Source organism: Rousettus aegyptiacus, unplaced genomic scaffold, assembly GCF_014176215.1.
Source record: "Rousettus aegyptiacus isolate mRouAeg1 unplaced genomic scaffold, mRouAeg1.p scaffold_m13_p_16, whole genome shotgun sequence".
Classification (NCBI taxonomy): Eukaryota; Metazoa; Chordata; class Mammalia; order Chiroptera; family Pteropodidae; genus Rousettus; species Rousettus aegyptiacus.
Window position 1 is genome coordinate 19,130,719 of NW_023416291.1, and position 70,905 is coordinate 19,201,623.

Sequence of the window (70,905 nt, forward strand, 5' to 3'; positions counted from 1 at the left end):
ACCGTCATTCATAATTCATTTCATTTCCAGTGTGCTGACTGTTCATTATTGTAGTATTTTCCCCTTTACAGTAGCCTCTTTGGCATTTGTACACCTAGCCTATGGGAACAGTTTACCCAGGCAGCGACAGATCCAGATGACTGGCTGACCAAGGGAGTGTTTGGTCTTTGAGATCAGGAATCCTCATCCTTCGGTGTACCCCTGAGAGAAGTAGAGGATCCAGACTACGTGTTTCAACTATCAAACCTTTTCATCAAATTTCAGAAGATAACTCAGTCCTAATCACGCTTCTTCCCAAACCGCGTCAAAGCTAGAGGTGTTTTCTAGTCCAGCACGGGGCCGTGTTGCTTTGGGTCGAGCATCAGCATGTCTTCTGAAAGGTTTCACTCGACTGGCCTGTACAGGCCTACCTGTCTTCAGTTCACCATAAAATGTCACGCTATCTGGCTGTTCACTTCACATGCTCTTAGATCCTGCTCCAAAGAGCTTGATTCTCATGGGGTGGATTCCCTCGTGGATCACACCATAATGACAGTTATCGTTGCTGGAGTCTCTAACTCCGGAGGACCAGAGGCACACTGGCGTCCTTCGCTGATGATGAGGACCAAGCTGGCACACACTGCCTAACCAACCATTGTCAGAGCCCTGGGAATAGATAGGACTGAGAAGATAAATAAGACAGTCCTGCCCTCAGATTTTTTTGGTGAGAAAATCTATGCAAATCCCGGAAATAAATGGTTGAGGAGAGGGGAGAGACCAGCATGGGGAGCATGCTATTAGTGGTAGAGTGTGGAAGCAGCCAGCCTCAGGCTCCAAATTGGAGTGGCCTGTGCATGCGTGTGTGTGGTGCGGAGGGGTGCCTTTTCCCACCCTGCCGCGGCAGCTCAGTCTGTGGAAACGCACCTGTTTGTGTTATCAGACACAGGCCCGATCTCAAACAGTACAATATCAGTTCTTTACGGGCTTCGAAACTCAACTTCTTCCCCTTGCCAGCTGTCTAACAGAATGCTCGATTCCTGTTTACCTGGTAGTGCTAGAATGTATTTGGACAAGGAGGCAGAATTCGTCTGTAGCTTCTCGGTCATCAGGGGAGAATTGTTGGTCAGAAGATTTAGCAGTTTAATATATGACCTTAATTTTCACCTGGAGGTCAACCCGAGTGTTCCCATTTTTGAGAAGGAAGATAAATTAATAACCAGTCACCTAGCTGCTTGGATGTGTAGGTTACAACTGGGCAAACAAGGACCAGGGAGCATGTGTGTTTCAAGGTCACCCAGAGTAGCTTTAGAACCTGCAAAAATGGCTCTCAGGAATTTGAAAATAATTCCAGTAAAGCCCTTTATTGCCGTTTCGATTACTGAAGCCTGATGAAGAAATCGGCTTATTTTAACAAGGAAGACACACACATGGAAAAAAAAAAAAAATGCCTTTGTTGGTTATCTCAAGATCTTTGGTTCAAGTAGAATAACATGTGACTTTTGTTAAAAATATGAATGTTAATAAAATTTGGGGGTGAATCATAATCTCCATGGCTCCCCCTCTACCCCCTGTGCCCCTGTTCCACTCTGGCCTTCTGAATTAGCCCCTCTGATTTCTTTATGGTGCTTCTACCCAGCCTGACACACAGGACAAAGGTCTTGGAACCATCAAGTGACTTCTATAGACTCTGCACCATGAGAATGGGGAGCACAAGGGGCCCCCTTTTTTATGAGGCTCTTGTGCAGTGGGGCTGCTGGGGTAGAATTCCTTCCTCTGCCTTCCCCTCCAGTAGACAAGGTTTAACCTGATTATGCCCAGCAGGCAAGCAGGCGCCCTTGGAAATTAGTCTCCTTATTGAGATAAACTGTAGAGAGGGCATGCTTATAAAGGAAAGAATTCAAAGCTAGAAAATATGTTTAAATGTTTGATAATGGGGAATGCGAAGGGGGAAAATGAAGATGTGTTAACATCTAGCATTTTCTCTGCTTTCCCTTATTTATACTCCTCTTAAATTACTAATGTGACGTGACTTTGTGACCCCAAATTTGGGGTAAATAAGGATCCACAGTGAGAGGGTATTCAATTTCCTGGGAAAAGAAATTGCCTTTCTCTCTCTCTGTCTCTCTCTGTCTCTCTCTCTCTCTCTCTCTCTCTCTCTCTCTCGGTGAAGCCATTTCCAGCATAAAAATAATTCCATTGCACAGCATAAAATAAAGTTCTGTGTTTAATCATGCATTTGCCCTGCATCCCCTCCCGGCGGGTGTAAATGACACCTAGAGCGACCCTGCCCATCAGTCGCCACACGGGAAGCACTAAGACACAATCCAAAACTCAACAATTCAGAAATTCGTTTACCTGTGCCTTTAACGAAGGTGTGTGGTGGGGAGCAAGCCCAGGGTGCTCCTTAGAAAACCAGCAACATTTCGAGAAAAAAGTAGTCATTTGCTCTTTTCTCTAGCCTACTCCTAAGAAATCACCGCCAATAGGAAAATACTTCGTACAGATAAATTTCACTCTCTTTTATGACCTAATATAAAATTTAGCACAAAAAGTTGATCATATGTACAAAAACACTAAAAAAGAACTTAGAAATGCGAGGGGAAATTTTTTCATCCATTTTAAACTACCTTTCTGAATTGATTAAATATAGGAGCCTCTTTTCTCAGGAGGGACCAGCAAATTAGAAGTTAAAATGAAAAGAGAAGTTCTGGTTTAACCCTAAAGCACCCTCTTTCAGTTTTAGCCTGGTCAGACCCACAGTGAGATGTAACTGTGAGCTGATTGTGAACTGAGAGGTTTTTATTTTGTTTTGTTTTATTTTATTTTATTTTTTAATTAGTTTCAAGTATACTTTACATTGGTTAGACATTTATATAGTTTGTGAAACGAGCCCCCTGATTGCTCCTTCTCTCCTCTGGCTGTACACCTCCCCGTTATATTAATGCTAGCTGCATTCCCTGTACCATTCTCCCCATCCTCGTGACCATCTATCAGCTACTGTCCATCACCAGATTGGATAAGGATTCTTTTTGTGGCCAAGGCCAGTCAAACTTTTAAAAATGATATTTCCACCTAAAGGCTTATGCTCTTTACTTTCTCCAAAAACAGCCCATTTAATTATTTGCATAAATTTGGCTTCAGAAATATTAAGATGCTAATTGTTATGGGCTCATTTTATTATTCACTCTCATATCCAAAGCATTTACCTTCTTAATAAAAATAGAAATTTAGTGCAAAGGGATTGTTCTTAACCGCTTCACTAAACTAAGTCCAAACTCAATTTCCAAAGTGAGTAAAAAAGGTCTTTACGAAGTGCTAAGTCACCAACATATGTCCTTTTTCATACTTTTATGTGCCCTACAAAGTTTTTCGCAGGATGCGCTCATAGTGTTTTCCCAGAGAAACACACACACACACACACACACACACCACACCACATACCAACATTGTTGATTCGTTGGGTTTCTGTTTGGAGACCGACCGTACTGCGCGTGTTATGATTCAAATGACTATTTGTTCTTCTAACTTCTTAGAAGGGTAAACTATTGGGAAACAGTTAAAACCAGTAGCAAAAGACATTGGCATCTGACTCTTAAACTTAATTCTTTTGTATTGAGACACTTCTTTTTGATGAGGGATAGTGGAAAGAGGTGATACACTTCTGTGTTGCATTTTAAAGCTATTTTTCTCCTCCAAATTTGAATAACAGCCAGACCCTATACTTACAATTAACACCGACCACTTTTCCAAGCATTACATGAACTGTAAACTACAAAAAAAAAGGCCTAGCTGAAGGTTTTCTTGGTGAAAACTCAGTGGTATATACAATGTGGGTTTGAACTGCACAGGTCCACTCATACACCGATTTTTTTTTTTTTAGTGAATACTGAAAATTTACTTTCCTTATGATTTTCATAATAACATTTTCTTTGCTCTAGCTTACTTTATTGTAAAAGTACAGACTATAATACATATAGCATACAAAATATGTGTTAACTTACTATTCAACAGCAGGCTATTAGTAGTTACGTTTTGGGGCATCAAAATCGACGTGATTTTTGACTGCATGGGGGTTAGCACCTCTAACTCCTGCATTGTTTAAGAGTCAACTCTATTTCTTTTTCCTTAGTCTCCTTTTCCATCCCTGCCTCCAACAGACACACACACACACACACACACACCCCTTAAAAGGGAGAAAATGGGCAATGTGCTCAGCAGAAACATAGACAGGCGAGGACGAGAGTTGGCCGTCTGTGTACCTCATCGCTGTATGACAGCTGAGGGTGTCTAGGCAGCTCCAACCCTCGCACAAAGCAGGTGCTGTTATTGACAAAGTATCTGCATTTACTTCTGGAAACGGAAATGCCATCGATGCTGCCATGGACGTCAGCATCAAGTGTGACAGCATTTTCTATTTAAAACTTTCAGAAATCACCACTTAGCAACTGGAAAGAAAGTTTCTCCCTTTTAATGATCAGAGCACAGTCATTGTTTACTATGTTTAAGGCCAACTTACTATTTAAATTTCTTAGCCTTTAAAAATAAAACATCCTTTTGTCAGTTTAAAGTTGTTAGGAAAATTTTAGTAATATAGTGTCTGCATATTGCCCGTAAGATATTTGATGCAAATTTGCATTCATAGTGACAGTAATGATTCTGCTGATTTTATTTATTTTATACTTTCCACCTTATGAAGGAAACAAGGTCTAGCAATGTCTCTTAGAAATAACTGTTACTTGAAGGGTTGGTGAGTCTTTGCAAGTCTGTTTAACCATAGAGTTCATAGAGTTGGTTTCTTTTGCAGTTTCCAATTTTACAAGCCAAGACACATCCTATAATCTAAATACTGAAAAACTGATCTCATCAGGCATGTTTTAAGAAGAATAAAGATTAAGTAAACCTAAGTCGTTAAGGAGATGGGGAGTATTTAAAAATTAGTTAAATGCCTGAATCCTGTGCCAGAGGGGACTCATTTCAGTGTGTCCACTGTGGTCCCTAGAGGTCCCATGAAATCGGCTCATGAATGAGACTTTCTCCTCAGCAAATAAGCCTATTTTAGAACTATAAGCCTATTATTCTTTAGAAGGGATCTTGATATTTGATTAATTTTTATTTGAGGCTTTGTTTAGTGGCTCCTAACGACTGATTGAAGTACAAAATACTTGATGTGGGAGGAACTAAAAGCTTCTCAGGGCTGAGGAGGTGAAGCCAGAAGAAAGAAAGTGAATTGGGCAAAGGAAATGGAGCAATCTGGAAAAGACAGCCCGGGAGAGGGAAAAGCAAGCTGCAAACAGTTCCATAGGGCTTCGAGCTGCCACTTGTGAGGCCCATTTGCTGGGCCACACTAATCTGCTAACACACTTCCCTGAGAGGTTTGCCTGGCCTGGAAGAGTGTAGGCTGGCCACACTGCCCACTGCTCAAGAGCACCTGAGTAGCAGCAGCAGCAGCCTCCAAGTCAGGAACTCCAGGGGCCGGGCCGACTGTGGATACAGCTGGCCTCAGGAGTCTTGCCAGCCTTTCTCGCAGACAGAGTGGCTGGCACATTTCTGGGAAACAGATGAACAGCAGACTTAACTCCCAAGCACAAACGTAGGTGAGACGAGGGTGTGGTTAACAATCAACATATTAATAGATGAATAAATCGTCCTCTAGATCTGCAGCCTTAGATTAATTCGCCGAGACATTAACTCTGTTTGAGAGCTGTGCTCTGCTCTATTCAAGTACTTTCTGGCCACCTAGTAGGCACAACACAGAAAGTGAGAGTCAAAATAAGCACGACACAGTCAGGAGCGGCACATATGCAGGTGAAATGGGATGCTTCGAACCGTGAGAGTAAAGGTAGAATGCTCCCAGAGCGTCAGACTGAGGAATGCCACTTTTTCCCATAAGCACATTTCTGTGAGCCTGTAGAAGGTAGTGAACAAATAGGTGATGTGATAAAATCAGACTTTTAAAAACACCGACCTGACAGGAGAGTCAGGGAAAAGAGAGGAGAAAGAGATAGGATGCTGAGCCGGTGGATGCAAGAGTCCAGTTCAACTTCTCAGGAACCAAGTGTGATGCCTGACACGTGGCCAACGGCAAATAAATATGTTTCCCCTTCCTCTAATTCGGGCTGGTGTGGTGGCAGTGTACGGATATAAGAGAGATTACTTGGGGAAGAGGAACAAATTTGGCAAATACTTGGACATAAGGGATTTAGAAGAGAAAAAGAACTAGAGGAGAGGTGGGATTTCGAATTTTAAAAATCTGGTCTTAACGGGGTGCAGGCAGGAAGAGACTAGTTTTGAGAGAAAGATAAGTCGACTTTGGACATTGAATTTGGACTTGGGATATTACAGGGACAATTTCACCCCTGACACAGAGGTGGAACCAGAAGTGGATTTGCCTTGAAGCTCAAGTTTTCATGCCTCTCACTTTCCCCGGATACATATCTAGTGTTGCGTTTCTTTAAAAAGCTCCCTCAAGACTTATACAAGCTTCAGGCCCCACAAAATATGGACCCGTCCAGGTTGAAGTCAGAAAGGCAGTATTCAGGAGATAATGGGCGCTAAAAGGTTGGAAGAATCCAGTTACTGTCCTCAAAGGACTAGACAGGTCAGCAGAGGAGGCCAGAGAGGCGGAGAGGAGTCCTGTGGGCCCGGATGTTGCGAGAGATCAAAGGGAAGTGGGGCTGAGGATGGGTCACTGGACTTGACCCCTAAAAAAGTGACTGATTTTAGAGCACACACTCAGTACAATGTGTGTGTGCGGGTGGTGGGTGGCGGGTGGCGGGTGGCGGGGGAGGCAGGCGGAGCCCAGGTTGGAGCTGGAGGTTGAGGAGTGGGAAGTGTGTAGTGAGTGTAGACTCATCTAAGGAGGCAGACACAAAGGGAGAGAGTGTCATTTAACTTTTGCCTCTATAGTCAATTTTCCTTTGGAATTAATATTAACTCCCTGGTCATGGGGCTATCCGTCTTGTATTACATTTCCCACTCCTAGAGATTGTCTGTGGTTTTAGTTGGATCTGTTTCCCTTCGTGGTTAGCATAAGCCTGGTGGACAGCTAAGAAATGGGTTTTTGGCGGGAATGGATGTTTTCTTACTTTTGTTTTTTTGTTTGTTTTTTACCCCGCTATTTTTTCTTTTTCTATCCACATGGAGGTCGGGAATTCTGTCCTGGGAGTTCAAGAGCGGAGGACCAGGGTGGAGAGAATGAAGTCATCAGGCACCAGAGGCTGGTGTCTGTTATCTGGGCTCACCAAGTCAAAGGTAGCGATGACTTCATCGCCTCGGAGGGAGCCTCCCTACCCCTGCAGCTCATTTCCGATCAGCCGGTTTGTCCGGGATAGGTTTTCTTGGACTACTCGTTTCTCACTGCCTGGCCTCGCAAGTCAATTCGAAAAAAAGATGCAATTAAATTGTTCCCCTGTTTTCTCCTGTGAGGAACCTTTCCCAGACATAGTTTGTTCATGTGATCAGGACTGGGGTGGACTTTTTTTCTTTTTTGCTTAACTATAACTAAAAGGTTCCTGTTACAGTCACCGTTGAGATTTTTTTTTTTTTTAAATATATTAAACTTACATGTTGGCAGGTCCCCGAGAGGAACTGACCTTTGAGAAGCGCCGGCCCTGCTGGGATTCGGCTACGCCGGTTGGGACAGTTCACCCAAGTCCTGCCTAGTGCTCCAGAGAGAAACAAGTGTGAGGCACAGGGTGACCTGGCGCGCGTTTGGGTGTGTGCGCGCTGTGCGTGCAGGAGTGTGAGCGCGCGTGTGCGCAGGGGAGGGTGCCGGGGTGGCTGCCGCAGAGGCTTCTTTGTGGAAGGCTCTTGCGGGTTCGGAAGCCAGCCTGGCGCCTCCTCTTTGCTGGTTCGACGAGGACACCTGCCTCTTCTGCACAGTACGTACATCTCTCCCCCATCGCCCTTATTACTCTCGGTGGCCGCCCACCCAGTCCCACGCCAGCCTTCGGAGAGGGCTTCCAAACCCCGGGGGCCCCGCGCAGGTGTAGGTGAGCGCAGCAGCGCGGACGTTGCCGCTGGGAGGGGGGAAGTAGCCGAGCAGGAAGGGGCGTGCTGGCCTTGCGGCGGGCGCTGGAGCAGCCTCGTTCTCAGCATTGTTACCTGAGGCAGCAGCCGCGCCGCGCCCCGCCCAGCGCCGCCCTGCCCCCTCGCGGTCCCGGGCGCCGGGGCTGCAGTGACCCGGGAAGAGGCAGCAGCACTGAGAGCGAGGAGCGCGCGCAGGGAGCGCGGGCCGGGGGTAAGTGTGACCCGCGCCGCGGAGGCAGAAGCGCTCGCTGCTCTGGGGCACCGGGAGCTACCGACTCCCCAGATCCGGAGGGCGAGCGGCGGAGATCAGCCAGGACCTGGGGCTGGGGAGCCGAGCCTCGGCCGCCTTCGAGCCTCCCTGGGAAGGCTGGGGAGGTTTGAGCTCCCTCCACATCCGCCGGGTGACTGTGGCGGCTGCACTCCCTGGGCCGCAGAGGACAGCGATCTGTCCCTGGAGGCGAAGACGCACGGGTTTGGACCCGCGTCCCAAGAACGAGCTAGGTCGCGGGCTGTCTCTAGGTTGGACCTGGGTCGCCTGATTTAGCTTCAGCTGCTAAGACTTTGGAGTAAAGCGAGCCCTTACGTGATCCCTGGCTGTCCAGGAGCCCGCAACTGGGGGGCGCACCACTCGCCCCTCCTGACAGTGGGTGCGGGGCTGGCGAGCACCGCGTCCGCGCGATGCGGACCGAGGATGAGGTGGCTCGCTCTCTCTTGCCCTCTGGCCGTGCGAAGTTCAGGTTAGAAGTTGCGCACTGCACTTGTGGAAGTTTGGGGAGGAAGTGGGTGGGCTGGCGGGTCACCTCCAGCCGTTGCGGTGCCTCCAGCCCGGGAACAGCGGGCTCTAGGTTTAATCCTGCGACCGAACACCAGGAGTCTCCCCTCTCCGGTTTTTCTGGCCGGCTCTTCCCCGGTACCTTCGGCTGATCCGCAGTGCGGCCGTGAGGCTTTCACCCTCGAGTCTGAGACCCCCAACCCCGGACTTGGGAGGTGCCGCCGCAGAGGTGCGAGGAGAGGACGGGGGCCAAGTCCACGAACCAGGGGACCCCCCTCCCCCATATCGCTTCAAGCACCGAGACACCTTCCCTAGTTAGCCTCCTCCCCCTGCTTTAGGGAGCTCGGCGCGGCTACCCCCGCGGAGGAGGTGGGCACGCGGAGGGGTGGGCGGGAGGTGGAGAGCGCTAAAGCCGGGGCCCTCGGGCGAGGGGGCGGGGTCCGGCGAGCCCCCCGGCCCGCCCCGCCCCGACCCGCGGGCCGTTGTGGCGCGGGGATGGACGAGGCGGTGCGGCTGCTGCTCCATTCGCCTCTGCCCGGGATCCAGCGTACGCTCCCGGGAGGCCTGGGGTCCAGCCCTTCCCGGGCGTCGGCCCTGTGGGCCCCGCGTGTTCCCTCGCGGTAGGCGGCGACCTCCCCAGCGCGCGCCCTCGCCGGCCGGGGCGAGCGCCGCAGAGCCTGCGCGGCGCACCGGCGCTCGCTCCCCCCCGCCGCTGCTGTCCAGATAAGGACTGTGCCGGGGGCTGGCGTGCGCCCCGCGGGGACCTCGCCCTGGCGTCTCTCCCGCTGTCGCCAGCCGCTGAACTGGGACGCCGCTGTGTGGCTGCCGCGGGCCAGGGGCTCGCGGCGCCCTCCCGATCCTTTTGTGTGGCCGAGCCGGTGGCAGTTTGGTGAGTGGCTGGGGCAGGACCTAGATCGTGGGGTTGGGGCGAAAGGACGCGGTGGACCGCTCGCGAATGCAAAGACCTAGACAACTACTGTGTCCAGACTTTTTGAAAGAAATTTTGCCCCCGGTGTTCCCCGCGCCTTTTCAGAACCTAGTCAGTTTCAAACATCTGTTTGCACATAAACTGCCTCTAGGGTTCGGCCGTCTGTGACCCCCCTCTACTGATCCACAGTTCCCTGCCTGGAATGAGTAGCCAGCGCTTCCTTCCTCTTCTCTAGAGCATCTTTTGGCGTTCGTTTGCTTTTTTCCTTGGTTTTGAGACATTGGGAGAAACTGAAAATGCACATTCAAAAACAGGCGTTCCTTCTCTGCTTTAAGGGTGTTGAGTTCCGGGGCATCTGTGAAATGTTTATCTTGTGAGCAAATTAAATACGCTGACTGGAAACGGTCTTGGGTTCTTTCACTGCTGGTTAGAGTGCTGAGGTGAAGAGTTGGATGTTGCCAGCTCTGGTTCCGACTGTGCGGTCGACAGTCTGTGTGTAATAAGCAAGGTTTTGAAAGATGGGGGCGGGGGAGGGGGCTTCGCCCAGTGAGTTAGTGGCGTGGGCAGAAATTCCGTATTTTAGAATTGTCTGTACTCTCTCCGCCCATTCTTCTCCCCCAAATAAAATAGGGCTCTGAGTTCCTCTGCCTCTTCTTTCCAAACCTGGTGTGCTCTGCTCCCATTTGTCATCAGAAAAGTGTGGGCTAGCCCTTTCTGCTCCCACCTCTGTGACACATGTGAGAAATCAAGGGGAAAGATTTGCTGGTGTGGGCTTTCCTTGGCGTCTACTTTTGATGATTGTTTACCTAGGGGGTGAGTGACCCCTTGAGCAACAAGACGCCAGCTAACTCAGGAAAGCTCTGAATTGACTTTCAGGAGCATGCTTTTCTCCTAAATGCACTGAAATAAGGCATACGTACTCTCTTTTCTTCCCTTGCATTCACTCTTCAGGAGAATGGAGCATTGGCTGTGTTTCTGATACCAACAGCAAAGTTATGCTGGCTGTTTAGGCAGGAAAGGTGAGGAAGGGGCCAGAGGGCTTCTCTAAAGACCTTATGAACATTCTCATTCTGAGACTCCTTGCTTGTTGACAGGTAAAGGCTAAGTACATGGTCACAGCATCCTCTTATTAAAAATTCACAGCTGAGCTATAGCCTCCCCAGGAGGGTCCATCACTCAGACACGCCTCTAATGGGCCATGATTAAGCAGTCAGGGGACTGGAAGAGAAGTTCTCATCTTCAGAGCCTTACCGTGACAGCTCTACTTTTCCCTCAGAGCTGGACATTTGTCAGCCTGAGCAGCCATCCTCCCTGCTGCTAAGGTCCCCAACCCGGAGGTGAGATGTTAAATACAAGCCTGTCTCAGTCTGCCCTAGGGGAGATTGATGGACACTTGACATTTTCCAGACAGAGCCAAGGCTAATTCCATTGTTGTTGCTGGTAATTACCAGCTGTGAGAAACAGCCAGTGTCTTTAGGTCTGCCACTTCACCTGTGTTCTCGGGTACTTGGAGACTATGCGTTTGCATCTTTACTGTGGACAGTACCATAGTAAATCAAATGTTCTTTGTGTGTCCTCTGTTGTAATATCTCCTGAGACTATGGAAAGGGTTAGAATGTCTGTCTGCACTCTTTTCCCTACCATCTCTCTGACAGGAGAAATCCCGGCCAAGGGGGAAGCTCTATTGAAGCTCTATAGAGGCCGGCAGTTAAAGCATTAGCATCTTAGCTAATCATTACTGGAGAACTTATTCATTAGAAGCTGTTGGAAGCCTAGGATTCTTGTATGTTACCCTGGGAAAAAATTAGCCAGACAACATACCAGGAACAATGTTGTTAATTTTCTTTTGATTCTTTAACTTTTAAAAATAATATTCTCTCAAGATGAGGCAGTGGTCAAGGATCATGCCAATGCATAGCTAACACGTGTTACTTATTACTTTAACAAGTTTTCATCTGGTACTTCTGTGTAACTCATAATAAAAAGAGTTAATCTTCTGGAGTTTTGGTATTAGAAGACAGTGCTTTTGCACAACCTCCAAGTGTATCGTCTTTTTTACTGTTTATTAGCGTCTCTCTTTACATTTGCTTTGTGAGGTTTACTGGCACCTCTGTACATATAGTTACTCAGCACAGAACGAGTTATTGCTTTCTAGGATGGAGACGTTTTTAGCTTATCGCCATTCTTAACAGGGATAATCTATAAACAAGTCAGCATATCTGGAATCGAAGGATTAGCAACTCTTCTATACATGATTAGTGAATTGGAGGATTAGCATGAGCTATTTCATGTACAGAAGTTTTTTAAAAATATGTAAGGATAAACTGCCAAGATTACCTGTGCAGTCTTGAAAAAAAGAAGAGTTCAAATATAACTATAAACTGTAATTGACAATGAGTCATTTGCTTTAGAGATGCCAACCATGAAAACAGCCTAGTTATGCCCCTAATGATAATTATGAAAACTCCTTTTAAAAGCCAGTTACATCTCAAGTGAGCTATAAGTTGGCTTAGATAAATATTTTTAGTTTTACTTTCTAAAAACTTATTCGGTTATGAATGGCTGCACAAGACTGAATGTACGTAATGTCACTGATATACATTTGAAAATGGTTAAAATGGTGAAAAATTAAGTTATCCAATTAATAGTTGGAAATGCTGTTTTCTACCCATACATAATTTTTAGAACTGAAATATCCAAACATTTTCTAAAAATATCCACACCTGTCATGTAAAAATAATTTAATTTATAATCATTGAGTATTAAAAAGGGACAAATCTCACAAACCTTGTAACCTAGAAAGCAGAGAATGGAAATATTAAAGGTTTCTAGCAGGCTTAGCATTTTATCTATAAACCCAATACATATTTTATAGCTAATGTAATGCCTATGAGGGTAAAGAGAAATCATATGTACACGTGACACCGGTGGCTGTTAATAATAGCTAACTCTGCACAAGGGTCTGGGTAGGACTCGACATGTATTTGTTCATATATTCCTATACAAGCCAATGAAATGGTATGTCCTTTATATCGTAGATGAGGATGTTGAAATGTACGGTTAATAACCCGCCTCACATCAGCTTGCACGCCTAAGAAGTAGCAGAACGAGAGTCTGAGGAAAAGCGATTTATTTCCGGAATCTCCACTGTTATTCCCAAGGCTACCCTGCCTTTCATATGTAGTTCTGTGTAAAACATTTCATAATATTTGAATTAGTGATATCAGTTTACTCCTGTGTAACCCGGTATTTTTTGACCAGTGTGTGTTTGTGAGTGTGCGCTTTCACACTGATGCTGTAAAAAGACGGTTACACTCCGAAGTCCAATTTTATAAGCCCCTCCGTTTGGCCCTCTATGACCTGGAGGGACCAGTTACCTTTTCATACACCCGTGTAGTCAGGGGGCTCGTCCCTTCTTCCACGTCTCCATTTACCTGTCCTCTTATAAGAAGGAATGTCGTTGTTTTGACCCCTGTTTTCACATCAGGTCCATAACAACCCAACACCAAAACAAACACTTAAAGGTCAGCAAAAATACAATCTCCCCAAGCAAGTCAGTGCCTGTGTGGATAAGGGATTGATGTGTGGCAGGTGTGATACGGACAGCATATCCTTACGTGTGTGTGTCTTTGCTAATAGTGTCACAGGAGAAGCATGAGAGGCAGGTGAGGGCTTCCGATGGTTTCCAAAGAGCAGCTTAACTAGAATCCAAAGCGATAGCATCAGAAGTGATGATAGAAGTCATGTAATGTACCCCAACCTCCTAATTTTACAAATGAGAAAACTGAAGTCTAGCGAGGCGAAGAGACTTGTCTAAAATTGTACACAGAAGAGCTCGAGCTAGAGCTGGAACCTTTAATCTTCGTGTCTAGTGGTTCTTTTCTCTATTCGCGAGGATGTCACATTACCAAGTGGAGCAGGAACGTGGTGGCCCCGACTCCAGGGGGATGAGTTTGGCAATTGTTTTATCTCCAAATGCCCTGCCCAGTACATGCAAGGTGGAAGACGCTAGCTGATTGGTAGGGGACATGTCCATACTGGAGACAGGCAGGTTCCTTAACGCCTAAAGCTTCAGCCGTTTGGGTGATTTCCCTAGGGGTTGGGTATCCATTGCCCAAAGAAAACGAGCCGGGTAATGAATAAGTACTTTATTCATAAAGTGAGTGATACTTGCTGCACCTTTAGCGGGTTCTCAGTAAATATGTGTTCTATCAATTAACAGAAGGTTTCCGAGTTGGACTTTTTGCTGCTGTTTTGGGAGCATCTCCAGGTAGTAAAATTTGGTTCACATTTAGAAAAGTGTTCGTCCCTTTGAATGTGTTGTTGCTCATTGATTTTAATATCCAGCTGCTCTAGGACTGGCACTAGCCTCTGAAGGGAATGGCTAGTACTAGAATGTTTTCCGGTACTGATTTTAACTTCATTTTATCTTTGTAGGTTGGGAAGATGACACACGACGCGGTTGTCTTTTTCTCTGGCGACAGATTAGCCAGTGACAAAATATGACACAAGTTTGAAGTTTGTGTCTGCTTCCCCAAGGTCAAGAAATTATCTCCATAGAAGGCAACAGTACTATACTATGCATGTTATGAATTGTGTGTCCTTGGCCAGTGATAAAGAAAATGGGACTATCTCCACGGCCTCTGGATTCATGATTGGACAGACGCCCCCCCCACCCCCTCCTCCCCCACCCCCTCTCCCTCCACCATGTCCTGGGGAAGGGTTTCCTCCCTCTACCCCTCCTCCTCCCCCACCTCCTCTCCCAGTGGGAACCCCCATCCCACCTCCCCCTCCAGGACTGCCCTCCACTTCTCACTTGAACGGCTACAACCACCTTGGTAAGAAAAAGCGGATGAGAAGCTTCTTTTGGAAAACCATTCCGGAGGAGCAAGTTCGTGGCAAAACCAACATCTGGACCTTGGCAGCCAGGCAGCAGCATCACTACCAGATCGACACGAAGACCGTCGAGGAGCTCTTTGGGCAGCAAGAAGATACCACCAAGCCTTCCCTTTCCAGGAGAGGAGGGTCTTTAAATTCATCCTTCAGGGAAGCCAGAGAGGAGGTAAGAACGCGCCGGCGTTGCTTCGAGTTGGGGGGTGGATGTACATTTCACGACTTGCTAGGATCACTACGAAATAAGATAATATGAGGGAATGTGCTCTGGGAATGATAGTGAGGGCCTCACATGATGAACTGGAGCGGAGTAGTGACAAAGCATAGGAAGCTTGCCGGACCCTCCCGGACATCTCGGTGGATTATGACCTCATGCAGAGAACATGCTGCCTGGGGGCCGTCCTCCTTGGCCTCTCAGCTCAGCCGGCTCTGCGCATCTGCTGTGGTTTCCCCTGGTGGAATACTTCTGCTAGAGTCCAGGATTATTCGTTTCCATTGAAACAAACAAACAAAAAAAAACCCAGATTCCCGAACTCAGCTATCTGCGATGAACAGGAGCTTTCTGAGACAAAATGCCTTGTGTTACATAGCGTCATGAACAAGTACACATCCTTAGGATTTTATCCTTACTTTTCCCTCCAGTTTCCTCACGCGGGTGTTTGGAGATGGCCTTCATGCCTCAGGTCTCTGAATTAAATTGTGGCCATTGGGGAACAGAGATTTCCAGAGAGCCACAGCCTGAAGCTATTTCCAGATAGACTTTCTAGGAAGCATCTCTCCATTTAACACACAATGTTTTACTTTGAGAAAAAAATAAAGCTGAGCAAGTTATAAGAAGTTAACTGAAAGCATGGCCAGAGCTCCAGGTCACTATGTTAATAGAAACTGAGTCCAAAATTGCCTTATAAGTACTCTCTGTGTAGAAACAGGAGAGTAAATTAAGAAACCTCTACTTGCTAGAATAGATAATTAGGAAACTAGGAATTAAAAGGGAAGAATGCTGCCTACCAGAAAAAAAAAAAAAGCAACAGAAATGCATCATATTTTAATCTGTTGTAAAGGAGCAGAGAAAATAGGTCAGAGATGGAGCTGACGAGATAAGAGAGTAGGCAGGGCTCTGGAATGAAGTGGCAGCTCCCTGCGTTACTGAATTCTTGAGCTGACAATATTGACCTCTTTTCTCCAGCTCAGGAACACGTTAACCTCTCTCCACGGATTCACTCGGGGGCCTTTGATGACGCTGGTATGGTCACCCGTTGAAACAGCCAAGAATCTCTGTATTATAAAATCTGGAGACCGCTGGGATTAGAATCAGAGAGGGGGAGCCTTCAAGGCCACCCTTGCTGCTGGACCCAGGCGTTCCATGCTCTTTCCTTTATGCAAAGTCCTTTTATTTCTTAGTGGATTCTTTCAGGATTGGAAGGCACAAGAAGTCATTTCCTTAGCGCCCTGGCCTTTGGCCCTGCTTCCACTGAGGTTTCCTATTGTACAGTTGCTCATTTCTCAGCATTGTTTCTGAGCTCTGCTTACTGAATTTCAAGAATTTTGAAGGAAAGACTGGATGGGTACATGGAGAGAAAGAGCGCATGTCCCAGAAAGGCACCTGTAACACACAGAGGGGGGTCCGACTCACCGTGCTCCTCGGGAGCAGCTGGCCTTTGTCATTTGGGGTCATTTCTTATGCCAAATGACAGTTCAAGGGGCTACAAGGAACTTTCTGCTTTACAGTTGTAATTTTGAGAAAGGGTAAGGACCTCTCAGAGAGGAAGGAGTGGCAGGGAGCGTGGCATCATCTCTCGACTATGCTGAAGCAGAAATGTCCATTTCTAGGCCAGATCTAAAATTCAGGGAAAAAAGAGTCTTTCTCCTTACCTCCTTCTACCCCTAGACCCTATGTATAGGTTTACTTTGTTTTCTTGAACTTAAAAAAACTGAAAGTGAATAATCATTTTTTCAATTGTAGTCAAATACATATAACATAACAATTACCATCTCAATCATTTTTAAGTGTACAGTTCAGTGGCAATGAAACATCCACGTTTGTTGTAAACCACCATCACCATCCATCCACAGAAGTCTCTCATTTTGCAAATGAGACTCTGTACTGATTAAACAATAACTCCCCATTTCTCCTCCCGGCCGTGGGCAGTCACCCTTCCATTTTCCCTATGAGTTTGACTATTCTAGACACCTTATGTAAGTGGAATCACACGCTATTTATCTTTTTGTGATTATTTCACTTTGCATACTGTCAAGGTTCATCCATGTTTTAACATGCGTCAGAATTTTAAGGCTGAATAACATGTATATATCACACTTAGTTTATCCAGTCATCCATCAGTGGATACCTGGGTTGCTTCTGCCTTTTGGCTATTGTGAATAATACTGTTATGAACATGTGTTTGCAAATATCTTGACTTTTAAACTTGTAGGTTCTAATCTGAAAGACAACATACTAGAAAGAAAAAGTAAATCACCATGGTTCTGTAACCAAACAATCTAACTCTCAGTTCTTCAGTACTCAGGTAGGATAAGTAGTTTAGGCAGATGGGTTTAAGTGCATATTAGGTTAATATTGTCACGTAACAGAGGGTTATCAGGAATTATTTTCTGTGTTCCATGCTCTCTCTGAAATGGCTAGAAGTATTACATATGCTTTTTTTTTCAGTAAAAGAACGCAGTTCAGGTTGTCATCTTCCCCAATTAGATTTTCTTCAACAGAGTGACAGTCTAACAAGGACCAGTAGCAAATCTTCCAGGTCACTCCGCAGTAAATGGAATCCAGGGTTGAAAACAGTCGTCCTTGCCACCTGTCTGTGTGCAACGGAGAATTTTCTCGACAGCTTGTTCAGCAGAGGGACCCATCCCGAGCCCGGAAACGTGGCATCTTAACTGTTACCACATAGGCTGTAATTCTGGAGGTTCAAACGTGCCGAAGATCAGATTATGTCCCCTTGAAATATAATAACCTCCTACAGAAGTGGCCTGCCATTATGTGGTTGGCTCATACTTTAAAGGGCTTATAAAGCATTACAAATAAGTTCTATTATACTGCAAAGGAAGAAGTTGCTGGAAGATAGGGAAGAGCTGGGTCTGGGAATTGCTGAATTTAGGAAGAATAACTAAAGTAGTAAATAAGAACATTTAATCCGGAGTTGGGGGTGGGGAAGTTATGAAATATGACTATCCTTGTATCTTTGTAAAAATTAACTTGAAGAGGCTGTAGATATTATAGGAATAATTAAGCTGTAATAAAGTAATTAGAAATAATAAATTTATATTACTAGTGATAATAAAAAGATTCAGCTCAAAAACACCACCTTCGTTTTCTGAGTGCACTGATCTCACCTCTGAGAAGTTCCAGCGGCTCAGCCCCCTCGGAGCCTCACTCTGGTCAGTCGTGTCTGTGCTTGTCCCCCTCGAGAGCCTGGACGCTTAAGGGAAGGGGCAGCTTCAACGATTCGGCACCCTCCAAAGAAATTAGAAGTAACTGAGCTGACAGGATTGAACCCAGGGAGCAAAGGGACTATCTTACAAGGTATCCCTATGATCGATCAAAATTAGAGTTCACAATGAAAACACAGTAAGATGAATAAAGTCTGAGGATCTAATGTAAACATGGTGACTACAGTTGAGGATACTGTACTGTATAATTGAAATTTGCTAAGAGAGTAGAAATCAAATGTCACAAAAAAAAAAAACAATAAGAAAAACCATGTGAGGCAATGGATGTGTTTATTAACTAGGCGGAGGAAATCTTTTCACAATATGACATATATCAACTCACCATGATATACACTTTAAATGTGTTAAAATTTTATTTGTTAATTATACCTCAATAAAACTGAAATAAAGATAAGACACAAATGTCGAAACACTACAGGTCATTCGATATGTCTATAGTAGTCTCACAATTAATATTATATCATATAAGAAATAACTAAAAGCACTTACTAGAAAAGAGGAAGCGAGAGAGGAAGAGAAAAGGAAGGATGGAAGGAAGATTGGTTTTCCTAAATTTAGGAGAAGCCATGTTTTATTTTCCCACACTGTAATTCAGGTATCAGTCGTTCTTTCTCTTCTCAGAACATCCGCAGCCACCCTGGCCATCTACGGGGAGACTTATTATAGCAGGTCCCCCTCACATTCCGGCGGGAAGTCTTGTGGATGGAATGAGTTGAGCAATTACATTTTAGCTCTCCTGTTGGCCAGGAAGGGTTTAGCTCTTTGGTGGGCCTCTGTGGGGAGGCTCACGAGCTCTGTGCTATGCTGGCTAGTAGCTGGTGGTGAAGGCCCTGACTTCCGTGGGGTCCTGCTCACATGTCCTGAGGAGTCCAGAAAAGTAGATGCAGATCGACTAGAACTGGTGGAGAGGGAGGGGCCAGGTCTGTTCATCCCCTGTCTTGGCCAACTTGTCTCGGCCTGTGGAGCCCGGGAGTCCAACGATCTGACTGATTCCAAAACACCTCAGGTCCCACACGCATCCGCTTCTGAATTGCCCAGCTATGAGTTGGCAAGCGTCTGGGAAGTAAGATAAGCTAATTTACATGTGGAGTGATAACCCTCTCTGAAGGACTTTAACAAACACTTTTATAACACTGCTTCCAGTGGATCGAGGGAGATAACCCATGAGAAAGAGACTGCTCAGGCGCTAGGCAAATCCGAGGGTGGCAGGAGAGAGTGGGACATCCCTGGAATGTTATCAGTTGTCTCCTTTTCCTGTTGTTTGGATGAGGCGCTGGGCTGTTTTCCCTGTTAGGTGCTCCGTTATGGGCAGCCCAGGTTTATTTTTTTAGGAACATTGATGAATTCTCTTAGTGACAGGATTCCGAAGCCTCCCTTCAAACAGTGGAGGCAGCTGCTGCCCTGGACTCTGGCTGTCCCTGCGCCATGCCTGAAGGGCCGCTCCCGGAGGCTGCCTTAGCTGGCGAGAACATGATATCCATCCATCATCCCACACATCCACCATGGGGCTTGGCCAGGCCCTGTGGATGGCTTTCTACAGATCTGCCCCCACTCCTGGAGAAACATCCCAGTGTGAATACCAGGCTGGTGGCGGAACATTTGCCACTTCCCTATATTTCTATATCCTCTGTGTGATATTAAAAAATGTCACAGGTACTGGGGTGAAAAGGAACCAGAGAGATCCAGGCTGGCATTTCAGCTCTAGCATTTGGGGAAGTTATAAAAATGACATCTCTGACAAGTAATATTATATCATATAAGAAATAAACATCTCAGAGGCTGTTTCCTTATCTGGCAAATAATAAAAGTAATGTCTCCATCATTTTTCCGGCAACAATAGCTATGGATCTAAGCCTAGTATACAGAGCCCCAAAGAGTTAAAGAGTAAAGATGATGAGGGGAGAGTTGGGGTCCTGGGGGAAGGGGAGGGTGCTACCATCAAGGGTTAATTAAATATGGCAGGAGGTGGTAATTTAACGAGAGGAATGCAAAAGAAGATATTTCCCATTCTGGGCAGAAATGAGTGCAGATCAAGTTCTTCAGCTATGTATGTAGCTGTATCAACACACATGTTCTTACTTGTTTTTAAATGTATGAATTATGATAAACACATAGTTGTCTGTCTTAATAAGTTTAGATTCCCCTCTTTGGTATGAGCTTTCCTCTGTAGAGGGTGATAAGTTTGACAGGCATTTTTCTTATCCCCTCTTTCCCTCCTCCCATTCCCTTCCTTCACACTGAACTTGAACTGCAACCTCAGGGTAGGATTCCAATAAGGAGCCTGCCCTTTTAACTTGGGAGTTTATTTTATGGTTGGCAGGTGATTGTGTTAACATGAAATAAACCCCTAGGATAGTAAATAATGTGATTGTTTAAGATTAGTCTTCAAAGGAAGGCAACCAAACTCTTGTAAAAATTTAACCTTATAGCCAGGAAGTGCCATTAACTTTGGTTAACAGCCTTGCTGTTTCATAGAAACTCAGAAGCAGGCCCCGAGATCAGGAGTTTAATCTGAAACCTGATGTTCCTCTGTTCACAGTGAATCACATACGTTTGGAAAGGAAGAGCGTTATAACAACATTGCTATTTTAGCTAGTCTCCCTTTACCAGAAAACAAATGGAAAAAATTGCCGCACTTCTAAGGTTATCTTTCTTCCACACACCCAGGATATTTACTTCCAGAGAAAGAAATGGCTTCTGTATCTCATCTACCCCACCGCGCCCCCTGCCAAAAAATAAGTTCTAATTTCTAGGCTGATAAAAACTGTCCCAAATTATTAATTTCGAACAGCTAAAACTTACCGCAGCCAAAATCTGGGTGTTGATGGTACATTGGAATAGCCATCATATTTTATTAAATCTAAGATACCATACACTGTAAGACACATCCTGACTCCGGAGATGTTAAAATGCAAAAAAAAGAAAAAAAAAAAATGTGTCTTAGACTTGGTGACATATAGCATGAGTTTCTCTTTTCTAAGGGAAATTCTAAATAAATAAAATGTAGGGCTATTGGACATATGTATTCTTTGTCAATGAAAAGAAAATTTTCTTTTAGAAAAAATTCAAGAATTCTATTCAATTTCTGCAAACAACAGTATTGGTCCTTTTATATCCCTAAATCGGGGTTGAGACTCAACTCTGAAATCACTTCAGAGTTATTGTTTACTTTCTCAGTTCAAAACTCATATGATTCTTATTATGCTAAGACATTTTTACAAATTGGGGCTTTTAAATGTGGGCTATAAAAGAGAACTGCTAAAATAAAAAAAATTTAATATATGTAATTTACTTAAAATTATAGAATATTAAAATAGATATGTTTGATTATTACAGGCAAAGAGAAATATTGCAGAAAGTTTGGGGAGATGATAATATTTTACTATTTGTAAGACTATTAAGTATATCGATATTAGGTATATTGAGAATTATTCTCTTTTCTCCTTTTCTCCAGATCTTTTTGTTCTCCAACTCTTCTTATTTGTACTTTAATAATCTGATGTGTCTCTATTTTTTTCCAGATTACAGTCTTGGATGCAAAACGGAACATGAACATTGGGATATTTCTTAAGCAATTTAAGAAGTAAGATTTTTTTTGCACACAATTGAATCTTTAGTCATATCCATGCTGTCAGCATCAGAGTCTGTGGGTGCAAGCTGACATTCAGATTTTAATATGAGTGAAAGCCATTCCTCGTACCTTCAGATCCTTCTTAGACATGTGGCTTTGATGAGTCCACAAGTGTGTATCACTTTCTGCTGTTTTCCTTCATGAAAACCTCATCTGGTTGCTTAAAGTACAGGGATAATTTCCCTAGGGTTCTATTCAGGACTGTCATGTCAGGGAATTTATAAATTCATCTGTAGCATTGCTCCTTGAGTGGAGATTGGACTGGTGAGGCAAACAATGGTCAAGTTCAAGTGTTCTGTCGTGGAAAGTGCAGGGCTCTACAGGAATTCCACGAGACCGAAGGGGATGGTTGTTCTCCCAAAGAAGACTCCAGCAGCCATTGCCACTTTGACCTTTCTAGGATGGCTGGGGATGGTTTTCTGGCCTCTGATGGTGTGGGGCTGTGGTGCTCACTGACACAAAACTGCCTGTTAGACTGGGAAGAAGGCGGGATGGGAAGGAGGGTGGAGGTGATTTATTTGAATTTCCACTGGCTTGTGTTTCTCTGGCACTCCAGCAAACGTGAAATGGCATCTGATTGTCTTTTCAAGGTCTCCTCAGTCCATTGTAGAAGATATTCATCAAGGAAAGACTGAGCATTATGGATCAGAGACATTGCGAGAATTTCTTAAGCTTTTGCCAGAGTCAGAGGAGGTAAGGAATTTGGCGCATGAGTTTTAGATGTTAGGAGGAACAATAAAAGCTTAATATTTTTAGGAATGTCAAAACTTACATGGGAAGGTCACTTTCCTACCCAGAGCCAGAGTGTTCTCACATAGAAGTGACCCAGTAGAAAGAGTATGGGTTCTGGAGTTTGAGAATCTAGGTTTAAGTAAGAGCTCTACCCCTAATTGTGACCTATAAAGTGAGACACAGTGTTTACCTCATTGGGTTGCCAAGATGATTAAATCATAGCTGTGCATCTAACATGGTACTTGGCACATGGGAGCTCAATAAATTTTAGTTCCATTTTCTGTCATTTAACGATGATCTAGGATGTACCTGGGTTGTTTTATAATATATACACTATAAAAAAAAAAAAAAAAGACAAAACAACCACTTTGGGATAAAGATGCTCTAAAAATTTGGAGAGGTATATCAGTTGTTAATAAATGTTGTCTATATAATTGAAGAGATTGCTGTGATAGCAATATAGTAGCACAATATGAAGATGTTGATTTTTTTTTTCTGGACCGAATTAACTGAATTTTTTAATGGTTAGGAGCTTGATAGGAAAAAAATCAGAAAAACAACCTTATAAAACCTTCCAAAATTGTGATATTGTCTTTTATTTCTGAAGAAGTGACCCTTGAAAAAATTCATAAGAAATTACATGAATACCTGTGCTTGTAAACATTCACATGATAAAGAGTTTTATAAAGTAAAAGGTATGAGTTACCCTTTTAAACATAGCACCGGTTCATCTTGCCCCCATCTCTCTTCTCACATAATTTATGGAACTTTAGTGCCATTAACAACAGTAGGAGAAATGTATTTGGCTTCATATCGCTGATACATACATAAAGCCAAAGTGAGGACAGTCCTAGTGGATTAACCAGGTATGCTATGTACCTCTAATAACCTGAGCCTCTCTCTCTACCTTGGGTTTTCTGTTTGCAAGTTAATTCCCTTAATCAAGATTAATTAACAGCATTTATTAACGTTAGTTAAAAGGATCTTAAAGGGAAAGAAACATTAAAACATAACTTACCCAGCTCTTATAGACTAAACGCTCCTTAATCTTTCTTTTATGTGGAGAATGGGAGTTCCAAAATCTTTGAATTAGGATGAATATGGCTGAATTAATTTAAGTTTTAAGAAAAGATTTAGTTCTCAAAATCTTATTCCGGCCTGGGCTTTTTTTTATGACTTCTCCTTTGGACAACTCTGGTACCCACTCCTAACTGACCTTATCGTTTTTTAAAACTTTTTCCTGTTTAGAAAAAAAAGTGCAGCTCACTGCCAGCATTAATTTAACATCACATGTAGGAATGCTACAATTTCTAGGATTTGACATTTTCAGCGACCTAGAATTACTATATATTGTAAATGGAAATACCGCTGCTAAAAACAAATGCTATAAGTAGAACGATGTCATTTGTTTGCAGACTATCGATATGCTAGAGTGATGTGAAAATAATAATAAAAGTGAGATATTTCGTGGCAAACTTTGGGGGTAAAGTTAGGACTGTAATCCCTTGGCAGCCAACATGTAGTCACAAGTATAGCAGGTCTAGGGGCAAACGGGAAATGGGTTAAGTGAGGATCAAATTTGATAGCCCATGTGAAAGTGTTCTGAAAAGCTCTAAATTTCTACTTAAGTGGAAATTAGGCATAAGAGAGTTTAATGCCACGAAGAGGTGGGAGGTTAAGTATGGTTTTCTTAATATCTTCATTTCTAATTGAAAATTCAAAGGTGATTAGAGAATGCAAAGGCTGTGGAAGACTAAGGGATTTTTCAAAGAAGCAGCCTAGCTGTCAAACCTCTCGTTCCGTATTTTGAGTTGTGTGGGATGTAATTCAAAGGGAAGTATGTTAAGGCAAGATGAATAAAACTCACCCAAGCCCGCCCTGTGTCCCAGAAGCAGTCTCTCACCCCAGACAATTAGCTAACCCCAGAGACAGTGCCCTGCTGAGATGAAACATAGCCTTGGGACCCTAAAATGCCTTCCCAGTTGCTGAACTAGCCCCAGCTGTTTCTCCTGTCCCCTTCCTCCTGCAGGGTCATCCTCAGCCTGAATAGCTGACAAGCTTGGTCACACTTCTCCTTGTTTACATTACTGACTCTTAGCTTCAGCTCACCACACCCTCTAAACTCAACTGGGAGCTTCCTTCTGCAGGAACACCCTGACGGTCCCCAGGGCTGCCTAGCGCCCCTCCCTGAATCACTGGGGACTCTGCCAAAGCCAATGCCACCTCTGATTGGCTTTATTGTGAGTGCCATGTGGCCTCTGGCACCACCCAGACCTAGAGCCTTTGGTGGCCTGTGAAGGATGGAGATGAGGCTGAGGCGGAGGCAGGGCCCAGGGAGAGAGGTTTAGGAATGCAACAGAAATCAGCTAATAAATACATGAGTGTGTGTGTAACCACACGTTGCTAAGTCTGTGGTGTAACTGTCTGTGCTCATTTTTAGCACAAGAAAGGATTAATGTTTACTGAGTTGCCCCCATGTTCCAGGCACTGGACAGGACAAAAGTCAGCCAAACGAGATCATGTATTCCAAGTGCCTAGCCCAGCGCCGGGCACTTGGAAAGCCAATAAATCATTGCCGTAGTTATTTTGTGTATCTTTTGCATTCAGTCCTCACGGCAACCAAAGTGGTTTTACACGGCGTCATTTTACAAGTGAGAAACAGGCTCACCAGGGTTAGACATAGAACCTGTCTAGTGTCATGTGATGGCAAGGCCATAGACGAAGGCGGATTTGAACCTTGATTCGTCTGACCCTAGAGCAGTTCCTCTTGCTGCACTCTGCGACCTCCCTTTGAGGAAGGAAGGAAGGGCAGAGGTCCTCAAAACTCTCCAAAGGTTCTCAGAAGACCTCCCAGCCTTTCCATCACCTCCGCTCTCACAGAGCACTGGTGCGGGTGTCCCCCGAATAAAACTGCGAGCTTATCAGCATATGGAAAAATATGAACGGAAAGAGCCCTTTCTCTCCTGCATTCTCAGCTGATGAGCCAACCCCAAGGTTAATTTGTTTTCAGGATTTCTCTGCCCTTCACCGTAAATCTTTCGTCTGGCGTGTTTGTTCATCTTGCTTCCAACTCGTGGGTAAAACTTGCAGACGAAGAAGGTAGACTCAGATATAAAAGAACATGGAGTGTGCTCACTCCCTGTCCAGCGAAGTGTCCCTGTGCCCTGAGAGGAGGCTGGAGAGGAGCCAGGCGGGCGGGGGAAGGGACCCCTACCTAGCTGGCGAGCCCTTCCCTCAGATGGGCCTGACACACACACAGCTCCTCAGTGTCAGGGACAGGCTGGAAGGTGGTAGAAGTGTTCTGTTGTCCCCTGAGACAGGTCAAATTGCCTCCTCTGACATTTTATCACCGCATTGCTACCTTTTTAGTTCACTCTGCCCCTGGGATAGGAATGACAGGGAGGGAACCCGTTTGTCTTCTGTCGGATGGGTCTGGGGGTGGGAAATCTCGCTGTTTCAAGGCCATGTGAATGGAATTAGATGGGATGAAGGAGGCCTGCCCTTTGGAATGTGTGTCTTAAGGAGCATGCTGCTTGCTATTAGGACAGAAGCAGGCGCAGCCGGGTCATAATGAGAGTCCCTTGGCTCAGCCAACAAAGTTATGCCTAACGATGTTTGATAAATGCTTTTTGATGATGATGAGAATACATAATAATTATAGGGTTGGTTCACCTCTCTTTTTCACCTCCCTACCACTGTGAAGGTACAGTAATCCCTCTTAATGAACATAAATCCCATTTTGAAATGGAATTAAGAACTGTATACACGGTATTTAAATTAAATACTACCTTTTCATCACCATTCTCTTGAAATCTAAACATTTTTAGTTCTTTACATAAGTGAAGGAGATTAATCCTTCTTCAGTTACAGTTTAGCACATGTTTAATGGAAATATCTACCAAGTTTACTTAGCATGACCTGTTCTAATGCTTTAGACAGAAAACTGCTGTTATTTTCAGCAGTTTCGTACATGCTACATATATGGTCTCAGAAAAGGTGCACCCGAGCTCTGCCTCTGCCCATATATAGTGAATTATGAGACTAGTTCAGGAGGGGTTAGAATTCATCCCGTAGCTTTCTCAGTTCAGAGACCAGGCACTGCTTTGGAGTTAGCTAAACCAGAGATTCTATCTGCTGTCTAGTTTAATCAGGCTAAAAATAAAAATGATAAATTCACTTTGAGGCCATAAAGGTAGGGGAAATAATGCAATTCTATAAATGGCTCTTTTCTGCCCATTGGAAGAAAAAATATAGTCTTAAGGACCAGACTTACTACTGGGGTTTGCATCTGCACTGTGGACATTTTGTCTTTCCAAGTCATCGGTGTAGATATTTCAGTTGGGAGATCTTTGCAAAACTCCCTCCTCTGTGTTTTTGAACTGTCATTTCCTATTTTTCAAGAGACTTAAAAATCATGTTTGTTTTTTTTTTTTTTTTTTTTTGTCGGCAGCCAACATAATCCAGGGACAGAACAAGCTTTATAAAGAATAATAAAAGGTGATACATGCTCCTAGACAACAGTTAGCAGCAAAAGTAGGCTGTCTGCTTTACTAGCAGTCTTAAGGAACTATTTACCTCGAAGCGTTTTTGTTGGAAGACTTACAGTGGATGGAGAAGCATTTTTGCCATTGGGTTGGTCCAGTTTTCCATGTGCTCTCTGATGCAGTTTAAAAACTTTCTCTTCTCTATCCCCACCTGCTAACTGTTGGCTGTATTCCTACGTCAGAAATCTTTTTTTTTCTTTGCTATAGTTGAAGGAATATATGAGTGTTCGATAATTTTACTTTAACTTCTCATAAGGGTAATACATGTTCATTGTGGACATTTTAGAAAATAGAAATGATCCGCAGAAGAAAATACGAGTCACCGTAATCCTGACACCTAGTGTAGGTAGGGCCGTGTAGTCTCTTCCCTGTACATGGAGAGTTGGGGGTCAGGGGATACTCAACACTTTAAAAAATATATGGAAATGGATCCTACTGTGCATACTGTTTTATTACCTGATTTTTTCAGAGGGGATGTATTGATATTGATCTTTCAGCTGATTAAGCCATTTTCCTTTGTGCTTTCCTGCTGGAGTGTACGTACCTCGACGTACAGTAGTCCCTGCCTATAAAGCTGCTGTATGTGGAGGGGACTTGACCACAGCAAGAAAATCTGCATTAGACCTTATCCATCATAAGTTATTTTATATTCAGAATACTCAAAAATATTCTTTCACTCGTGACGTAAAGGACCGTACGATAATGACAACTCAGTCCCTTCTTTCATCTCAACCAGTGATCTCCCTCCCAGATTATAATTTACTGAAAACGTCATCCTTAGAACGACCATTTTCTGGTCTCCCTGTAGTAAGCTCCCGAGGACCCCACTGGCGTGGCTCCCTGCTGTGCGTGGGACTGTCTGTACCCACAGAAGTGACACGCCTCTTCTCTTTCTAATTTGGTGGTTTGGCGTTTCTTCTTTTAAAAGACAAAGCAGTAGACGTGATGGCTTCCTCTTCTGTCTTCTCTTCAATTTTACTAGTCTGATTTTAGCACTGAAATCCTATTTTTCTTACAGGAATTCTAAGATGAAATTTTAAATCATGTCACATTTTAATCATAAGTTATTTTTTTTTTTCTCTACCCTTTCTTCCGTTTGTCTTTTAGATAAAGAAATTAAAAACCTTTAGTGGCGACGTGTCCAAGCTGTCCCTGGCAGACTCCTTTCTGCACTACTTAATTCAGGTGCCAAAGTAAGGATCAATGGTCATTGTTCTTTACAGAGTAAGGCGTTTCGGTGAATGGCGTCGGATGCTACAGTTTTACTTTTTATTTTTATTTTTAGCTATTCACTTCGGATTGAAGCCATGGTGCTAAAGAAGGAATTTTTACCTTCTTGTTCTTCACTATACACAGATATAACAATACTAAAAACCGCTACAAAAGGTAAGTAAACACACGATGCTTCATGTGATTTGTTTTTATTAATTTCGGTAGCAAGTCTGTTTTTTAAAACTCCTCAATTGAAATTAGAAACGTGAAGTCCCATTTCTGATATACCCTTAAAAAGGGAAATGAGATGTTACCAGGGATAGCATTTAAGATTTATTTCCATTTACTTTCCCCCTCTAGTTAATTAACTGACCATTCAATTAATTAGCATATTATCCTCCCCTAAGAGAAAGTTTCTTTAGCCTCAAGCTTCAGAGTAAACCTTGCTGGTTACGCTCACTGTGGTTCCTCTCCCAGGTTAGGGAGGGGTGGTGGTGGGTGGGGGTGTGGTGTGTGTGTGTGTGTGCGCGCGCGCGCGCACACACGCAGATGTGTACATGTACCTACGTACACGCATCATCTCTCCGGACTCTTACATGTGGGCTAGTTGCATTTAATGGTGAGTTAGCTATTTCCATTTCTTCGAACAATTTGCTAAGTGTTCGCTTGGGTAAACTCCGCAGAGTTGCTCTGAGCTCTCATGTCACAGGGATGGGAGCTTCGCTTTCTGGCTGTTGTGGCGTCGCGCATCCAGGCCCCGCCCATCCGCGGTGGCCCCTCATCCCTGAGTGGTCTCTGGCGCTCCCGGGGCCCCTCACGTCCTGCAGCTGTTATCAGCACCCGCCTGATTTCTTCTCAGTCATTTTCTGGATTTCTAGCTATTGTCTAGAACTGTTTATTTCTATTTTGGTTTTCCTGTTCAGTCGCTCTGGCCTGTGTTGAGATAAAGTTTTTCTCGTCATCCCATCGTATTTTCTTCATTTTAGAGAAAGGACTGAGAAGTAAGAATTTTTCTTCTTTCAATATAGAGGCCTTTTACATCTTTTGTCCTATACCAAAGCTGTAATTGCAGCAACTTTGGAAGGGTTGTTTTTTCCCGTTCAAATAGAGATGGAAGAATATGTTTTCATATTGAGCAGAGCACATGCATGGAGACGTTCCTTATCTGGTTACCCTTCAAAAACTGGCCTCCTTAGATAACACAATACAGGCAGTGATCCAAATGTAAGTTTTGGAAGGGAATAGCAGACCTAGTGGAGAATGGTAACTTCAAAGTATCACAAGTGACATTTTATTGTCTGTATGTACTGTCATTTTAATAATCAAACTTTTTTGCCTTTCCAAATATATTAGCAGTTTTTTTATATTGTTTACTTGCGTAGGTGTGTGTGTGCCAAACGTTGGGTGATTAAAGCGCTGGTTTACCAGTATACTACAGTGATAGTTCCCTTTTAAATCTTCAAGCTAATTCAATTAAAATGTATAGTTTTGAATAAAATGGAAAGATTCTCTGGGCACCTGGCCCCGAAGGTTCGGTGCTTTGCAACTTATTTACATGTCATCCCAGTCTGCTTATCTTTTATCTCCTCCTAGCTCATCGACTAAGCAATATGTTGCTTGCCATTAGTTGTCATATTTTATAAAATGGTCTCAAAGGCTAGTGGATATAAAGGGGAAAAAAACAACTGCTGAGAAAAATTTTATTCCTCTCATACAGTCTATTGCGTTTTATAAGGGTTTTGCATTTTCCACTACTTGAAAATTTTCATCGTGGAAATACTGTGTGATATTTAAGTGTCGGACGTGTCTGGTTCCCCGGGAAACACTAGGATGCGGATTGTCAGCAGCAAGTGGTGCATTAGATGCACCACACGATGTGTTGCTTTTTTTTTTTTTTCTTTTTTAATCTTCGTATACAGTTTAGGGTCAGAGCTTGCTTCAGACACTCATAAACTTGGATGGGGTAGCTTTTCTCCCTACGTTTAACCTGAAGGCTTCTCTAAGGTGCTGCGACGTTTTGTTTTGTTTTGTTTTTTTGACAGAGCTGATGTCGTGCGAGGAGCTACATTCGATATTACACCTGGTGCTACAGGCGGGAAATATCATGAATGCAGTAAGTAAAATTCAAAAAAAAAAAAAATTAAAATGTTGTGTTTCCAACTTTATTGGTCTGTCTAAAAGTATATGTATATTTTTTTCTTTTGATTTCTCTCCTTTAGGGAGGGTATGCTGGCAATGCCGTAGGATTTAAACTGTCTTCTTTGCTCAAATTGGCAGACACAAAAGCAAACAAACCTGGGATGAACCTTCTGCACTTTGTCGCACAGGTATAGAAGTGATAACTAGGGGGTGGGAGGGTGTGCGTGAACCCCCCCAGAGGTCACGAAGTTTTCCTAGGTGTGAGGTGACGTCAGAGTTAGAAAAGGCCATGGCAGGTTTCAAGAAGGTTCTCTGTGCAGAACACTATCTGCAGAGTCCCGAGTTGAGCTGCCCCTTGGGGTTCTAGGAGTGACAGAGTGGGGGGAGTGAGGCGGAGAGGCTGGTGAAGCCCAGTCATGAAGGATTCAGATCCTGAAGCTGGGGAGTTTGGGTTTTGTGCTTTAGCAATGGGGAGCCGATAGAAGCTTGCGCGCAGCATAATGGGCGTGACCACGTTTTTTGTTTTTGTTTTTAGGAAAATAAAGCAATGTGGAGGATGGGTTGGAGTGGAGAGAGGACTAGAGAGAGGGGTGCCCCTTGGTGGCAGTTGGCTCTAATCGGTGAGAGTCGAGAATCAGAGTAATGGCCACAGGGTTGGAGAGTAGAGGCCTGGGTGTTGAGACATTTCTAATGACGAATTGACTAGGGTTTTGGCCATTTATGTGTAAAGAGTGAGAGAGTCAGAGCAATTAAAAAGATCATTTCTACTTTTTCCTATGCGAAGCATGGGTTAGGGACCTTCTTGTGAGGCAGGGTTTGGGGTCTGAACCCTGTCCGTCACTTCCATTTTGACTGGTTCTCTGTGGTGCCAAAGGAACGAGTTACAAGGTGAAAAATGAGCCAAGGACAATTATCTCTTTGTTGTTAAATTATCTCCAGTAACGAATTGTGCTGGTTTGTTTTTCCTCCGTTGGATCGCCTTGTTGTTTTGACAGCGATCGCAGACACACAGCTTCAGCCTGGGGAGGAGGCCGTGTCATGTGCTCGTTTCAAGTGTGAGCTTCAGATCAGGACAGAACTGGGAGATTTTGACTTGCCCTTTATTAGCTTTATTTCTTCAGCCAGGTTACTTAAACCTAAGCCCCTCAATCTCTTCACCTAATGATGCGGGGGGCGGGGGGCTGGTTAGCGATAACCTCAAGACCAAGTACCCGAGAGCGCCGACAGAGATAATTTTGTAAAATGCTTGGCTTGACGTTGGACATGTGGTAAACACGCCATCAAGAATACACACTGTTATTACTATATCCTTCAGAAAATGGAGGACATGTTGAGCTCAGGACAAATTTAAAAGTCCATTTTCAGGACACTAAAACCAGAAAACGAGTTCCTTGCCCCGCGCGTCTCGCGGGGAGTCTCCCGGCAGCCCTTTCAGAGCTGCGAATCCGGGTGCTCTGCGTAACTTGGTTCTTGCCCATGTGGGAAAGTCTGCAGAGCTGGTAATTGCTCCCTTCATACCTGCCTTCCTCCTACCCTGTGAACCAGTGAAGAATCCCAACTCCGCATGGCTCGTGTACCTTCTGATTAAACTCAGTCTGCAAACTGGTTTAACAGCTAGAGGTATCTCTGTCATTTACAGGCACCCTCATAGGTGTGGGTGGTATTTAAGCAGGATGTATTGGATTCTCCGAGAAACAATAGGCCCTGCTAAGCCGCCACCTCCTTCCCTTGAGTTTTCCTGCGCTTGGATTGTACATTGGGGAGCTATGGTGTTCTGGGAAGTTGAATGTATCTTGAGAGTTGGGGACCTTCTGGTAAATCTTACTAAGAATAGCAGAGTTTATATCTCAGGGAATTGCTTTGAAGGTATCAGGCGTAAAAACAAGAACAGTGATTTGGAAGTTCCTTTAAGTCCCTGAGAAAATGATTTCCTTCCAGTTTTATCTATATAGTGAGAGATGATTCTGTTTTGGTTCCAGGAAGCCCAAAAGAAAGATGCCATTCTCCTAAACTTTTCTGAAAAATTGCATCATGTTCAGGAGGCTGCTAGGTAAGCAAGGAAGACTGAAAGCGAATTATGAGGGTTCAGGGGTTTTTGTTTTGTTTTGTTTGTTAACTACCTTCTTATGAAAACTGATGAATATTTTATAACTTTTGGATTCAGATTTGAACTTTAAAAAGTTTTGTCTCATTGAACTTTCAGATGTTCCTTTTATTTGCTTACAGAAGTATGTGTGCACCTTTGGAGGTTTTGAAAAATTAATCCTTAATTTTAATCTAAAAAAATAATGCAGGTTATTCTAATGAATATCATCAGTGTAAAAAAAATATATGGATTAAGAACTTCAAATCCTTCCACACCCAAAAGATAGAGTTCAAACAACACAGCCTATTACCTTGGGAGTTGGTATATTATCAGTCACAGTCTTGGGGCCATACCTCACTGTTTCCGTGTAGAATCTAACATGGTACATTTATTTTCTATTGCACTGGAAGAAGCTAGAGCTGCACCAAGGGCTGTGAAGGGATTTTGTTTTAAATTAGTCACTCCTCTTTACAGAGAAAGTATCTGCCAAGCATAAAGCTCTATTTACAACACTTTAATTTGTTTCTGATCCTAATAGAGACGTGTGTTTTAATCTGTGTATACGTGTTATCTTGAGTTCTGTGTCTTTAAATTTACAGTGCACAGCCATGCATCCAAGTGATAAATGTTCAGTCACTAGCTTTTGAGGGGGAAAATAGTTCGGATTTATAGCATTTGATGATTTCCATAGCGTAAATACCATGGCCATGGCTGATTGCAAGCCAGCAATATGGCGTTACTAAACACAGGGTTGAGAAGAGATACCTGTACCCATGGTCACTTTGTGAGCTGGCTCCAGCACACTGCTTTGTGTGTCAACCCAGACCACGGGTTTATTTGCAAGAGACTTGTTATCCGAGTGACTATATCCATTTTGTGACTACAGCCTCAAACCACATGCATGAACACATGTACCGTAGCTTTTCAAGCCAAGCCCTGTCATTGGCCAGTGTCTTAATGTTATGGACCCTGAACATCTACCAGAGATTACAGACATGCTTTTCCCAAAGTGAGATTATCAGTCCAACAGTGTGAACAGTTCACAATTCGTGTTTACAGATCACCAGATTATTCCCCCCAAAGAATGAACATCTTCCTGATAAGATATTAACTGTTTTGGTTTTGAATTACAAAAAGAAATTTGTGTGGGAATATTTTTTCCTCTGACTAGTATAGAAATGTTGCTAAGAGAACTATGTAGGGCTCTATATTGCATTTGAACTGATATTTCTGATCGGAGTTCGGTGGGGAAGCTAGCTGTTGTCTTAGGAAAAACCTAGTAAGGTTTGTTTATTCGAAATGGAAGGTGAAGTGCAAACAGATCGTAGATGAGTGCCAAAGACCAATAAAGGTGGAAGATTTTATTGCATTAAAAAAAGTTAGAATTGACATTGGAAGCGTGAAAGCACCCTAATTATTAATTTGCTAATTGAATTCCACCTGGATTTTAGGTTTTAATTCTTCACTCAACTGGGTAATAAAAACATCATCATGCTCTTGATTTGACATCTGTAACAAGAGCCTTGCAGTCAGTACTCCGGTTCTTTGCAGAATCGTCAGCTGTGTGTTCCTTGTCTCTAAAATGCGGACCGCTCACCCTGGCCGACTGTGGCAAGCTTAGTGCCTCCGTGTTACCCTTAATGCCAGGATTATCAGCGTATGCTGCCTTGCTTTTTGTGTCAGAGCTTTTGTATTTGCGTTGAGTGGCCAGAGGAAAGTGTAAGTTTCTGAGTCCTGCCGGCTTTTAGTTTTTAATGCTTATTATATGAAGGTGTTGAGACAAGTCCCATGGTTTTGATTATCTCACCAGCAGGAACAAAGTTACAGCCTGCTCTCTTTGATATATGAAGTTACATTACAGCCTCCTCTCTTTAGGAAGGCATCCCCTCTTAGAAAAACAAAGCAGGAAACTCTAAATACAGGGCTAGGGCAGTGTGATCTCAGTGGCTCTCTCCCCTTCTGATCCTAGGGTTGACCAGCAGTTGGTCTTGTTTGATGTCCCCACACGACACATGGCTTTTCTGTGCCAGCTGCCCACTCTCCCCTTTCTTCTTCTAGATTATCTCTAAATAACACGGAGGCAGAGCTGCACTCGCTCTTTGTCAGGACGCGATCTCTGAAGGAAAACATCCAGCGGGACGGTGAACTTTGTCAGCAGATGGAAGAGTTCCTCCAGGTCTGTGGCTGAATCAGTCTATCCCTCTAATTTCATCTTCCAGCAGCACCTCCGAGGCTGGTTACATTTGCATGGGTGTGTTTGGGGAAGCAGCAGGTGCCCATTCATACTTTCCCCACAGCCCCTAAAAGGAACTCCATACTGCAGCGCTCATCCTTTGCTCGGACTGGTTTGGAGCTGAGGGTATTGAACATGTTCTCGGTTTACTAAGGTGTTTATTTGTCAGGGAGTGCACCTCGTCTTATCACTGCTCGATGGGCATCATTGCACCACACCGAGTATCAGTTTATGGTGCTCACCCTTGGCAACTATGCCTGGCAGCTCAAGTTGTGGTTCTAGATCATGGTTTAGGAGTCCTTGCCTCCCAATCAAACTTTTAGACAACAGAATGAAGTTCCACAGAAATCGTAAAGACACCTGAGAACTCGGGCTGTGTTCCTTCACTTGTTTTTATTGAAGAAACAAGCTACGTTTTGGCATGTTTTATAATGAGAGCAGGAGAGCATGATAGCTATGCCTATCACCACTTGAAACACATCAGCCCAACAGGGTGTGTCAGGAGCCGCTCCGAATAACATCGACAGAAAACAGCAGAGTGGACATGTTCGTGTCAGCTCACTGTGACTCACTAATCACATAGTCTGACATACTTCTTTTATCTTCCGTATTTAAAAAGAGTGGCACCTTTTCATGCTCTCAGTCTTTAGGGAGAAGCTGTGCTGCCTTAAATGTCAGTGTTTTGAAGTTAGGAAGGTGGGATGTGTGTAGCAGAGCTGCCCTTGGCACCGGGAAGGCTGTACCAACCAGAGCCTTTACTTGTTTACTCCAATTAAGCTACATCAAATATTACGAGTTCAGCTTCCATTAGCAAGCATTCGATTCATCTTGGCTGTACTGAGAGTTCATTTTTATTATCAAGCACGCGTTCTGTGTTTTCTTTCAAATATAACCGAACTTTAAGTTTCCCCTTAAAATGCACACATTTTCCTCAGAGTGAAAGAACAAAGCCAACACCAGCACAGAGACACCTAAGCGTAGGTGCAAAACACTCAGCAGTGAGCACGGTCAGCCAAACGGAGCAAATCCAGAAAGTCAAGGGGAAGACCTGTCCCACGTCGAGACGAGGATTCTGGATGCCTTGGTTCTTATATTAAATATTCCCCAGTTCTTCTACTGAATACTAATATCACATGCTAAATATTAGTAAAGAAAGGTTTATGCTAAAAAGTGGCCTTGTCTTAGCTGCACTCCTTAGCCTGCTCCAAAATGGCAACTTTGTTTTTAACGCTAAACGCTTCTTTCCGGTAGTCGTTTTCGTCTCTGTAAAGAAAATGTCCCACCCAGCTATTTATGTTTCTCTTGTAAATTCAATTTCTTTTAAATAAGGGAGATAGAATTTTTAAAAGTAGGTTATGGTCAGGCCAGCAAGGGGCTCCGAATGCCAGTCTGAAAACTTTGGACTTTGTACCCTAAGCCATGGGGAACCACTGAAGGTGTTTGAGCGGAAAAATGACGGGGACATAGTTTTACAGATAGATCCGTTTTAGGATTTTGATCCTTCGGTTGAGAAATACAAGTAAATTTGTTTGGAACTTTGGTCAGTAGCAGACATGTTAGAGATAGAAAGTTGAATTTGCTACAGTAGACAACTGCTAATCTATTGTCATTCACACTTTGCCATTGTGGCTTTGTTTTTAGTTTGCGGACCTAATTGTGTGGGCAGGGTTTAAAAAAATAACTTTTGGTAAATAACTCTGAGTGCGGTGACTTGTCGGATCCATGTTCAGAATATTCCTTTCCCAAGTCCCAAGGGTGACTTTTAAATGCACGAAAGTTATTCCTTCCCAGTCCCCTCACAGGACCCTAATGATGAGACATACGAGGTGAGTAAGCTCCTCTGTGGATTCTTGTCACGAGCCTTGTTTTTTCTGCAGTCGAGCTGTTCTTGGCTGGAATCCATCTTTCCTTCTGTGGAAGAATGGCAGGCAAAGATTTATCCTTTCATTAATACCCTTCTCTCCATAAAGGAAAATACGACGTGAATGCACACACTGCCCTGGGCTGCTGACTCAGAGGGTTACTTTCTCTGGTATTTGGTCTCCTAAATACTTTTGGTTTCCTGCTACCTCTTAAATATGTTTGGTGTGAGAAAAGGGCTTCTAAGGGGGAGAACGTATTAGAGTGCATGGGAGGTGACTTGTCTTCTTGGAATTTCTCCTAAGGTCCTGTAGCATGTTCGAGCAGTGATTTGACTCCTCGAGGCTAGGCAACCTGTAACTTCCCCATTTCCTAGATCTGTACCCCACTCAAAAAGAAGTTTCTCAACTGTAAGCTTTCTTTAAAATCCATGATATGCGTGATTTCATAAAGTAATACACTCCCCACGTTCCTTATTTGTATGAGCCTTGTTGCCTAGTGAAAAAGAAAGCCACATGAGTCTTTACTGGGATCCCAGAATTCAGCCTCCATGGGGCTGTGGCTCCTTGGACCCTGTTGCTTCCTCGACTTCCACTCAACATTAGCTGTCACTGAACAGCTGTCGGGGGTGTGTGTCTGTGCCCCATGGCCCTGGCAGAACCCCATCCCGAAAGGGTTGGAGCTCACTGGGAGAAAGCAAGCTTCTTTCAATCCCACTTGTTTATTGAGACCTCAGAGTTTTTTGTCCTAGAAGAATTAGGAGAAAACGAAGAAGAGGATGTATTGTATAGGGCTGTAATTTCTAACCATGGGTACCCATCAGAATTTCCTGGGGTGTTTTAATAAGATATTAATGCCAGGTCTGCCCCCAAACTACTAAATGTCATGGACTGTGGATGAAGCGTCCCCAGCTGGGTAGATAAGCACCTGGCTGGGGCCTTCATCTAGGCATGAGAGCTTCAGTCCTGTGGGGGTGACACTGACCCTGACATAGCTCATTTGGGATTAAGTGTAAACTCCCTGTCAACAGGACAACTCGTCAGTAGAACAGGTGACTTCCGGGACCCTACAGTAAGCTCTTGGCCGGTATAAAACTCAGTTTTAAGAGAAGGAAGAACAGATACAGAATGGGTCTTCCTTAATAAAAACCAACCGTACACCTATGTCATTTTTCCAGTGACATTAAAGGTGAACACCTCGTTAGTGGCATTCCACACATTAAGGGTCTTCAGTCTGTCTTGTTGCTTCCAGACCTCACACAGGAGTTCGCCTTTCTTCCCAAAGGTTTTGTTTGGGTCGAATTATTTTCCTTTGGGCCCTGAGTGCATTTGGCCTTAAAATAAACCTCCCTTTCCCGAGACCTGAAACCGAAGCCAGGAGCACGTCTTCCCTGGGCTCCGGACAGACGCCCAGCGCCTCGTCGGCCGGCCGCTCACCTCAGCGTGTGCTCGTTTGTCTTCCCGCAGTTCGCTGTGGAAAAGCTGACGGAACTGGAGCACTGGAGACAAGAGCTCCAAGAGGAGGCCCACGCCCTTATAGATTTTTTCTGTGAAGACAAAGAAACCATGAAGCTGGACGAATGCCTTCAGATATTTAGAGACTTTTGTATCAAATTCAACAAAGCGGTTAAGGTACGGCCGATGGCACCTTCGTTTTCTGAGTTGTCTGGATCTTCCTTTTCCTTCTTCCAGACCTGGCCCTCTGCTCATGGCAGAAAGATGGGTCAGCATTTCTGGGGTTTCAGGAAATTCGGGCCCAGGCAGCGTTGCCGGTCCCCCGTTTGGGATTAGCGGGACGTGGCCCTGCCAGCCCAGCCCCGAGCGCGTCCGTGGCGTCGTCTAGCACTTGGCCGGCCGCCTCTACAGATTTGCTGCTCATTCCAACACTCGCTTTAATGCCCTAAAAGCGTTTTGTTAGTAAGGTTTATTTATGATGGCAGTCACAATAGTAGAAAGTCTCTTTGAAGATCCCAAATGTCTTTCTCGCCCCCCTCCCCGGGAGACAATAATATCCTCTTCCAGTAGACCTGTGTCATGGTGGGTTTGTTGGAAGGCCTTCTCTCAACTGTTTCGAGTGCTGTAGCCATCGCCAGGGGGTTGGCACCTTGGGAGCCATGCTGTCCTCCCCTAGAGCAGGCTTTGGAATTCTCAGATACCCAGGGAGCACGCTGCCGTCTGAGCACACCTTGCCCTTCGGCCAGCAGTTCCAATAATCTCTGAGTCAATGGCTGAAGCCAGAAAACTCTGGGCTGCTTGGCTTTGCAGATAAAACTTTAACCTGGGTTAACAACAACTCACCTCCTTTCATTTCCAGTGGGGATGAGAAAAAATTTTTGTGTGTCATCTCTTCCTCCGTATTTTAAAAGCAGATTTGTCCGTAGCTAAATTCCTGTAAGGGACCGTCAGATTTCTCTATAGCCCTGAGCGGTAGTCCAGAGTTCCTTGAATTCTCAACTGCTCCTTCCTCTGTGCAGCTAAGGGATGAGGCTCAGCCTCCGGCCACGTTTACTCTGCCTTGTCCGAGCAGCGAGCTCAGCAGGGGAAGGTGGCGGTGGCAGATGGTAGATGCCGAATTGGCTCCTTCTGAGGCCCTCGCTCCCACTGAGAATTCTGTAGGCCCTCGGGGCCACCTGTGTGATGCTGTCAGCCCAGCAGCCCTGAGAGCCAGGAGCTGGCCCCACCCCCACCACGGGCGGCCAGCCGGAGCCAGAGCCTCAGGGAAGCTTGGACATCAACGTCCACTGTTGGAGGAAATTAATTTTTAAGTAAGAAGTGCTACAGATAACAGATTCGAGTTGTGAGATCCGTCTGTTTACATGACATGACTATCTTTAAGGAGCACAGCCAGGTGGTAAAGTGCGTTTGCCGTGTGCTTGTCACGGTTCCATTTCCCTGGGGGAAGGCCGAGTGCTTGGAGCAGGGTGGAAGGTGGACGGATTTGTAAGGCAAATAAATCCTCTCTCTGACTGTGAGAAGAGCATAGGGCATAAGGGACAGAGCCACCTGCCATTTCTGGTGTTTCTTTACCAGGGAACAGTCAGAACAGAGATTTGAAAGGCCTTTTTTCATATCTTAGGTGTACATTTATGCATCCTTGTTGAATAGAACGTACTGCACAGGAGTGCGTGTGTGCGTGTGTGTGTGTATGTGCAACACAGATACTATTTCAGGCTTTTTTCTCTCTGCCACTGCCTAAGTAGCCCTCTCCTGGAAGTCCCTTCTGTCTTGCCCCGCTGAGAACCAAGTTAGGTTTCCTTGGAGTTGAGGTCACAGGCACGTGTGGAATCACAGTCCACGCTGACAATTCAGTGCCTTGACCGGAAGCTGGAAGCTGGGCCCAGGGATCGGATGACCTTAGGCTTCTGGGGTCAGGTCTAATACGCTCCTCCGGTCATCTCCGCATAGCTTTGGAAGACCCCAGCGCTCCGCGCCCACAGTCTCAGTGATGCTCACGACCCAGGTGTCTCCTCCATGCCTGTGCGTGGGGTCTGAGGGTAGATGGCTCTGGAACTGCACAGGGGTACCCCGTGTCTCATGCATCTTTGGGCTTCTCTTCGCCCCTCATTCAGGACAACCAGGACCGGGAGGTGCTGGAGCTGAGGCGGCTGCAGCGGCTGAAGGAGATGGAGCAGAAACGCCGGTCCTGGGCGGCTGGGGAGCTTGTGGGATTTGGCCGGAGCAGCAGTGAGAACGATGTAGAGCTGCTGACCAAGAAGGGTGCAGAGGATCTGCCCCCTTTCCTGCACCCCAGGCCCATCAGCCCCTGCTACCGACCCCCCAACACGCGCCGCTCCCGCCTCTCCCTGGGCACCACCGCTGACCGGGAGCTGCTGACCTTCCTGGAGAGTTCCACCGGCAGCCCCGAGGAACCCAAGTTCAACGACTTGCCCTGGAGCAGCCCCCGGCGGGCCCGGGCCATGGCGGCTTGGATGGAGACTGGAGAGCCAAGGGACCAGGACCGCAGCCACACACACAGACCTCAGGCCTCCGAGGGCCAGGAGGGAAGCCCTGACCCGCCCTCCGCTTGGCACGGCCAGCCGCCAGCCCCACAGCCCGAGGAACCTGCCCCCGTTTTGCTCCGAGCTCGGCGCAGCGGGCTCAGCACGCTCCACAAGAGGAACAGCGAGCCTGTGGGCCTGGGGCCCGCCTGGTCCCCTCCACTCTCACCGTTGGCTCTGGGGATTAAGGAGCATGAGCTAGTGACTGGGCTGGCCCAGTTCGACCTCCAGTGTCGCAGGGGCCCACAGGAGGTCCCCCAGGTGACCCTGAATGACTCTTGCCCAGTGGAGCTGACATCTCTGGTGGATGGGAGCCTGCAGCCCCTTGGCACTGGCCCTGGCAATGGCAACCTGACGCCTGTGGATGAAGGTGCCCAGGAGAGTCTCAGCCCAGCCCCGGAGAGTGATGGGGCTACCCCGGGTGAGCCCAGCAGCGACCCTGAGAACAAAGATCCCGGGCCTCTGTTCTACATCTCCGACACCACCGACTGCTCGCTGACCTTGGACTGTTCAGAGGGAACCGACTCCAGGCCTGGCGGTGGGGAGCCAGGGGAAGGGGGCGAAGGGGACTGCTCTGTGTCCTCTGGGACTGGGGAGACAGGCGGCAACCAAGTGTCCTTTAACCCCGCCTCCAGCTCCCCTGGGGAGGGCCCTGCTTCCGCCTCCACGAAGAGCGGGCCGAGCTGCAAGGGTGGCCATTCCAGGGACAGACCTGCCAAAGGGAAGGATGTGATAGCACCAAAGAGAAGCTCCCTCAAAGAGGCATCCCAGGGGGCCCCCAAGCCGGGGGCTGTCCCAAGGGGCCAGGGGGCGGCGCCCAAGCCGGTGCGGACCCTGACCACCTCGGAGAGCGAGAGCATGCGCAAAGTGGTGCCCATCTCCAGGGCCAGCAGGGGGGGCTCGGGCGGCTGGAAGCAGCCCCCTCGGGAACCCCCCAGCGGCGAAGATGCGCCGTGGTCGCGCCGGAGCTCGGTGAGGGGCGCCTCGGACACATCTCCCGGGAGGTCCTCGAGGGGGGCTGGGGCGGTGGCCCCAGTGACCGAGGAGCCCAGGCCGCGAGCGAGGGTCGGCTCTGGCAGCGCGCGGGGTTCCTTCAAGAAGCCCAGTGCCAAGCCCCTCCGGAATGTTCCCAGACAGAAACTCGAGGAAAATAAGTTCTGCCGCTCCAACTCCCAGGGCCCGCAGAGCCCTGAAGAAGAGCCCAAGTCCCCACCGGCCCCCAGCGTCCCCCGTGTCGCACCCCAGGTGCCAAGCTTTGCCCGAAACACAGTGGCCTCCTCATCTCGCTGCATGAGAACAGATTCCCTCCCTGTGACCAAAGCCCCCGGCCTCACTCGGGCAGCCTCCCAGCGGCAGCTAAGGGTGAAGGGGGGCCCTGAGGATGCGGTCCCCAAGGACGGCGGCACCTTGCGGCGGGCCAGCAGCGCCCGGGCCTCCAAAAAGTGTCCCGAGTCTGCTGAGGGTCCCGGTGCCAACACAGAGGCCTCTCTGAAGGGCAGAGGGACTGGGGAAAGGGCCTCGGTCAGACTGAAAGACTCCAGTCGGACCACGCTCGGGAAAATCCTTCATCCCTTATGGAAGTGATGGCTGCCTGTCCTCTCTCACCTCCTGGGGTTGCCATGAGGACTGACCGCTGTGAAAGGCCAACACTGAATGTCTGTTCCCCGTCAAGCTCATGTCATTGAAGGTACAGTCTGGGAGGCCTGTGGACTGCAGCCTGCCAGGCCGATTCCCCTGTCCAGTCCACATTGACCGGTGATGGGCCCACACCTCCCACACACACCCTGGAGGCGTGTGCAAGCAAACCCTCTCTCCCAAAACAAAGACCCCGTGACAGACTCGGGTGTGAAAGAGGACATTCCTACGTGATGAGTAAAAAGGAATTTTGGCCAGTTTTTATACATCAAAGACTTATTTTTTTATTACAAAAATTCAATGTTTTAGTTGGTTCCTTTTGCAGAGTGCATGCCTCTGGTGGGGCGAGGGACGGAAGGAAAACCCCTTCGTATGCAGATATTTTTGTCTTTTTGCATCCCCTGGCCTCAGGGTTCCACCTGCCCACCCGCCGTCCATTGCTGGCAACTGGACTTCTCTGGCCCTTGGTGGATTGTGGTTGGCACCATGTCCTTGAAGACTCTGCCTCGCTCACCTCTCCCCTGTGTGACTTTGGGTGAGGGTCTGCGTGTGAGCGGGAGGAAAGTCGGCCTGGTGGACAGAAATCGGTGCTTCTGCGTGTTCAGGGTGGGCGCCGTGGGCAGTAGGCGCCGTGGCTGCAGGGCGAGCCTCCCTGCAGACTGGTGGAAGCCCCTGGGAGAAGGCTGGATCTTCCAGAATCTAGAAGTGCCATATTTTGATGGAGAGGCATCAGGGGCTGTTCTGCTGAGCACACCTTTCCCATCCCGTGTTTTCCCATTTGTGTATCTGTTATAAAACGGAGTGAAGGCTGCTATGACTCGTGATCACTCTAGTTACAGGGAAGAGAAAACCCTTCTGTCTCCCAATCCTGCTCCTCTGTCTTCTCTCTCTCTGCCTGTTCCCAGCCCTTCCGTCTTTTCTAATGTGACCTGGAGCCTGGAGTATCTCTATCTCTAGCTCATCTCTCTCGACGATGATACTTTGAAATGTCGACGTCTGTTCTTTGGTACAGTGGTTTTGAAATCCTGACAAAAACCTAAGTCAAGGTTTTTTAAAAACGGACCAAAAAAATGAAATTACTTTTAGAAGAATTTATATCAGGACAATTTTGAAAAAAAGGCTTCATTCAAAAGAAAGAGTGATCGTTCTGTTACCTTTTATCAGAAGTAAGCTTGGAAAACATACTTCTCTACCTGGTGCCCACTTCACTATTTCCCTCCGAGACTAATTGGGAAACGGGAGAATTCTTGAAGCTTTTTTGTTTTTTAAAAATTACCTGCCCCCCCTTTCACTTTTGGTCACTTATTGGTGAAACCTCATTTGAGATCCAACAGATGTGTTACAGTCTCCCTCCTTACGATGTTACCTTCTGCCCAAATTGGAAATTCAACTTCCGTAAGTCAGCTAAATTAAAAGGGTGAACTTGATGGTTGAAGAAGTAAGTCCACAAAACCTCTTGCGAAAATAGCCCTGAATCGGTATTTCCAGGGCTCCATAGAGATGGTTAATGGGAGTCCTGAGCTGTTTTTCACCATCTCAAAAAGCCCGAGAAGGCATATATTTAAGCATGCAGACAACGTTCAAAGCATAGGGCCCCTGGGTGGGTGGGAAATGCATGAAAGAGGTTGAAAATTCGTGGATTTGAGGATAGTGACAGGGTCGAGACTCAGGTGGGACCCTAGGAACCAGAGCTCGTCCCTGCTCCACCGCTGATGCTAGGTCCCTTCAGCAGTCCACGCCCCCTCCCCACCGAAGCCTCTCTCCCAGTCTGCAGAAGTGGAGGCATGGCCTTGGCGGTGGTCTCCAGTGGCCTTTCTAGTTCCGAGGGTCTGAGACATCGCAAACAGCCAGGTGCCCGTCTCCGCCCTGGGATCAGCTCCTCAGGACCAGCCCCCAGCATCTCTGCAGCGGAGGCCACCCATAAAACCCTGCTCAGGAGAAAGCACCTCCAAAACGGTGGGTGCTTTGGAATCTGAGAAGCCGAGTTTCCCGAGAAGTGGCGTGTTATTCTCTTAGCCCTGTGGACAGCTTCCGTGTTTGCATCTGTGCTAACAGGTGATCATTCTATTACCTTTTATCGGTAGTAAGCTCGGAAAAAATAATTTAAGTAAACGATGGAGAAATGTAAACAAGTTTCTATCTAAAATTGTTTAAGATGAACTGAATGTATTTAAAGGTCCATTTATATGTTCTTTTGTGTAACGTAGTTTAATAAAGTTCCTGTTTATGGGATTGCGTTTTATCCTTGACTTAACTCTGGGGTGTGTGTGTGTGTGTGTGTGTGTGTGTGTGTGTGTGTGTGTGTGTTCCTAGGGGCAGGATGCAGGAGGTATGGGAGGTTTGGAATACAGGAGTTTTGCGTTCAAAAGGGTCAAAAGCCAAAATTCGGTTGTGTGTGTGTCTTCTCGGTAGTCCAGAGCCTGGATGTAACCGAGGGCTGGGAGCGGGCCTTGCGCCAGACCTGCCGGAACGCAGGCGTGCATCTGACACACAGGCCGTCAGAATGTGCAGCACCTCGTACGCACTCACAGTATTCCACGTTCGAGGCCAAGCTTTGTGCAATCTCGGCGGGACCGGCAAGTCTGGATCTGCTGCTGTGTGTCCTCATGTGTTTTGGCTCAGGACCCTATTGGGAAATCACAGCTCACCTCTGCGCTGCCTCAAGAATGAGCAGGGAGGGAGGCAGGTGGGGTTTTTTTCCTAATGCAGGTTCGGTGCTTATCTGAAAGGGAAGGGGAGTTGTGCGTAAGATGCCTCGAGATTTCATATCAAGCCTTAGTCCTGGCTGCTCTCCTGCTTGATCCGTGAGGGGGCTAGAGGACTTGCCCTGGGCCAGGCTCCGGCAGATGATGGCCGCGTCATGAGTTGCTGCTCGTTCTGTGACATTTAGAGCCTGGTTTCGCCTACTAAGAGCAGTTCAGGACACAGGACACTTCTCTATACCCTCAACCCTGCTGCACCAGGGGTAACTGACTTAAACCAAAAAAAAAAAAGGCCTTTAATTTTCACAGTGGGTCTGAAGTAGTATTCCTTTTACCCTTTTATTAGCTTTCACAAGGGCCCTGTGTTCCACTCTTCCAAAGATACACGTGAAGATTAAGGGGTCACAGTTTCCTAATTGTTCATTCCAGATTCTGCATATTTATGTGTTATGGAGAAAAGCTTGGGAAAAGTTTGGTAGAACTCTAACTCCAAACTTCCAAAGTGTGAAAATCAACTTCTGCCTCTAAGGACATGGAATCCCTTCATCTTCTCTCATCTGACAATGATGACATTTTGCAATTTCACAGAATTTTCTATTGAAACTTAAACATAACTCTTAATTATAGTCTTGTTTCATGCTCCAGTTCTTCCTACAAAAAAATAAAAAATAAAAAAGAAGAGAGATTTTTCTTTGTCTGTGCCCTCAAACACTTATAAGCATCAGATTTGAGTAAGGGACATTGCATCTGGTCACTAAGTACTTCTTAAAATTATTTCAGCCATGAGCACAAGCAAAATGGGGGACAGTGGGCCTTGCCAAGTCACCCTATTCAGCATCGATGGGGTGTAGCTCAGACTTAATCTGTGGCAGGCCTAGAAACAACCCAGAGCACCATTTCCCTGGCGGGGAAGGGGGACCAGGGGAGTTCATCTGCAAACATCTTCCAATAAAATGTCCCATGGCTCACTGGATCACCTTGGTGAAGACAAAAGTAGCATTCTTGTAGTTGAAGAGAATGGTGTTTCTGTCTTCCAGGCCAGAGCTCTGCAGTGAGGCTTTTGGCTTCCTGGTTGGTAGGTAGGGCAGTTGGACTGCACTGCAGAGAAGGTCATGGCTCCAGGCAGCCCTCACAGTCTACTCATTCATGGGCCCTTGACTGAGAGCCCACCAGGAGCCTGGCACGACCCAACGGGCATCCCGTGGAACGAAGGTGGCTGAGCCTTTCTTTGAGGACTCTGCTTGAGGTCCCATGGGCACATTCATGCCCAGTCTTTGGAATCGGGGCCTGGGCTTTGCCCTGGTCTCCTCAGAGACAGTTAAGGTCTGAGTCATACGAGCAGTTCCTAACTCAAAGACAAATGATGCTCCCCAGGTTTGCTCGCAGTTAGACTTAGAGAGCTCAGAATGCATTTTCCCAGAGCAACTACGTCGTGCATTCCAGGTAGGTTTCCACGACAGCCATTGGAAACCTATCGAATCCATCCTTGGGGGGACTGTGGCGCCAACCTTTCCACAGAAGAGAACCTCGCCTGCAGTAGCGTTTCGAGGGGAACATGCCAGGGTGCCAGGAACATTCCTCCCCTACTTCGAGACACCAAGCAGAGGCTGTGGCACTGCAGCCTGAGGGCCGGGGGTGTTCACTGCCCACTGCTACATAAGAAGAGGCCTCTCTGCTCTTGAGGTCAGACACAGGCTCCCTGCTCCTAGACCAGCTCCAGTGGATGTAGGCCATTTCTTTATCAGAGACCACCTGTCCTCTGTTCTTCTGAATAGCACATTGGCCCAATAGAAAGGTGTATGCCTTCGGCTTTCAAATTTCCAGGAGGAAGGCTGGATCAGCCACACTCCCTCGGCCTCCTGATAACCAGTGAGAAGACGGCAGGACTGCGGAGAGGCCACCTGTATGGCCAGAACCATGGCCTAATGAGCCAAGGGCAGCCGGGAGCTGGCCCAGTGGGTTAGCTCCGTGGCAGCTGGACGTTCCCTGCTGGAGGTGAGCGTTCCAAGGTGTCCTGACCTCTGACCGGATGGGAGCACCTAATGGCCCTCACGTTCCCATAGTGGGGAGTGCTCCAGTGTGTCGCAGAATCACCCAAGGCTTCCACCCCGAACCTGTGCCAAGTCAAAATCTTTCTGCTGGGACTTTAAAATTTGCATTTTAAACAGTTTCTCAGGGCTTCATTCTTCATCCTGATGTAGAGAAACAGTGGGCTGGAGAGAGGCCAGAGGGCTGGGGTCTGAAGCGGGGCTCGTGAGCCGTCCTCGGGGCTGAGCCCCTCTTTGAGCCTCTGTCGGGCAACAGGTGCGTTTCCGCCTGGGCAAGTAAAGCAAGACATTGACTCTGCCCTCAGCCCCTGGGTAGAGGCAGAGCTGCCTGAGTAGTCCCTGAGCAAGTGGTCTAACTCGGACCTTAAAACAGAAGCACCTCCAATCATAGACTTGGCCACTTCTTTGAGTCTGGGGCTCTTGGTAACGTACCATGGGAGCTTCCAGAACAATGGCATCAGGGGAACACAGGAAGTGACACTTCATGAGTCTTGCAATGACTGCCCCTTAGGAAGATTGCAGTTCATGCCTATGAAGCAATTTGCGAATAAATGCCAAGTAACGTCACACACATCTGAGCGCCCACAAGTGTGATTTTGTCGGCAAAGCTGATGTTTGGAGCCCTGTTCCCTGGGCCTTTTGGGTTCTGGAGCTTTCCACAGCATTCACAAGCATGACTTCAACTCAGTTCTTGGGAGCTCTGCCTAGTGGCTGTGTTCTGGGGCCAGGCAGGCCAGCATCTGTGCTGACCTCATCAGTTAGGAAGGGGGTGGGGTGCAGCTCTCCAGGGTGCTGACTCAGTGCTGGATGCAATGTGCAGGCAGGCTCACGTGAGGCGTTCTGAATGTGCCAGAAGAAGGGACTCTGGAAGCACTTCCCTGGGAGGAAGACTGAGGCCGAGCGCTTTCCAAAGCTGTCAGCACAGATTAATTCACTTTTCACCACTTCGTGTGGGAAACGGCTCCCCGAGAGCATCTGGACAAGTCTTGCCATTTTCAGGGACAACTATTTCACCAGTCTGGGAAGTGCAGGAGAAGGGTTTGAGCTATGTTTGGATTCATATGATGGTTCGGCTTTGGAAGTTGCCCCAGCAGAAAGAACAGTACCTCCATTCATCTGAGGCTGAACGGAGACGTTAGCCTCCCTGGTCAGCTGTATTTTCCTCTTTCCCAGGGCACCAGTGGTTCCCATCAGCTGACTCATCCCCAGGGAGGAGAAGGCAGAGGTGGGCTGCCTGCAGGGCAGGCTTCTTGCCACTAATGAAAGACAGCAGAGCGGACTCCCCACCCGCACAGGGCCTCCTACTCCCAGGCCAGGTTGGACTCCAGTACAAGAGAAGAGTCACCAGATAAGCAGCTGGACAAGGTGCCTAATGCTCTCAGCCTTTTCCTGAGTCCTGCTGTTCCCAACCAGCTCATAATGGGTTGAACTCTGGCTAGTGCTTTTTCTCCCAAGAAACTCATGACTTTGCAGAAAGTTCCTCGGCACACACCCACCCTCCCAGTGACCCAGAACGTGTCATTCCCACTTTTCAGTGGAGGAATTCATTCTGGGAGAGGTGAAAAGGAAGCGTGTGAGCCAGTGGTCTCATGCGGCTACCCAAAGCACCGTTTTGGTCATATTCGTGGAGCAGTATGAGGTCCAGCTCATTAGTCCACATCTAGACACTGTCCTCAGCCCTGGGGCACCTCGCAGGAGAAATTGATGAGCTGGAGCGTGGCAGAGGAGAACGGCCAGGACGGCCAAGGTCTGAGCACTCGAGGATGAGGCCACTAAGGCAGCTTAAACTCAAAAAAGGACAATGAAAACCTGGTGGTGGGATTCATTTTCTTCTGCGTTGTTCCAAAGCAAAATGGAGATAAATCACCAAGAAAAGGGGGCGTGCACAGCAACGCTGCTCATCCACCTCCCTGGGCTGGAGCCTCTAGGTCCTTTCCACCTGTGAAATGGCTCTGAACCTGTGAAATGACTGCCCGACTCTGTGGCTGAGTTGATCCGGTAACCCCTGAAGGCTACTTTCTCTAGCAGGGGTCACCTCTGGGAGGCTCAGCTGTGCCCTGAAGAGTCATGAGAAGAAGCTTCACGACGGGCATGCTGGTCATCACCCTCGCTGAACGTCTCCTGGGCGCAGGGCCCGCTGGAGCCATGGACAGCATCTGTTTCTTCCTCTTGGGTTTGTCCATATGGCAGGGCTCCGGAACACAAGGACCGTCACCTAAGGACAGGTTTTCGGTGGGAGTTAAGGAAAAGCTTGCGATTCTGGAAAGCTCTGAGTCTGGCAGGGATTCTAAGACGGGGTGCCCAGGCCCGTGCCCTGCAGTGGCTCCTTGGAAGCCCACCCGCCCTCCAGGCTCAGACTGAGTACTGCCTTCCCTCCGTCAGCTCCCCTCTGACCTTTGCTTTGGGGATTGAACTTTCCCTCCCTGGACTCTCAGACCCCGTGTGGTTTAAACGCTTATCCCCACCTGCCTCGTAGAACAGTTGGTCAACTGGTCGTGGTTGTTTGACCCCTGAACTAGGCTGTGGCCTCCTCGGGGTGTGTGTATGGGGCGGGGTAGGGGTGCTGTGTGATCTGTGGGGCCCTCCAGGACCAGCAAGGGCCAGTACTAAGCAGAAGCTCAGCACGCGTGAGCTGACAGAATCGAATGGGTGAGAGGAGGAGGCAGGGACCCGTGTCTCAGGGGAACACGTGATTGAAGACCACTGCCCACCGCCCCTCCCTCCCTGAAGGTCTCTCTGCCTCTGCCTGCTTGGCCTAGGCAGGGGAAGGAGGTGGCACCCAGGGCTCCCAATTGAAGGCACTGGGCCTATACTTTACATTGAGAGAAATGGGAACCTCGTGGCCACCCCGCAAACCCTTATGCCCGTTAAGAGGCAGCTCCTTTGGGGTGGCCAAAGCCCCACTGCAGGGCTGCATTCACCTGCCCTGGACGCCCTAAGCCACACCCTTGGGCAGTGACAGCAGGGAGAAGCAGCCATTGGGCATTTCAAACATGCCCTCCGCATCCCTGATTTGTAAACGGTCCCAACACTTTTCAGAGGATGTTGGGGAGATCACCGGGCTGAGGGCCTGCACTCCGCCGGCAGCTAGGCTGCTGCCCGCTCTGCCAGTGACTGACTCTGTGACCTTGAGCAAAGTGCTTAACACCTATCTCTGCTTGGGCATCATGGTCCTATGTAACCTCAGAGCAGTTTTGAGGATTAAGTGACTAATTAGGGCAGTGTAAGTGTTTGGCATTATTGCTGTTCTAGGTCAGAGCTCCACCCGGCAACTCCTCAGTGGGCCGAGTGATGAGGGCTGGCTCGCCGAGAAGGCTTCAGAGACCAGCATGGTCGGACAGGGAGGCCAGCAGGCTACACAGCAGCCCCCCGACTCAGTGCAGTACGTCCTCGCCTCTACTCTGTCCCTATCAGGCTGGGTGACCTTGGATAGGTCACTGAGCCCAGCTTTGCCCCTGTTTCCACTTTTTCCTCCAGTAGAAAAAGCAAGGCAGGGCTCCATGACACCTGACGGCACGTAACTAGCAGGTCGTGTTTAATTTATTGAATCTATAAAATGCATTTGCTTCCAAAACCCATGATCTCACCTTTGAGGCCAAAGTCTTCAGGGGATTCCCTTCCTCCCTGACCCTGGACTTCCTTTCTCCGGGAATATGTCGCCCAGCATTTACGTGAAGGGACGGTGCTCTGTACACAGCCCAAGCTCAGCGTTGGTTCAGGGAAAGGCCAACGGGTCGCGCCGTGCCCGGAGTCTCCGTCAAGGTGAACCCAGACCCCCACCAGCATGAGGAGCGGGAGGCTCTGTCTCCACAGCCCAGCATGCTCCTCCCTGACTGCCCTCTCCATGAGACCACCTGGCGGGGGAGTGTCCTCTGCCCACATAAAATCTGCCACCCTGGCTACGAGCAGGGCGAGATGGAGCAAGGAGGCAGCCAGATATTGAGGGCAGAGCAGAGATCTCCTCGTCCTGCCCTGGGCGTCCCTGGGCTAGTTATACATCCTTTCTAAATGCTCATTTCCTCATTCCTCCAGGTGGGGCTCCAAGCCCCCCGAGTTTCCACCAGAGCTGACGTTCTTTGATGCTAATAGTAATGTTAGGGACGCGGGTCACGTCGTAGCCCCCCGCTTCTGCTCCATCTACTCCTGCCTTATGCCAGCAGCCTCACTCGTCTCCACGGAATGGGCTCCAAGAGCCCACCCACCTCTGGTCTTTGGGATCGCCCTGCACCGTCTTTCTGAGGACTTGTGAAGACTGCTGGGAGAGAGGGTGGGCTTTGGAGCTGGATGGACCTGGTTCAAATACCAACTCTGCTAACTGGGTTACCTTGGGGAAGTCACTTGCCATCTGAGTCTCAGTTTCTCAGCTGTACAGTGGGGAAATTATGCCTACCCTTTGGGATTATTATTAAAACTATTGTATATCCTGGTGCATAGAAGGTATTCAGTAAATGGTAATTGGGATTGTTAGAGAAGTCTGTTCTGTGAATATATGCTCAGTGACAATTGGTTAGCTCTCTGTTTTATGATGGCCCCACGTGTGAGAAAAATGGTAGGTAGCCAAACAGACTCGTACCTGTCTTTCATCACAATGTGATCATCGCAATGTGATGAGCCGCAAGATAAAAGAACTATTGCTTATCAGCTGGCTCCAAAGGAATTTTTCTAAAGAAATTCTAGAGTGACATGAGCATACCAGATCATTATGTCTCACATGTGACTACAATGTTTGGCTGTTTCCCACAACTCAATACCTCTTTAAGGCTCTGAAGTCTGTCACCATTGAGGCCTCTTAGAGGAACGTGCCAGGAGTTTGTCCCAGACACCTACATCACGTCTCAAGCCTGCGCATCCCGAGAGGCCAGGTCTCTGCTTACTCACCGTGGGACCCCGAGACTCCTCAAGTCGTTTAGTTCTTCTTGTGCCTCAGTAGCCCCAGGATGTGAACCCTGCCTGTCACCTGCCGATCCCACTAGAGAACTGGGGTCAAGGGACCTACCATTTTTGAAGGGCTTTAACCAACTAGCACAGGGTTTCTGTCTGCTGACACCTACGGACCCTGCTGCTGTTGGGGTTAAAATGGGGGACACACGAGTTGTCTATGCTGTTAGAAGTCGGCATGTGGTGACTCTGGAGGGCAGTCAGTGACCTGAAAGGGACACGCAGGGCTTCTGCAGTCTGGGAATGTTCTGTAGTTTGCTCAGGGTACTGATTTGATGGGTATGCAGAATCCTTATGATATATGCGGTTTTCCCTGTGTGTCTATATGGTGGTCGAATAATAAAAGCGGGGCCATGCACAATTTGGAGGCGTCACTGGTGTAAGCTCATCTCAAAGGCTGCTCCTGCAGGAGGCTCCCTCACACTGACCGTTCACGCGTATCTCTCAGGAACGTTACTGTCACGAACCTCCACCAACTGCCCACGTTAACACCCTGTTCAATTTTCTCGTCTGCCGTTTTATGGGTCTGTGGGTTCCAGCGAAACTGCCGACGTCACTGCATGATACCCACACTGAGCAGGGGCTTCTGGACATGCCAGGGGCGGAGCGAATGCTGAACGGGCTGTGGGAAGCAGGGGTCCTCCGGCGGCTCGCTCCTCCCGCCCTCGGCACTGCAGTGATATCATTTCCTCCAAACAGGATTCACTGCCATTAAAGCCTTGTCCAGGTTCTGCACTTACCTGCCCAGGTGAGTCGATGAGCTCATCTGAGCTTTGAGGCCGTTGTCCTGGAAAGAGAAAAAAACACTAAACAACAAAGATAAAGTAGTACCTGAGCCTCCCAGCTCACTCTGAGTTTTTCACCTTGAACTCTACGCAGGAAGGGCCAGTTAACACCAGTGTATTACTTAGGACCGGGCACCCATGTGCCAACATAAACAGTTCAAGCCCTCAAAACAAACTCGGGGCGGGGTGGGGGGGGGGAGCGGGTGGAGGAGTCAGAAAACGGAACCGGACAGAGAGTGGGACACAGGGTACCAGCTGGGGCCTAGAACCTGCATCTTGCCACGAAGAAGCCGTCCAGCTGGGCAGCTCACATGCCCCTTCGGGGCCTTGGGTTTCTCACCCTGACAGTAGGGGAATTGGGTCGGAATAATTCCTACAGCCCCTGAAAAATGTGGAGTGAAATCGCCATACCCCTGAGAAGCATCCTCAGGCAGGGTTTTTACTGGTCGCTTGGTTGATTTTATCCTGTCTTGTTCCGAGGTGGACCGCAGGAGTAGAGAACAAAGCTGACCGTACCCAGTCCTTGGCGCACCATTATCATCGGCCTGTGCAAAGCCCTTTCATGCTGGCTATTACTTTACCTGCCCCCATCTGTAATCTCCACTTCCATTACCCCTCTCCTCCGTAGGCGTCCACCATAACGTACTTGGTATCTCTTCTAGATATGTGTGTGTCTCTCTGTCCAGGTTTTATCCTCGTGAAATACGCATCCTAGTTTTGGACGTGTGTTTTCAGTTTACAGACGTGACAGCATACTGTGAATCCCGTTCTATCTCTTCACTCCACACGCCGTTTTAGGATCTTTCTCGTTGCTATGTGTGCGCCTAGCGTGTTAATTCTTACCGACGCACAGAATACCTTAGTTTGTGGCCACCACGGTGTTCTTACCCGCTCCCCTGCGGACGGACACCTTACACATGACCACGCACGGCACCGCAGTGGACATTTCCACACACGTGCCCTTAAGGACCTCAGAGTTCGTTCCCGGGGAACTCCTGCCCCATCCTGTCTGCGTGTAGCCTGTCACTAGGTACTGCCAGACTGCTCTGGGTGTGGGGACAGAGGAAACAGCTGCAGGGTGCTGGGGAGGCCGGGCCTGGAGCGGGGCCCGCTGGACGGAGCGCTGTTTGGCCGAGGCGTCTGGCGCTGGCTCTAGATCCCCTTCTCTGGGGAAGGCACATCTTTCATTGATTAGCTCTGCTTTTGCGAGCCACGTATGCCCTTCCTTTACAGCCCACACAACGGTTCGTAATTAAATGCGATTCGATTGACTCTTTGATTGTCTTCTCTCCTCCTAGACTGTGAGTTCTCCAAGGGCGGACACGGTGTGTTTCTCCCTCACGGCTGTATTATGCCCCATGCCTAAGAGGGAGAGAAGCTGGGAGCTGCCCAGCAAGCAGCCATTGGACTTATAAATCAGTGAGTGAACTCGGGCCGTGAGGTAGACGCAGGAAGCCTCGGCGGGGCCGGGATGAGAGTGAGGGAAGAGAGGCGCGCTGGGCACGAGACGTAAGGAGGCCTCGCTCTCGGGGGCCGCCTGCACGCCACGAGCTGCCATCGGGGGCCTCCCCGGCCTTATCCTACACCCCGCTCTGACCTCAGATGCTTCTGCCTTAGAAAAGCTTTCGACTTCGAGTTTAGCAACTAACCTGGTACCATACTCTCTTTTCTTTCCACCCTTCCTTTCCTTTTCAGTGAGCGTCACTGTGTGCCTGACCCTGTGTTAGGATCTGGCCTAGAGAAACTCTCAAGGTCACTGTCCCATGGGGGACACATAATGATTATAATGGGGAGGAGGAATAATTATTATAATGCACAGAGATGAGTTTAAAAAAAGAAGAAGAAGAACAAGTTGTCACTCAGGACATTGGAAGCTGAGAAGAGTGAGTGGTTAAGTGGCAGCACCGAGGAGGTGATGGCTGGAGCCAAATTTTGTCAAGAACGCAGTGGACGAAAGGCCCCTGAGCAGGGCGCTCTGTGCGAAGGCCTGAGTCAGGGCAGCTCAGTGTGGTCAGCGAGTGTCTGTTTTTGGAGCGTGAGGTTCAAGGCCGAGAAGAGCATACCGTGTCTGGGGAGCAAGGAAGTGAGGCTGCAAAGGTTAGGGGTGTGGGGGGGACCAAAAGGGTACCAGTGGGGTACAGCTCAAAGGGGCCACATGGGCTGGGGGCAGCAATCGCAAGCAGGGGAGTGGCAGGAGCAAATCTGCCCTGTAGGAGATCACACGTTTGTGTAAATTCGCGGCCCTGGGTGTCCAGAGAAGAACTGAATCATCTGGGGAGCCATTGGTCGGGTCCTTTTGAGCCAAAAGACATCTCCCCTGTCGAGTAGGGGCCACTGCCTCAAAGTCAGCGAGGTTTTCTAGAAGCAAGAGAAAGGGCCGTGGGGAAATTGCCAGCCTTGGAAGATGAAGGACATGTCCCTGCCCCACCGAGACCCCAGGAAAGGCCGTCCTGGCTCCCAGCTGTCCCTGTGCTCAGGAGGGAGGAGGCAGGCTGATACCTCGGAGGCGCAGCCCTGGCCAAGGCACTTCCCTTTGGCACCTGGGCTCGAAGGCCAGAACAGGGGAATCTTGCGGTTTCTCTCTCCTGGAAGTGAACCCTAAAAAACAGCCTTCTAACTTAGTAGGACCGTCTAAATAATGCAATACTAAGGAAGCCTCAATACCCGGGGGAGAAATGATTATCTCTCTGTTTACTTCAACATTTGCTTTGCTGAGGGGAAGTTTTCGGTTCCTCTCCACCCATTTACCAAACTGGACTTTCAGGCTGGGCTGCTCTCTGGGAAAGTGTTTGGGGGTTACCATTGCCTTCAGGTCTTTATTCTCCTCCTCCCACTGCCCCCACCCCGAGGCCAGTTGGTTGGTTTGTTTCCTTTGAATCTCTTCTTTGTCCCCTGACCTCAGATCCCATGCCAGGTGGCTGAGTTGAAAGCTGGTGCAGCCTCTGCTGCGTAACTTCCCCTCAGCCCTTGAGCTTCCAGAAGCCGCGGCAGCAGCAGGCAGTGTCCTGCCGGGCCGCCTCGGAGGGCCTTCCATGGAACCTGTTGCTGGCACAGCCTTGTTTGACCAGGAAAACCCCGGGGCTAGATCCAGCTTCCTGGCAGGGACGAGCTCTCTATGGTTAGAAGTGGTGCCAAGGGTTGGCCTCTACTGTCATTTCAATGTTGGTGACACTCGCTTCCCTCTGCAGCCCTCCAGCACCTTCATGCTGGTCTTGAAAGAGGTCCAGGCTTTCGTCATCTCAGTTGGAAACAGGACTCGGGGACATGTTTCAGCCCAGGTTGGTTAGAGTGACATATATAGCTATGGATCTCTTCGAAGGGAGATATCAGATCAACAGGGAGCTTATTTTTCAAAATAAAAGTGTATGTAATAAATTCGCCTGGTTTTTTAAAGAAGGACGTTCACCCTGTGACATCACTCTGACCCCACTCTTCCCTCGCCTCCCTCACTTCCTGCCCTGTCTGGGCTGCAGGTGAACCTCGGCAAGTGTCCGCACGGCGCAAAGCCTCGGGAAAGTTCCCTGTGGGGCTCTGGAGCAACCCAAGGTTTGGAAAGTGCTGCCACATCACATATTGTGAGTACATTGTTTGCACGAGGAGCGGACCGGGTCATTCAGATGCTAAATCTCATCTCTGCCTGTGTCTCCAGGGAGTGAAGGCCTGAGAAAGTGGATAGAAAAAAAAAAAAGAAGGTGGTTGCTTGGGATTGGAGGGGCAATTTGTGTCCATGGATCCCAGTGAGCTATTTGACCCATTGGTCAATGAAACCTTTGACCTCATTCCTCAGGGGTCTAAACATTAGAAGCCTAGACCTTCTTCTGTATCTTTGAATCCTCCTATTTTGCTATGGTTTGGACAGGTTTTATAGTTCTACCTACAGCCAGGCAGACAAAGACCTCCGAAGAAGGAGGAGGTGAAAACATGGCTATTTTTTCCTCAGGGGGAATATGTTTATTTTTAATTATTCATAGTAGTGTTTTATTTTAAACACTTATGCTATGCAAATGTACACAGCACTAAGTCAGAGTCACCCGGCCTGACCAGCACCCCCAAGCCACTCCTCCCCTGGGGAGGGGGTGCCGCTGTTAATAGTGCTCGTGGGAATACATATGCCTCAGGCCCCTTTCGCTGCACGCATGCGCAGACTGACGGCTGTGCCAGCGCACGCGCGGGCCCTGGTCCACGGGTGGTCCCACCACGGCCCCTACGTTCCCAGCACTGCCTCGTGCACGTCCGGGGAGAGCTTGCGCCCGGATTCCGAGCTCTCCAGCAGCTGAGTCATCCAACAGGTCTTCCTGCCTTGCGGTGGGTGAGGCCACCTCTCTGGTGCCAAGGGACTGATTCGCAGAGCTGTTCTCCTTCTTTGTCCAGTTTGCGACTAGCCCAGTTCACACCAGGAAAGGTCTAGTAAGGACAAACTGTTTTGCTCACCCGAGTGAGTCTCTGGTTCGAGGTTTCTCCTTAAACCCTCGGTTTCTAGAGCTACCGAAGGCAGATCAGCATCATGGAAATGGTACTGGACTCAGGGCCCAACGGTCGGTCCACAACTATCCACCGATGGCCTACTACGTGTCACTGTTCAGGCCCTGGGATGCAGTGGAGAGGAGAGAAACAAAGTCCCAAGGAGTTTATAAGCTGGCGGTTGTGTAGGTGGGGGAAAGACAGGAAGTTACCATGGAACTATGGGAGGCATTGTAGACACTGGTCACTGCCATACGGGATCTATGATAGGGTGAGCTGACAGTGCCTCGAAGGGTGACTGAGAACCAGCAGGCTTGGGGCAGCTCTGGTCCAGCCAAGAAGCCACTGCATGACAAGGGACAAGGCATGGGCTTTCCTCCACTGCACGGGAAGCTGTTGAACCAGGTCACCTCCTGTCCCCTGCTAGCTATAGAGAGAGCACACAGGAGGTTCAAGCCAGACGATCTGTGCCTAGTCCCACAGAATCCCTCTTCTGTGGTTGTAGTTTTGTGGTTTTAACAAAGACCTCGGAGGGGAGGTCTTTGTTAAAAATCCTTCACCAAACAGTGGGCAAAGCTCTAGAGAACACAAGAAGAGAAAGCCGGCCTCTAAACCAATGCATTCTATACAAGTTCAAAGCAGCTTTGTGCAGCCCGGGCCTTTGCTGAGAACCCAGGAGGGAGATAGGGCAGGTGGGCTCACGCAACCATAAACCACGGATGGGGCAGAGCCAAGCCACTTGCTGAAGGAGGCGAAGGAAGGTGGCCCTTGGCAACCAGAGCTCTCAGCAGTAGCACATCTGCTGGCCGAAGAAGCTCCTGGTCCACTTGTCACATCCCAGATTCCGCCACGTAAATCCCCTTGGCATGGCTCCCCTGCCAGCAGGGCGAGCAGATCTGGTTTGCTGAGTGCTCTCGGGGCCAGCCCAAAAGGGGACCTGAGTTCAGGCACCACCAAGAAAATCCTGCTTTGCAGAGAGGACCAGTTTAGGCCTTGAGAACCAGAGGTGGGAGGAAGGAGTGGAGAGGATCTCTGCCTTCCCCTCCCTCGAAGTGCGGTGACTCATACGATTTCTTTCTTTCTCCTTTTTTTTTTTTCTCAATTTACAGGTTCATGTGTCACTTCGAAAATAGGTACAGTGCCCAGGGGTCTGGTGCCCTGGGCTCTTTGGACTCCGACAGGTGTAGGGTTGTGAACTTCGGTCCATGCCGAGGTTTTCTCACCTTGGGCCATCAGGAAGGACACACGCCTGAGATGCCAGCAGTGGTGGCACTTCGGGTGATAAAGCCGGGCTCCCTGGCAACCTCCTCTCCTATGTGATTCATGCTCAGTCACAGGGCAGCAGGCTTAGGAACCGTGAATGACATATTAAGGAGAGAAAGCAAGCCGGCCGGGCAGACTCATATATCACCGCTCCTGTGACACACAATTGTTCACGCTTATAACTCCTCGCAGGGAGCCAGGGTGGCCAGAGCCAGAGGCAACTTGGGGGCGGGTTGCAACAAGTGAAGGGGTTAAAAGTGCCAATCTGCACCCCCTTCAGGCTCGGAACCTTGGACACCATTGGAGGAATATTCTGGATCCGAGAGCTCTACCTCCAAAGAGTAGGGCACTTGCCCAGCAGCTGTGGGCGAAGCTTCCCCACTTTGTACTTTTTAAAGGAGCTGCAGGTGGGGAAAGTGGGTAGAGGGGTGGTAGGAGACAGGCAAAAGGGACAGCAGTGACCTCCGAACCTCTGAAATTGTCCTGCCAGGCCAGGAATCTTGGGAATTTGTCTGGCCCCAGCAACGGCAGGGCTCCGAATGCCCGGCCAGACCTTCCCAAGCTTCTGCTGTGTGAGCTGGACTGCATTTCTTTGCCTCTTCATTTCTACCAGAGCCACTCTCATTCCAATGGGGGTCTGGGTGGGGGGAGTGGTACCGACGGATGTGATCGTACTCTTGGAGCGTGGCCAAGGGTCCCAGAGACAGGCGGCAAGTTAGGCCTCTTCATGCTGTCCCTTCTTCCTGTCACCCTTTCAAACGTCTCCCAGTTACTAGGGGAAGATGAACGGTGGGTGCTGTTTAGGGATAAGGGCCCAGTGACACAGCTTAATTGCCTGTAGACTCGCCCCATGACCAGAGGTGGGAGGGATCTCTAAGGGAGGGGGGCAGACATCCAGCGCGTCCACTCTGCCCGGGGCCAAGTTACACATTATGAAAAGCCAGAAAACTCATTCCTTCCCGATTCTGCCCTAAACCGGTGCCTCTGTGCCCCAGCTTTGTAGTCATGCCTCCTGCAGCTACTTTGGCAAAATTCTTTCCCAGAGTTGGAGAAGGAGAGATACCTGTGGGAGGGCAAGCGATCGGGGCAGGCGAAGGACAAAGACCCTTCCTTTCCATTATGAACTACTCCCCAGACCCCCCGCCCAGTCCCCTGGAGAACCAAACTGCCTTCAGTGGGACTGGCCATCTGCCTCCCCATTCCCCAGGACACCTCTGTCACCCCTTAGGACCCATTTCGAGGGTCATTTGCTCTTTTGTGCTGCTCCTCCCAGCAGCAGAACACACCTCCATGCTCGCTGTCACTCAGAGATGAGACGTTCCCTCTATGTGTCCCTTTGGTACTCTGTTGGCGTCTTGTACTTATTTGTATCCCCAGGACTTAGGTCAATGGGCACCCAGTGCATGTTTATTATGTGAGGAAATTTGCTCACCTGTGAAAACAAGAGTCACGGGGGAAGGAGTGCTGGCTTGGAGCCAGGAGATCCTACAGTGTCACTTGCCGGTGGCACCGACCTGGGAGAGTCAATGAACTTTCCAGAGCCTCACCTGTTAAGTGGAAAGATGCCCATCTCAGGGTTATGATGGAAATTAAGTGAAATAATGTTACGTAAAACAAGAGAACATTATGATTGAGCGCTTTGGAATCAAATGGACCTCAAGGGACGCATGTGCATGGGAAGGCCCCTGGCCCGGAGGTGCTCCTATAGAGAGCCACGTTCATTCATTGAGTTAAAGGCCTGGGGTCTGGAGGCCAAAAGTGCCCCCAGGAGGCCAATGGGAACTCATGGCTAGTGAGGTTTTGTGGTGCAAAGGAACCAGCCAGCAAGAGACTGCCTCCTTTATCTCCTCCTAATAGCCTAAGGAAGTACTTTCTTGGAATTATAGAAAGGGTTTAGAGACATCTCCATTACACCAAGAAATTTAACAACATTAAATAAATATTTCCCCGGGCTTCTAGAAAGGACTAGAGGTGTGTTTATTTTGCAGCTATAAGAGATTAGGAGATATTCTTGGGAAATCTTGGCCTGAGGTCCTGAACCTAACTATATCCAAAGCCTTGGCTGGTGATAAAATACATTCTAACCACCCCTAAAAATTTTTACATCAGTCAAGCTTTGATGCATTCACAAAAAGAGTGAGGAAAATCTTACCTGGCTGGGGGCACTAAAGCTTTCCTTTGACTTTTAAAGGCTCACAGGGATCTCTTATGGGCCTTGGGCTTGGTGTATTTTCAAGAGTGACCCCTTCCAGCTGTGCCCAGGGGAAAGTTCAGCATCATGTTTCTGAAAGTTACAACCAGCTGTCTCTGAAACACACCAGCTTCCCGGGCCCAGTTCCTCCTAAGGAGGAGGGACATGGAAGGCGGAGTCGCCACCCCACGGGACCTGGAGCCGCGTTCCTGAGAGATGCCTAGATCTCGATGTTTAAACGCATTTGTAAAAGCTGAAAGATGATCTCTTCCCCATCCTTCCGTTTTGAAGAGCGAGGCCTTCCTCCACGTTTCTCGTTTCTCGTGTGGTGATGGGCGTGGGGACATGTCAGAACAGCCTGGAGTGCTTTTCAAAAGTGTATGTCCCGCCTCTGCCACGCATTCTAATTCTCTGGGGGTGGAGGCTGGGGATGGGGTTAGCCTAGGTGGATGCTCAGGACTTACCCACGAGCTGCCTAATGACTTGCTGCCGCCATCCGCTCCCCCGCCGCCCCCCACCAACTTCACACACTCTTTTTTATTCCCTTTTTGGCAGAACGGGCTCTAGAGTTTGCCAGACCTGGGTCTTCATCCAGATCCACCACAAGCTTATTGTTCATTGTCCTCATTTACCCGTCTTCAAAGGGTGGGAGAATCATGTAAGATAACGTACCTATGTGTCTGGTGTGTCACTGTCCACAGGGAAAGCCCCCGGGCCAGGGTGAGGGAGAGCTGGCTGACTGCAGGGAGCCCAGCGGAGTCCCCCACCTCCCACCCCCGGGAGCTCTCTGCAGTGGGGACGGAGCCTGGTAAGTTCCAGGAGGCGAATCCAGTGTAAGCTGGGGGTCACGTGGAGCCTAGGGGACTCGCAGGAAACCCCAAGATTGAAATGGCCCTGTGGAAGCTTTAGGGTGACCAAGGACTAAGGAGCCTCCTGGGATGTGTGACTTTTGGTGCTAAAAACAGGATGGTCCCTGGCAAACTGGCTGAGGTGGTCACCCTAGCAGCTTTCATCTTGCTGGGGGAGTCGGGGGACTTGGCCTAAGGAGGGACACTCACCTAGGGCAAAGAAACATGGTTCTTTAGGGTACTTAAAATATGAGAGATTATTAAATGTTTAACAGAAAGACAGCTTTTCATACAGGACGTCTTGACTTTTATTCCCTCTCACTGGGCGGTGAGTCTTCCTTGTGCCCCATTGTTTGCTGGAACTGAGCACATAAATGTACAAATAACAAAGAACATTTGTTTTTAACAAGGTTGGCGTGCAATGACAAGGTAGAGAGAGAAAGAGAAGGAGATGTTTAAACGTTTTACTTATTAACAAGTTACTTCTCTCAAAAGTCGTGAATTTGGTCTTATGAAATGTAGCCTTAGGCCATCGTCCAGGTCCCCTCCAGAGATGGGAGCTGCAAGGAAGGCCTGCCTGGCCTCCGGCTCATAAGGAAGTCCCATTAATATAGGCAATGAGGGAAACGAGAAGCAAAAAAGCGAGGCCGAGGTGTGCGTTTAGATGAACTTTCTCTATCAGTCACTGCATCTGTGCCTTGCCTGTTCTGCCTTGGGAAAAGCTACTTTCTACCCTAGAATCCTGGGGAGGGGAGGAGGGAAAGAAACTAATTCTATTGAGCATCTACCGTGCACCAAGCACGTTACATAAATTATCTCAATGATTCATAAAAATCTAGTTGGATGATATTTTCCTTTTTTGGACAAAATTCACGTAAATTTACCCCCATGAGAAGTAGAATCAGAAATGAACTGACTCTCTGGTTCTTAAGCCTACGACCCTCTTTCCATTATATTTGGCTTCGGTGGTTACCAGGATAAAGAAGATAAAAGAGAGTAGAAGGACTTTTTTAGAAATTAGAACCATGTAAATACGACAGAACTATGTAAATACAATAAATTTGCATTGGGCTCTGGGCTCAAAGACTGCTTGAGCCATTTGAGAGAGTCTTTCCCCTGGACATTTTGAATCCCACTTATCCCTTGCTTAACTAAATTTATAGTCCATGATAGAGACTAATGATGTAAATTCTTCAAACCTACTAATAATATCATCGGCCTATGTTATATCTTGGGCTAAGCAATTCTTCGTTTACCACTTACCCTAAGAGTAATACCACTTTTCAATTTGTTTTACAACTGCTTTTTCTAAGTTTCAAGGAAATGATTGTTTGCGCGAATATTCCAAAATGTTCATGAGACGTCCTTGGTCTCTTAGATTTCAAGTGTATTCTCTCTTACGCGTTCGTCTCTCCCGCTTTCAATTCCCTCCTTCTCTTCTGGCCTAGCTGAGTCTCTGGGCTCATCTAAATGCCACCCTTCTAGCATCCTGCAGTGTGACTTTTTGTGTCAGTGATGTCTTACGCAATCTCCCCACTGTGGCTTTCGGGTGACCCTCTAGTTAATACGATGATCATGTCGATTTTGGTGATTCGTTAAAGACCCATGGGCACCCCACTTTAATAAGAAGCTTTGCGTCCCCTCTGCTCCTTGGGATAATCAGAATCGAGAGCTCAGAAAGGGCCATTCTCCCCCAAGAAAGCCTGATCCCTTCCCCGGAGTGTGGAGTGTGTGGGGCAGAGGGAGGACGGCCACACAGAGATGCGTGTGCGGGGCCGGCGCTTGCCAGGCCCGCTCACTGCTCAGTGACTCCCATACCTCAGGGCCACCAGATGTGTCAGATTCATGCCCCAGGTAAACAACACATTCATACATGTCTCAGAGCCTCAGCTCCTCTCTGCAATCTGGAAACTGTGAATGTCCCGGGGCTGCTGAATCCAGAGAGAGAATCACTCTTCCTTTCCTCAGGCTGGAGGGCAGGCCCTGTGCGCTGTGTCCCTGGCCAACTTCCAGCGCTGGATGAGGAGCAAGCCAGCGCCGACTGATTCTGATTCTCTTCCAGGCGGGGCTCAGGCTGCTCCTTGCTGAGCCCTCGGAGCCTCCTCTCCTTTGAGCCGATCCTCAATCTGCCCCCGTCAGGGGCGGAGGCCTGATGCTTAGAGTGGCATTCAAGGTGGCGGCCGATTCTCCAGTGACGCTGAGTTTGGGGAAGTTTCAAAAATAGGGACTGATTTTTCCTGGGAGTGTGTGTGCTGGTTCCCTGAGCTATAATATCAACTTCTTTCTAGAACAAACAAGTCCAGATTCAATGTGGGAAAACCTAGTGTCATGGGTCGAATTATGCCATCCAAAATTTATATGTTGACATCCTAACCCTCTGTATCTCAGAATGTGACCTTATATGGAAATAGGGTTGTTGCAGAGGTAATTAGGACGAGGTCATGCTCATCGGTAGAGTGGACCCCTAATCCGATATGACGGGTGTCCCTGTAGAAAGGGGAAATTTGGACTCAGACAGGGAGAAAGCCATGCGCAGATGAAGGCAGAGATGGGAGGGAGGCTTTCACACACACCAGGGATTGTCAGCACACGCCAGGTGCGAGGGAAGCGGCCTGGGATGGAGCCTCTCCTCACAGCCTCAGAAGGAACCAGCGCTGCTAACATTCTGATCTCCGACTTCTGCTCTCCACAACGGTGAGACAAGAAAGTTTTCTTCTTTAAGCCACCCAGTTTTGCCATACTTTCTTACTATTACCCTAGCAAAAGAATACACTTGGGTTAGGCCATTTCCTTGGTTTCAGAACTTCTCAGAGCCTTTAAAATAAATTAAGCTTGTGTGCAACGATTTCCACATTGGACCTTAGGGCACTTTTCTTCCATTGGGCATCTGGCAGGGACACACTCTGGGAAACACTGTTCAGACTCCTTCTTATGAGTCTGGCCTCTCTTTCCCTATTAGAAAGAGAAGGTGCTGTTTCAAAACCACCACCTGAGACTTACGTCCCGAGCTTTGGTACCCAAATCATTAAACTCCGTGGCTCCATTCCTACCTCTGCACTGCCAGACCAGACCGTCTGCTCAGAGCCAGGGTGTGACGAGCCAGGTGCTCTGCAGGTGTCGTGGGAACGCCTCCAGGGCTAGTTTAGGCACCCACAATGCTGAGGCGTGGGGCGTGGTGTGGTGGGGTCTCCCATCATTTCCGCTGTGGAGCCGGGAACACAGGCCCCCGGGACCATGGGGTATGGAGCAGCAGCCCTGAGTCTGGCATTAGCCAGACCCCTTTCCGGGAGGCCTTGGGGACAGCCTCAGACAGAAGCTAGATTCCCATGGTCCTGAGGGCCAGCGGATGAAGGTCAGCTTCCGTCACCGCCGCTCTGTTTGCCAGCGGCCAAAACTGCTCACTTTTCACCCAGGGCGCTCTTCATTATCTATACCGTCCACAGCTTCCAGACAGACACCCGGGCCAGGGGGAGCTATAGGAAGGGGCCAGGGCAGGCGGCATGGAAAACGGTGGCTGAAAATCACACACACACACAGCCCGGGAGTGTCACTTCCTAATCCCTACCTCAGGATGGATCTGGCAGATAAGTGGGAGGAGCAGGAGATGGGAGGGCAAAGGGGTGAGGGACCATCATTGTTGTACTGCGAATACTCACCTCCAAAAGCACCCAACTGCACTCGGGGCCCCTAGTTCACCTCGCAGTGCTTGTGAAACTGAGTTATAACAGTTCCCGCCCAGGGGAGGAGGAGAGAGGGTAGGCGGCAGCGTTTGGCAGCAGCTGTACCGATGAGGTAAGTGCAGTGAACTCAGCCAAATACCCACCCGCTCCCTGCAAAGACCCTGAGCGGTGTCAGGGGCAGCAAAGGAAGCAGCCACAGTTTCTGGCTGGGGCCGGGCAAGGAGGCGGAGGAAATCGGGTTGGAGGGGCAGGCGAAGGCCAGACCGTTGGGGCCTTAGAAATCCCCATTTGTTTATCTGCAAAGGATTCCAGGTCACAGTCCCAGGGCTGTGGGGAAGTAAAGTACTTTGCACAAATGAGTGACACATTAGGGCGAGGTTTCTGATGACTTGGAGGGGGGCCGAGGCTGGAGGTGGGGACCCGGAAAGCGATGAGGACAGGAAGCTCCTTCGATGGGCCCATTCGCAAACTGGAAGCAGCTGAGCAAAGATTCCCTGAGCGTGAGGATATCTCACTATAAAGCTCCGGAACTGAAAAGCAAAGAGAAAACAGACTGGCAAAGGCAGGACGGAGGACCCAGGGGCGGTGGGACAACTACAAAAGACGTACGGGGAACAGCAGGAGAAGAAAGAGACGGAGCAGTATTTGAAACAATAATGACCGAGAATTTCCCCAAATTAACGTCAGACACCAAACCACAGATCTGCGAAGCTCAGAGAACACCACGCAGGACGGGGACCCCCAAACCACACTTAGGCATATCATTTTCAAACTACGAAAAATCAAAGGCAAAAATCCCAAAAGAAGCCAGAAGAAAAAAACACCTTACTTACAGAAGAACAAAGAATTACATCCGAACGACTTTCCCTCAGAAACTATGCAAATAAGAAGAGAGTGAAGTGTTGAGAGAAATAAACCACCAATCTAGAATTCTGTACTCTCTGTAACTAGACTTTCTTGGGCAAACAAAAATGGAGGGAATTTATTGCCATTAGACCCGTCCCGCTTAAGAAATGTTAGAAGAAGTTCTTTAGAGAGAGAAACTGATACGGATAAAAAGCTTGAATCCACGTGATGGGAGAGCGTCAGAGAAAAGAATACACCAAGGAGGAGGGTTACATTTTATTATACTTTTAATCTGTGTTTGATTATCGCTGAAGTTGATTTAAGTTAATATGAAAAGAGTTAATACTTTGAGTATGATTAAAGTTAAACTGTTTCCAAATTAAAAAAAAAAAAAAAAGGGGTAAAACATTAAGCAAGGTTAACTGTGGTTCCCCCGAGCGTTTAGCTTCCTCCGTGCCCTCCCCTGACCTTCGTCAGGGCTTTGCGCCATCGTTAGTTAGAAGGCAGCGGGAGAAGGGTGGCTCCTTTCTTCCCTTCCTCCTTTCCTGGCGGAGGGTCTAACCATCCTCACTCGCTTCCCAAGGAGCCACAGGAACAACCTAAGAGAGACAACAACACAAAGGCTCTATGTTTGCAGGATCTTTTTACCCATTTTAGCTCGTGTAAGCCTTAAGGCAGATCCTTGTGGCTGCAGGATTAACATTAGCCCTGTTTTGCAGATGGGTGAATTACCCTGCTGGGTAAATTACCCCGCCAAAGTGTCAGAACCTGGATTTGAACCCAGGTGTCCTGGCTTCTTGTGACCCCTTCTACCCAGGAGAGTTAAGACAGCAGTGCGAGAGGTTCATCTCAGTTCCCTAAAACTTTAAGTTGCTAAGTCACCTGTCCCAGGAAAGAAGGTTATTTGCATGCCAACAGACCCGGAATAGAGTCCCTGAGAGAGGCAACTGAGAGGCCGCCTTCCCTGAGCAGGTTTGAATTGCAGGAGAGTCTGATGGCTGTATCCAGTCCTCCTTGGTCGGGTGTGGCGATGTGGGTGGGGGTGTGCTTTTCTCACGGGCATGTGCCCGGTCTGGCGTGTCCTGCGTTGGTGAGACTGCTTTCCTCTCTTTCGCCCCGCTTCCTACGGGATCCTCATGGCAGAGGCCGGCACATTCTGGAAGATGCATTAACTTGGAGTTGCCAGAAGGAGCTAAGAGGACTCCGGGGAGTGGGCTTTGTCAGAATCAGTCCTGTTCACCAGACAACCGGGTTCGTCAGCTTTATCCTCTTGGCCACGGTGCCTTGTGTGGCACAAAACCCAACGGGCCGGAGTTCGTGAACGTTCATGCTCTTGCTTTCCGTCCTGTAGCTCACTTTGGGAAGATCTGTTTCATTTCGATTGCTTTCTTGGGGACTGAGGTCTGACAAAAGGTCAGAACTTTAAGATTATGACTATTGTCGAGGACAGAATTTAAGCCCAAGGATTGAAAATGTGTTTTAGAAGCAAATGAATACATTCTACTGGCAGACGAGTGCATGGGGACACTGGAAAGAGATGGTATTAGACTGTTGAATAACCAGTGAGGCCCAGGCCCTGACCGGCTACGATGACGGGGAGATCTGGGCCAGCTCAGTAGTGCCCGATGTTAACCTTTAGCTGCCGAATCTTGGGGAGGTGGTGGGGAAAGCGGGGGACGGGATCGTGGGGAGAGGCCAGGGCTGCTAGAGAACCTTCTGGGGCTCAGTTATTCACCAACCGAGACCGAGGTATTTCTGTTTTTATTTTTTACTTTATTAAAAATTATTGGGGTGACATTAATAACATCGAATAAGTTTCAAGTGTACAATTCAGCTGTATGTCATATATATATTGCATTGTGCGTTCGCCGCCCAAAGCTAGATTTCCTTCCATCACCAAATATTTGACCCCTTTGACCCCCATCTACCTCCCCCTTCCCCGGGGTATTTCCGTTTTAATAACTGGTTTGCCTTCACCTGTGTACACAGCTGAATACTAGCCCTGCAGCTAACTGAAAGATGAAGACACGATTAAGCTAAGGGAGGTAGAAAGATCCAGCTAAGGTCATGTGACAATGTCCCAGCTCTGCCTATAACCTTTGTCTTTAGATCCTCGACCTAGTCCCAGGAAGAACGTCTAACTTTCCAGTATTTTGCATTTAGCCTATCTACCCATAGACCTTGTCGGGACCATAATATTTTGAGTTATTTACAATTACACAGAAAACAGGCTATTTAAGATTACACTAATATATGAAGTATTATGTAGACCAGGGGTTGGCAGACATTTCCTATAGAAGGCCACCTCATAACTGTTTTTTGGTTTGTGGGTCGTATAGTCTCTGTGACTCTGTCACTGCGGCATGAAGGCAGCCAGACTAATAAACGAATCAGCGTGGCTGTAGTTCACTAAAATTTTATTTATGGACAAAAACATGTGAATTTCATACAATTGTCACATTGTCACAAAATATCCTTTGATTTTTTTTTTAAACCATTAAAACTTGGAAAAAAACTCACTGAAAAAAAAATTCATTCATTGGAAAACATCCTTAGATCACAAGTCCTACAAAAAAAATATAGCGGGCTGGATTTGGCTCACGGGCTGTTCTTTGCCAACCCCTAGGCTGGATGGTTCAGGCCTCTCAAGGTTCACCGTGTCCCCAGAATAGTGTTTTTATAAAATTGAAACCAGTGTTAAGCTCGTTTGTCTAACTCTGTACCCATCTACATGAGTGAGCCCCTGAGAATCTGGAACCCCAGGAATCTGTGTCCAGGAGGCTGCAGGTGCAGGGGGAGCAGGCCTGCTCCGGGGGCTGTGTGTGAGGCGTTGCCTTGGAATTGGAGCTCACTCACACCAGGCCGAGGTCTCTGCCCCCTCCACCAGGAACACCTCTCTGCCAAACGCGCCCTCCTGGTACGGATCCTGTCTTCTTTCTGTACTTAGGAAGGGGTTTGTCAAGAGCCAGCAGCTGGATTCCTCTTTAATTGTCATCATCGTGTTATTTGGGGAGGTCATGTAAAAAATAGTTGAGTGCACAGGCTCTGGATCACCTGGCTTTGAAACCCAACTCTGAGAGTGACCTCGAGTTAGTGACCCTCCCTGTGCCGCATTTCCTCGACTGTACTGTGATGCGGAAGAACGGAGTCAGTACGTAGACAGGGTTCATAAGGTGCTCAATAGAACCAGCTATTCACATTCCTGTTCTTATTCTCTCTTCTCTCTCACCTGAATTCATCCATCCAGTGTTCACGAGGTGTCGGGCTCTGTGCTGGGACGGGGATGGAAAGCCAAGGAGACTCAGCCCTGCTCTGAGAGTCCTTCGGTCTATTCATGCTGAGTTGTTTCGGTTAGCTATTGCTAGGTAACAAAACACTTGAAAACAGAGGGACTAAAAACAACGAGAAGTGGCTATTTGCTTACAGGTCTGCTGTTGGAGCAGGGTTCAGTGTAGGTGGCCCATCTCGGCTCCACATAGTCTTGGCTAGATGGTTCTACAGAGCTGGAGGCTACCAGATCGCTTTGCTCCCACGTCTGGCACTTCAGCTGGGGCGGCTGGGACAGCCAGGGGCTGGCTGAGCTGAACCCTCTCTCCCTCAGCATTCTCTCCCCACATAGCCTCTCTCTAGCAGGACAGTTGGGTTTGTTTCCAGGGCAGCAGGCTTCCATGAGGTCAAAAAAAAAAAAAAAAAAAAAAAAAAAAGCAAAGGAACAAAAAGCAGGAGGCTCGTCAGGCCCAGAAGTCATATAGTATGACTACCTTCTCTTGCCAAAGCAAGTCACAGGGCCGGCCAGTCCGGAATTAAGGGGAAGTGAAATTGTCTCCATGTCTGAGTGGGGGTAGCTTGCACAGGAATGAAGGCACTGCGGACAGGCAGTCTGTCGCAAAGATGGAGACAGATAGCGTGAACAGCTCGAGAGCAGGCGCCCAGTCTGGCTTCTTCATCCTTTATCACTAGAACTTAGAACAATATTCCTGAAGGCAATGCAAGAAAAGTTTATTTCTCTGCTGGTTTGGAAGAGTTCTCCTGATTTTGAAATGTAGTATCTTTTAAAAGCTTTGTTCACCTTACTGAAAAAAACACTAAGATAATGCTAATAAAAAAATAAAGTTTTAATCACTCATCCCGCCGTAACTCAAAAACTTTTGCATAGCACTTTTTATTTCTCTCATAAAAGTTACAGAACATTATAGAAATGAGAAATAGCGGAAACTTTTATGTGATGTGTTCACATATACAGTTGTGTATTAGGTATTTTCACTTATCACAATGTCCAACATTTTTTCCATGTTCCTACATGGTCTTCATAATGACCCTTTTTAAAATAGCTACTATAACGTTCCATCGTGCTGATCTGTCGGGACCCATTAACCCTTTCCCCCACTGTCCTCTCGGCTGCTTCTGCTATGAAGCATTTTTCTGTGTTTCGACACAGCCTTCCTCAATTTTTCAAATAGCTGAATGATATTTCTTTGTGTTTATCTACCACATTCTGTAGGTACAGTTTCCCCTCACTTTGGCCATCTTGGCTGTGTACAGACTGGGTCAGAGTGAAGCTCCTCTTAGAGACACATTTTGAGACCAGGGCAGGCTAAATTTGTGACTCAGAGGCACAGGCAATGGGTTTGCCCCCAGGGAACCAGGGCTGCAAGAGGTCCTATCATAGGTAGTTTGATCAGCCCTGCTGAACTTTTATCTCTACTCCTGTTTATCCATCGGTCACACACGCCCAAGTTTTACCTCAGGATGTTTCAAAATTCCTCCTCTCAGCTTCCTGTGGTTATTTTTAAATGCTATAATAAACCTATAGCATCATAGTTCTTTTTTCCTTTTGTTGAATAATTTTATTAAGATAAATTCCCAGGAGTGACATACTAGGTCAAAGGGCACAAATATCATTTGAGCTCCTGCTATGAATTGCAAAATTGCTTTCCAAAGCTGACGCCACATCCTGGTGAGACTGTTGGGTGTTAGTAGATGATCAGCCCGTCTGTGCATGGGACGCT

At 47.7% G+C, this 70,905-nt stretch overlaps 1 protein-coding gene across 4 annotated transcripts; it reads left to right on the forward strand.

The window, feature by feature from the left end:
- Positions 1–7,268: 7,268 nt before the first annotated feature.
- On the forward strand, positions 7,269–44,366 carry FHDC1 (FH2 domain containing 1). 4 transcript variants are annotated; one of them, XM_016144599.2, is made up of 12 exons: positions 7,269–7,859; positions 14,145–14,769; positions 21,587–21,648; positions 22,287–22,389; positions 28,080–28,165; positions 28,258–28,358; positions 30,227–30,297; positions 30,404–30,511; positions 32,303–32,373; positions 34,468–34,585; positions 37,969–38,133; positions 40,071–44,366. In XM_016144599.2, the coding sequence occupies exons 2-12, from the start codon at positions 14,287–14,289 to the stop codon at positions 42,081–42,083; spliced, it is 3,381 nt and encodes a 1,126-aa protein (XP_016000085.2). In that variant the 5' UTR covers positions 7,269–7,859; positions 14,145–14,286; the 3' UTR covers positions 42,084–44,366. The 4 variants fall into 4 exon arrangements, with proteins under 4 accessions (XP_016000085.2, XP_016000087.2, XP_016000086.2 ...); XM_016144601.2 differs by lacking the exon at positions 7,269–7,859 and adding an exon at positions 8,125–8,218; XM_016144600.2 differs by lacking the exon at positions 7,269–7,859 and adding an exon at positions 8,249–8,744.
- The last annotated feature ends 26,539 nt before the right edge of the window (positions 44,367–70,905 follow it).

What these genes read in the sequence shown, in the direction of transcription:
- FHDC1 (XM_016144599.2), top strand. Translation starts at nt 14,287, where the DNA reads ATGCATGTTATGAATTGTGTGTCCTTGGCCAGTGATAAAGAAAATGGG. An exon ending in TCAGGGAAGCCAGAGAGGAG is followed by an intron (nt 14,770 to 21,586) that starts GTAAGAACGCGC and finishes ATTTTTTTCCAG; the next exon opens with ATTACAGTCTTGGATGCAAA. An exon ending in CGGGAAATATCATGAATGCA is followed by an intron (nt 30,298 to 30,403) that starts GTAAGTAAAATT and finishes TCTCTCCTTTAG; the next exon opens with GGAGGGTATGCTGGCAATGC.